This window comes from Aethalodelphis obliquidens, unplaced genomic scaffold (assembly GCF_003676395.1).
Source record: "Aethalodelphis obliquidens isolate GAN/ISIS:26980383/991018 unplaced genomic scaffold, ASM367639v1 scaffold53, whole genome shotgun sequence".
NCBI lineage: Eukaryota > Metazoa > Chordata > Mammalia > Artiodactyla > Delphinidae > Aethalodelphis > Aethalodelphis obliquidens.
In genome coordinates, this window is record NW_020837997.1 from 11,545,716 (window position 1) to 11,613,757 (window position 68,042).

At 54.1% G+C, this 68,042-nt stretch overlaps 4 protein-coding genes and 1 non-coding gene across 10 annotated transcripts in view; 3 read left to right on the plus strand and 2 right to left on the minus strand.

Moving 5' to 3' along the window:
* The first annotated feature begins 14,824 nt into the window (after positions 1-14,824).
* EEF2 (eukaryotic translation elongation factor 2) lies at positions 14,825-24,520 on the plus strand. The gene is made up of 15 exons (XM_027085496.1): positions 14,825-14,949; positions 15,958-16,172; positions 17,087-17,268; positions 17,360-17,571; positions 18,072-18,250; positions 18,345-18,450; positions 18,963-19,076; positions 19,325-19,463; positions 19,581-19,776; positions 20,415-20,673; positions 21,119-21,226; positions 22,035-22,388; positions 22,626-22,808; positions 22,891-23,023; positions 23,796-24,520. Exons 1-15 carry the CDS (start codon positions 14,947-14,949, stop codon positions 23,987-23,989), a joined length of 2,577 nt encoding a protein of 858 aa, XP_026941297.1. The 5' UTR covers positions 14,825-14,946; the 3' UTR covers positions 23,990-24,520.
* Positions 17,930-17,994, plus strand: LOC113609012 (small nucleolar RNA SNORD37). The gene has a single exon (XR_003428475.1). It is a non-coding gene; the product is annotated as a small nucleolar RNA SNORD37 (small nucleolar RNA).
* A 2,700-nt stretch (positions 24,521-27,220) lies between the features above and the next one.
* DAPK3 (death associated protein kinase 3) lies at positions 27,221-42,071 on the plus strand. 3 transcript variants are annotated; one of them, XM_027085504.1, is made up of 9 exons: positions 27,221-27,312; positions 28,307-28,464; positions 34,988-35,348; positions 35,607-35,763; positions 36,010-36,058; positions 36,696-36,722; positions 37,729-37,881; positions 38,821-38,866; positions 39,340-42,071. In XM_027085504.1, exons 2-9 carry the CDS (start codon positions 28,403-28,405, stop codon positions 39,874-39,876), a joined length of 1,392 nt encoding a protein of 463 aa, XP_026941305.1. In that variant the 5' UTR covers positions 27,221-27,312; positions 28,307-28,402; the 3' UTR covers positions 39,877-42,071. The 3 variants fall into 3 exon arrangements, with proteins under 3 accessions (XP_026941305.1, XP_026941307.1, XP_026941306.1); XM_027085506.1 differs by having other exon boundaries at positions 27,222-27,312; positions 35,634-35,763; XM_027085505.1 differs by lacking the exon at positions 27,221-27,312 and adding an exon at positions 27,680-28,205.
* Positions 42,072-51,463: 9,392 nt separating this feature from the next.
* On the minus strand, positions 51,464-58,237 carry NMRK2 (nicotinamide riboside kinase 2). 3 transcript variants are annotated; one of them, XM_027085509.1, is made up of 7 exons: positions 58,077-58,237; positions 55,699-55,789; positions 55,086-55,134; positions 54,845-55,001; positions 54,422-54,493; positions 53,941-54,047; positions 51,464-53,668 (listed from the first exon to the last, which is right to left on the minus strand). In XM_027085509.1, exons 2-7 carry the CDS (start codon positions 55,786-55,788, stop codon positions 53,583-53,585), a joined length of 561 nt encoding a protein of 186 aa, XP_026941310.1. In that variant the 5' UTR covers position 55,789; positions 58,077-58,237; the 3' UTR covers positions 51,464-53,582. The 3 variants fall into 3 exon arrangements, with proteins under 3 accessions (XP_026941310.1, XP_026941311.1, XP_026941308.1); XM_027085507.1 differs by lacking the exon at positions 58,077-58,237 and adding an exon at positions 57,563-58,026 and having other exon boundaries at positions 53,337-53,668; XM_027085510.1 differs by lacking the exons at positions 54,422-54,493; positions 58,077-58,237 and adding an exon at positions 57,563-58,027.
* A 7,259-nt stretch (positions 58,238-65,496) lies between these two features.
* Positions 65,497-68,042, minus strand: part of ATCAY (ATCAY kinesin light chain interacting caytaxin) — a 36,803-nt gene continuing 34,257 nt past the window's right edge. For both annotated transcript variants that reach the window (XM_027085512.1, XM_027085511.1), the window contains one exon: positions 65,497-68,042. This exon is cut by the window's right edge and continues 59 nt beyond it. The gene's annotated coding sequence lies outside the window, so the exon portion shown is untranslated.

Genomic DNA, 68,042 nt, shown 5'->3' on the forward strand with positions numbered 1-68,042 from the left:
ACTCCGCAATTGTACAGGTGACCTCCCTCACCTCACACAAACTCTGACTCTGCAGGGTTTTGTTTTACTTTTCCTACACTTTTTTTATTTTGAAAAGGGTGCAGAACTAGCACCCTTCACACTTATGTACCCTTCACCCAGCTTCCCCCAATGATGATATCTCACATTCCTACAGTGTGTTGTCAAAACCAGGAAATTGATGTTGGTACCATACAATCAACTCAGGTACAGATATTTGGATTTCACCGGTTTTGGGGGTTTTTTTTTGAATTTTTATTTTATTTATTTACTTTTGGCTGTGTTGGGCCTTCGTTGCTGAACGCGAGCTTTCTCTAGTTGCTGCGAGCAGGGGCTGCTCTTTGTTGCGGTGCGCGGGCTTCTCATTGAGGTGGCTCTTCTTGTTGCGGAGCACAGGCTCTAGGTGTGCGGGCTTCAGTAGTTGTGGCTTGCGGGCTCTAGAGCGTAGGCTCAGTAGTTGTGGTGCACGGGCTTAGTTGCTCCGCGGCATGTGGGATCGTACCGGACCAGGGCTCGAACCCGTGTCCCCTGCATTGGCAGGCAGATTCTTAACCACTGCGCCACCAGGGAAGCCCGATTTCACCGGTTTTTACATGCATGTTTTCGTTGCTGGTGGTGGTGGTCATATATAGTTTTATGAACTTTGATCACTTATAGATTCTTGCAACCATCACGGTTGGAACAGCTGAAGGTGTGATAATGGTGCTACGGCTATGTTATGGAAAGAGCATTTGTCAGATGAATGGATAAAGAAGATGTGGTTTATACGTACAATGGAGTATTACTCAGCTATAAAAAAAGAATGAAATAATGCCATTTGCAGCAACATGGATGGATCTAGAGGTTATCACACTAAGTGAAGTAAGTCACAAAGAGAAAGGGAAATACCTATGATATCACTTATATGTGGAATCTAAAATATGATACAAATGAACTTATTTGCAAAACAAATAGATTCACAGACATAGAAAACAAATTTATGGTTACCAAAGGGGAAAGGCACTGGTTGGGAGGGTGGGGAGGATAAATTAGGAGTTTGGGATGAACGGATACACACTACCATATGTAAAATAGATACAGAACAAGGTCCTGCTGTATAACACAGGGAACTATATTCAATATCCTGTAATAAACCGTAATGGAAAAGAATCTGAAAAAGAATTTACGTATGTATATATGTGTAACTGAGTCACTTTGCTGTACACCAGAAATTAACACAACACTGTAAATCAACTATACTTCAGTACAAAATTAAATAAATAAATAAAATACAAGAGAAAAAAATAAAAAGAGTCTTTGTGAAGAATACATGAGGGCAGGGCTTCCCTGGTGGCGCAGTGGTTGAGCGTCCGCCTGCCGATGCAGGGGACGCGGGTTCGTGTCCCAGTCCGGGAAGATCCCACATGCCGCGGAGCGGCTGGGCCCGTGAGCCATGGCCGCTGAGCCTGCGCGTCCGGAGCCTGTGCTCCGCAGCGGGAGAGGCCACAACAGTGAGAGGCCCGCATACTGCAAAAAAAAAAATAAAATAAAAAAAATAAAAAATAAAGAATACATGAGGGCATATGTACAGAAGAAATGATATAGGATTTGCTTTAAACTAAGGAGGAGGGAATTCCCTGGCAGTCCAGTAGTTAGGACTCTGCTTTCACTGCTGAGGGTCCGGGTCGGGGAACTAAGATCCCACAAGCCACAGGCTGTGTGGCCTGGCCAGGAAAAAAAAAAAAAAAAGAAAGAAAGAAAAAAAGAATGAGGAGGGCATGGGGAAAGGTGGATGAAACAAAATGGACTGTAAGTTGTTTATCGTTGAGGCCAGGGTTATGGACTCATGAGGGAGTCATGATATTCAGTAGCTAAGGCTGCTGAGCTCTCACAGAACTACCAGATCAAGCTCTTTCCGTGTGATCAGCATTCTTGTTGACCCCTGTTTTTTGATGATGAAACCCAGGCTCAGACATGGGAAGCAACCTGCCCAGACATAGGCAGAGCCAGAATCTTTTTATTTTTTTAAGATTTAATTAATTAATTAATTAATTAATTTTTGGCTGCATCGGGTCTTAGATGCCGCATGGGGGATCTTTTGTTGAGGCATGCAGGATCTTTCGTTGTGGCACACAGGCTCTTCGTTGTGGCGTGAGGGTTTTCTCTTCTCTAGTTGCGGTGCGCAGGCTCCAGGGTGCGTGGGCTCTGTAGATTGCAGGACTTGGGCTCTAGTTGAGGCGTACCAGCTTAGTTGCCCCGGGGCATGTGGGATCTTAGTTCCTTAACCAGGGATCAAACCCGTGTCCCCTGCATTGTAAGGCAGATTCTTTACCCCTGGACCACCAGGGAAGTCCCCCAGAGCCAGAATCTTAATCCAGGCCTGACCCTCTCCGAAGAGCAGAGTCAAGTGGTAAACTGCATCAGATTCTTCCATCAGATATTCAGTAATAATTTCTCCAAATACCAAACACTTACTACATGCTAGACACTGTTTTTTTTGTTTTTTTGTTTTTTTTTTATTTATTTATTTTGTGGTACGCGGGCCTCTCACTGCTGTGGCCTCTCCTGTTGCAGAGCACAGGCTCCGGACGCGCAGGCTCAGCGGCCATGGCTCACGGGCCCAGCCGCTCCGCGGCATGTGGGATCTTCCCAGACCGGGGCACAAACCTGTGTCCCCCGCATCGGCAGGCGGACTCTCAACCACTGCACCACCAGGGAAGCCCTAGACACTGTTTTGAATTAGAGATGGGAAAACATTTTCTGTGAAGGTCCAGATAATAAATATTTTCAGCTTTGTGGGCTACAGCATCTGTAGCAACGACTTAACTCAATGGGCATGGCTGTGTGCCAGTAAAACTTCATTTCTAAACACTGAATTTGAGTTTTATATAATTTTTACATATTATGAAATATTATTCTTTGCTTCAAACAGTGAAAAGAGAAAAAGAAACATTTTTAGCTCAAAGGCTGTACAGAAACAGTTGTCAGGCTAGATTTGGCCCTTCCTTCCTTCCTCCCTCCCTTTCCTCTTTCCTTCCAACCTGCTTTTTTTTTTTTTTTTTTTTGCGGTATGCGGGCCTCTCACTGTTGTGGCCTCTCCCGTTGCGGAGCACAGGCCCTGGACGCGCAGGCTCAGCGGCCATGGCTCACGGGCCCAGCCGCTCCGCGGCATGTGGGATCCTCCCTGACCGGGGAACGAACCCATGTCCCCTGCATCGGCAGGCGGACTCTCAACCACTGCGCCACCAGGGAAGCCCCAAATTGATATTTTTGATTGCTTTACCTGAGGCCTTTCTACAAGGTGATTAGTATTTTATTTTTCAAAATATGAGGAGGAAGAGAAGCTGAGAATATTTAAAACAGCCAGTGTGGCAAATGGCTGGGTTGACTGCCTTTCAGAAAAAGGAGGTCAATTAACCTTTGACCCACCAATTCCACTTTCCACAGAAATCACTGTAATCTGCTGATGGTAACAATACCAGTTAATACTTGCTGTCAAGCCTCGTGTTTTTTGTTGTTGTTGTTGTGTTTTCTTGGCCGCGTTCCCCGACCAGGGTTCGATCCCTTGCATTGGAAGCATGGGTCTTAACCACTGGACTGCCAGAGGAGTCCCAAGCCTTGTTTTAAGCACTTAACATGTGCTACCATTTCATCCTCACACCAACCCCATGAAATAGGTACCATTATTAGGTCTAATTTATAGATGAGAAAACTGAGGTCTTGAGTGGTTATGTGACTTGCCAGTGTCAACTAGGGAAACAAGTACATTGAAATTGCCTTTGAATATTCAGACCCAGGGAAGAGCTGAAGTCACAGCTCAAGTCTGAAGGCTGTCTCCTGGCAGAATTCCTGCTTAGTAAGATCAGTCTTTTTGTGCTAGTCAGGCCTTCAACTGATTGGATAAGGCCTACCCACATTAGGGAGGGGAATCTGCTTTACTTAATAGTCCACTGATTTAAAATATCAATCTCATCTGAAAACACCTCACAGAAACAGCCAGAATAATGTTTGACCAAATATCTGGGCACCATGGCTCAACCAAGCAGACACATAAAATTAACCAGTGGGACTTCCCTGGTAGTCCAGTGGTTAAGGCTCCATGCTTCCACCGCAGGGGGCACAGGTTAAATCCGTGGTTGGGGAACTAAGATCCCGCATGCCATGCAGCACGGCCAAAAAAAAAAAAATTAAAATTAACCAAATTAAAATTAATTAACCCAGGGTAAGATATGATTTGTATTTACAAAGATCCCCCTGGCAGCTGTGGAAAATGGCTGGTGGGGAATCATAACAGAGGCAGGAGGCCAGGGAGGAGGCTGGTGTAGTCACCCAGGCAACTGATGATGGGGTCCTGGACCAGGGTGGGGGCCAGGGTGGATGGGGTGAAATGGACAGAGTCAACAGGTTTGTTTTATTTTATTTATTTTAATAAACAAATTTTATTTATTTATTTCATAAATTTATTTATTTATTTTTTGGTTGCGTTGGGTCTTCATTGCTGCCCGGGCTTTCTCTAGTTGTGGCGAGTGAGGGCTACTCTTCTTTGCGGTACGCAGACTTCTCATTGCGGTGGTTTCTCTTGTTGCCGAGCACGGGCTCTAGGGCGCATGGGCTTCAGTAGTTGTGGCGCACAGGCTCAGTAGTTATGGTGCACAGGCTTAGTTGCTCTGCAGCATGTGGGATCTTCCTGGACCAGGGCTCGAACACGTGTCCCCTGCATTGGCAGGCGGATTCTTAACTACTGTGCCACCAGGGAAGTCCACCGGGTTTGTTTTAAATGTAGAATTTAATGAGTTTTAATATCACTGTGCTCTAATTGTAAAGCATTTCTATCACCCCAAAAAGAAACCCCGTCCCCATTAGCAGTCACTCCCCTGTCCCCTAGGCCCTGACAACAACTAACCCACTTTCTGTCTCTGTGGATTGGCCTGTTCTGGACATTTCATATAAATGGAATCACACACTACGTGGCTCTTTGTGTCTGGCTTCTCTCGGGTCATCCACATTGTAGCGTGTGTCAGTGCTTCACTCCTTTTTATGGCTTAATGATATCCCACTGTGTGAATGGACCACATTTTATTTTTCCATTTCTCAGCCCCCACCATCTTTTTTTTATTTTATTTATTTTAACATCTTTATTGGGGTATAATTGCTTTACAATGGTGTGTTAGTTTCTTTTTATAACAAAGTGAATTAGTTATACATATACACATGTTCCCATATCTCTTCCCTCTTGCGTCTCCCTCCCTCCCACCCCCCCCCTCTTTTTTTTTTTTTTTTTATTTTATATATTTTTTTTTTTTTTTTGGCTGTGTTGGTCTTCCTTTCTGTGCGAGCGGGGGCCACTCTTCATCACAGGCTCAGTAGTTGTGGCTCATGGGCCCAGTTGCTCTGCTGCATGTGGGGGTCTTCCCAGACCAGGGCTCGAACCCGTGTCCCCTGCATTGGCAGGCAGATTCTCAACCACTGCGCCACCAGGGAAGCCCGCCCCCACCATCTTTCTCCTGGAGCAGCACAATCCCCAAGGCCATGCCTCCCCCCTGCAGCCCCTCCCCCACCGTGGTCTGTCCTCCCCACAGAAGCCACTAGAGGGCGCCCCCAAGTACCTGAGTCAGGTCCTGCCCCTCCTCTGCCCACAGCCCTCCAGCCTTTCTGGGATCCTACTTCCCTCAGGGTAAAAGCCCAAATCTTCCCTGTGAACCACAAGGCCCTGCCTACCCCCCATCTTCACCTCTCTCCTCTCTCTCTCCCCTTCACTCACTCTGCTTCAGTCAACTCCTAGCTGTTCCTTCAATATGCCAAGCATAGTGCTGCCCCAGGGCCTTTGCGCAAGCTGTTTCTCCCACCTGGAATGCCCTTCCCCCAGACACCCACAATTGCCCCCTCCCTGATCTTCTTCAGGGCTCTGCTCTGATATCTCCTTATGCATGTAAAGTGTTTGCTACCATCCGCCCCCAGTACAGCGTTCCCTAATGCTATTTCACTTCTCTCCATGGCACTTCTCACCATCTGACATATCACATACTTATTTACTGTCCTCCCTGCCATCTCTCACTAAACTATAAGCCCCCCAGGACAGGGATGCTTGTTCTGTGTCCCAAGAACCTCACTCAATGTCGGGAAGACAGGAGGTGCTAAGTATGTGTTGGATGAATGAATACTATCCGCACTCGAAAAATTTAGACCATGTTGTAAATAATCACATATAGGGTTTTTCTCAACCTTGGCACTGTGGACATTGTGGCCAGATCATTGTCTGGGGGGCCGTCCTGGGCACTGTGTGGTATGGAGCAGCCTCCCTGGCCCCCACCCACTTGATGCCAGGAGCCCCCCCCCCAAGCTGTGATAATTACCAAGGTCCCCAGACATGGCCCAGCGTACCCTGAGGGCAAAATCACTCCTGGGTGTGACCCTGTGCTGGAGGGTGAGGATTACCCGTTCCATTTTACAAATGAGGCTTACATCAGGCACAGGAGGTATCAGAGTTCTGCTCATTGGGGTTCTTCACTCATATGCTCCCCTATACCCTGGGGGACCACACATCCCAGGGGCCTGGGATAAGCCTGGTTTACAACCATCATTCTGGTGTAAATCAATTAGTGTCCCTTTTGCTTTCAAACCCGTCCTGATTTGCAGTTTGGTGAATGCCTACATCCACTCAAGCTGGAATCAGGCACAGTGTATGACTCAGCATTCCCACTCCTATGTATGTACCCAACAGAAATGCTGCCAGGACACGTGCTAGAATGTTCCATAGCCGCATTAGTCATAACAGACCCAAGCTGGAAACAACCCAAATGCGCACCAACAGTGAAACGGATAAGTAAATTGTGCCAGGGTCTCAGAAAGAGAATGGAGCAGTGAGAACAGGTGAAGTTCAGTCATCCCCAACATGGGTAAACCTTCGTATGAATGTTGACTGCAAGAAGCTGGATTGAAAAGAGACCATGCTGCTGTGACTTCCCTGGTGGTCCAGTGGTTAAGAATCCATCTTGCAATGCAGGGGACACGGGTTCAATCCCTGGTCAGGGAACTAAGATCCCACATGCCGCAGAGCAACTAAGCCCCGTGTGCGGTAACTACTGAGCCCACACACCACAACTAGAGAGAAGCCCACATGCTGCAATGAAAGATCCCGCATGCCGCAACTAAGACCCAACACAGCCAAAAAAATAAGGAATAAGAGTTAAAAACAAGAAAAGGCCATGCTGCATGATTCAAGGTGTATGAAATTCAAAAATAGCCCCCCCCCCCGCAGTTTGTGTTGTTGGAAGACAGGATGCTGGGTATCTTTGGGTAGTGACTGGAAGAGACACAGGGGATTTCTGGGGTTTCTGAGGGCTGGTCGTTCTGTATCTTGATTTTCATATTGGCTACTGGCATGTGTTTACTTTGTGAAAGGCATCAGATTTTATACGTTTGATTTATGCCGTTTCTGTATTTTGGTTAAACTTCAATCACAGTTTCAGACTGAGAAAACAAATTTATGGTTACCAAAGGGGAAAGGGGGAGGGGAGGGATAAATTAGGAGTTTGAGATTAACAGTTACACAGTACTATATACGAAAGAGATGAACAATAAGGACCTATTGTAGAGCACAGGGAATTATATGCAATATCTTATAATAACCTGTAGTGGAAAAGAATCTGAAAAAGAATACATACATATATACATATGTATATATATATATAAAAAATTCAATCGCAACTTTGCAAATGTAAAGTGTTCTTATTTAGATGATAAATTATAGGGCCACCCTTCTCCTAGAGCTGGACAGGGTGGTGGGGTGGTCTGAAACTAAGGCCCAGGGGCCGTATCCCCCTCTACTGCCTGTTTGTGTGCCCCAGTGAGCTAAGAATGGTTTTTACATTTTCAAAAAAATTATTTATTTGTTATTTATTTATTTTTTTGGCTGCGTTGGGTCTTCATTGCTGCGCGCAGGCTTTCTCTAGTTGCGGCAAGCAGGGGTTACTCTGTTGCGGTGCACGGGCTTCTCATTGCGGTGGCTTCTCTTGCTGTGGAGCACAGGCTCTAGGCGTGCGGGCTTCAGTAGTTGTGGCACACGGGCTCAGTAGTTGTGGCACGCGGGCTCTAGAGTGCAGGCTCAGTAGTTGCGGCGCACAGGCTTAGTTGCTCCGCGGCATGTGGGATCTTCCCGGAGCAGGGATCGAACCCCTGTCCCCTGCATTGGCAGGCGGATTCTTAACCACTGCACCACCAGGGAAGTCCCAGAGGGGAATCAAAAGAAGAATCATAGTTCATGTCATGTGAAAATTGTATGAAATTCAAATTTTAGAGCCCATAAATAAAGTTTTATTGGAGCACAGCCATGCCCATTTGAGTATGTGTCATCTCTGGCTGCTTACGTGCAGAGTTGTGTAGCTGTGATCGAAACCGTGTGGCCGGAAAAGCCAAAATGTTTTCTACTTGGCCCTTTTAGAAAAAATGAGCCAACATTTGTCTCAGAGTCATGCCTTGACTGGTCCATCTAAAGCTACCCGCTCTGCTTTTTTTTTTTTTTTTTTTTTCTGATGGTGCTGCACGGCAAGCCAGATCTTAGTTCCCTGATCAGGGATCTAACCCGCACCCCCTGTAGTGGAAGCACAGACTCTTAACCACTGGACCATCAGGGAAGTACCCCTTCTGCTCTTTTTACACTCAGAGTCACACTGTTTCTTCACTGTGCCTCCCACCTCAGGGTCTTTGTATCTGCTGCTCCCTCTCCCTGGAATGCCATCTCCACTTTGGTCATCTTTCAGGTAACAGTTAAGGAATCACCTCCTCCAGGCAGCCCTCTGGGATCCCCCAGGCTAGATCATAGCCCTCCCTAGTCTATCCTCTCCTTTGCCTCTTCTCTTTCTCCTTCCTGGCACAATTTGAAAGCTTCCATTTGTGCAGATATTTGATTGACTATTTCCTTCACCAGAGGGTCAGCTCCTCGAGGGCAGGGATTCTTTTTTTCCTCTGACAGGCTCCCAGGAAAACATTTGCTAGACGAATGAGTGCCGAGACTGGAGGGATGTGAGGAATTCCAAGCAAAAAGGTTGAGCTGGACTGCAAAACTGATGGGTGTGTTTGCAGGCGGGGAAGGGCGGGGCGGGTGGAAAGTCCCTCAGCCTGAGGTCCCAGGGGCAGATTTGCAAAGAAATGCAAAACAGTTTGCCTAGGGCTCTCAGTGAGTCCCTGTGGACCTGCTGGGAGCCCTCACAGGAGGCGGAGTCGGGAACAGATCTACCTTCACTTACCCTCTAAGAGTCTCAGTTTTAGCCTCTGTAAACTGGATCTGAACAGTGAGAACCTTCTGAAAGGGCCAGCAAATCCGTCTCCTCCGTGAGACCTCTGCACAGTTCAGTGATCTTAGGAACCAACACTGGCCCACCCATTCCCACCATGCAGCCCCACCAGACCTCCCTAAACTCAGCTGTTCAACCATCCAGAGAAGCAGTACACCCCTTCCTAAGGCTATTCCAGAACATTCCATGCTACAGAACATCCCTAGAGCATGTAGTGGGACTACCTAACCCTGAGCTGTGTGCAGTTATCCTGGACCCTGAGAGAAAAGGAGAAATCAATAATACTGGTCCTAGCTTTCTTTTTTAAAATTAATTAATTATTTTAATTAATTAATTAATTATTTTAATAATTATTAATTATTTTTGGGGTCCTTGTAGCTGCGCGGGCTTTCTCTAGTTGCCGCGAACGTGGTGCGTGGGCTTCTCATTGCGGTGGCTTCTCTTGTTGCGGTGCATGGGCTCTAGGCGCACAGGTTTAGTTGCTCCATGGCATGTGATATCTTCCCAGACCAGGGCTACGAACCCGTGTCCCCTGTATTGGCAGGCGGATTCTTAACCACTGTGCCACCAGGGAAGTCCCTGGTCCTATCTTTCTTTAAAATTTGGATGCTTTGCTCATCATGGACTTTTTTTGCATTTATTTGAAGTTTAAAAAGTGGTACTAAAATATAATCATCGGGGACTTCCCTGTCAGTCCAGTGGTTAAGACTCTGCACTTCCACTACAGGGAGCACACGTTCTATCCTGGTTGGGAAACTAAGACCCCACATACCTCGTGGTGCAGTCAAAAAAAAAAAAACAAAAACCATCAGGACTGAGTTTTTTGGAGCTCCCCCCCCTTAAATTTTGTGCCCGAGGACAGTACCTCGCTCTCCTCAATGCAGCAGGTAGTAAGTGCTAATAAATGCTCCTAGAAGGAATGGTTGCAATATATAAAATCTGGTGTTTCTATCTCACAATGGGGGCTGTTTTAATTTGCTGGGGAGGCCACAACAAAATGCCACAGAATGGGTAAATAAACATCAAATTTATTGTCTCACAGTTCTGGAGGTCAGAAGCCCCAGATCCAGGTGTCGGCAGGCTTGATTTCTGCTGAGGCCTCTCTCCTTGGCCTGCAGATGGCTGCCTTCTTCCTGTGTCCCTGTGTGGTCTCCCCTCTGGGCCTGTCTTTTCCCAATCTCACCAATATGACTGGTGTCATATTAAATTAGGGCCCACCCTAAAGACCTCACTTTAACTTAATTGCTTCTTTCAAACCCTGTCTCTAGGGCTTCCCTGGTGGCGCAGTGGATGAGAGTGCGCCTGCCGATGCAGGGGACGCGGGTTCGTGCCCCGGTGCGCAAAGATTTCACATGCTGAGGAGTGGTGGGGCCTGTGAGCCATGGCCGCTGAGCCTGCGCGTCCGGATCCTGTGCTCTGCAACGGGAGAGGCCACAGCAGTGAGAGGCCTGCGTACTGCCAAAAAAACCCCCCAAACAAACATAAAAACTCTGTCTCTAAATAAAGTTACATTCTGAGGTACTGGGGGGTTAAGACTTTAATATATATGTTTGAGGGAGGGGCACAATTTAGCCCATAACAGGAGCAAACTCTTCAACGGGGCTTAATGTATGCCAGGCACTGTGCTAGGTACTTTATATTAACTTCTTTAAGTCTCGCAAGAGTCCCATAATAGAATAGGTTCTGTTATTATTCAACATTTTACATGAAGGATCCTGAGGCTCAGAGAGATTATGTAACTTGCCCAAGTTCACACAGGCAGCGAGGGCAGAATCTAAACTCATGATTTTTGGTTTCAGATCAACCAAAGCTGGAATCCATCTAGGAAGTAGTAGTGGAGCAGAGTTGCTCCCTGACTAAACCATGCATTTTTTTCTTTTAAATTGTGGTAAAATATACATAACATAAAATTGACCTTTTAAATCATTTTTGAGTGTACAGTTTAGTGTATTAAGTACACTCACATTGTTGTGCAGCCATCCCCACCATCTGTCTCCAGGACTTTTCCATTTTTCCAAACGGAAACTCTGTCCCCATGAAACACTGACTCCCCCTCCCCCTGACCCTGGCCTCCACCACTTTACTTTCTGTCCCTTTTGACTCCTGTAGGGACCTTATATAGGTAGAATTATACAATATTTGTCCTTTTTTTTTTTGGCTACACTATGCAGCTTGTGGGATCTTAGTTCCCTGACCAAGGATGAAACCTGGGCCCTCAGTGGTGAAAGCAGAGTCCTAACCACTGGACCGCAAGGGAATTCCCCAATATTTGTGCTTCTGTGTCCAGCTTATTTCACTGAGCATACCATTTTATCCATGTTGTAGCCTGTGTCAGAATTTCCTTCCTTTTCGGAACGAAATTAGGTTATTTGTAGAGACGTGGATGGGTCTAGAGACTGTCATACAGAGTGAACTAAGTCAGAAAGAGAAAAACAAATACCGTATATTAACGCATATATGTGGAACCTAGAAAAATGGTACAGATGAACTGGTTTGCAGGGCAGAAATAGAGACACAGATGTAGAGAACGAACATAGGGACACCAGGGGGGGAAGGGGGGGGGGGGGGGGGGGGGGGTGGGATAAATTGGGAGATTGGGGTTGACATGTATACACTAATATGTATAAAATGGATAACTAATAAGAACCTGTTGTATAAAAAAATAAATACAATAAAATTCAAAAAATAATAATAAAAGTGCCAAAAAAAAGAGAGAAGAATTTCCTTCCTTTTTAAGGCTGAGTAATATTCCAGCGTATGGGTGGACCACTAAACCATGCCTTTTTAAGTCACTTGGTTCTGCCCTTATTAGCTGTGTGACCTTGGGGAAATCACTTAACTTCTCTGAGCCTCAATTTGCTCCTGCATAAATGAGCCCACACAAAGCCCAGGGTGTGGGGAGGATTACGTGAATTAATTGGTTTATTATTATTATATTTTGATATTTAGGCTGCACTGGGTCTTAGTTGCGGCCCATGGGATCGTCATTGCAGCATGCAGGATCTTTAGTTGCAGCATGTGGACTCTTAGTTGTGGCGTGCATGCGGGATACAGCTCCGTGACCAGGGGTCGAACCCGGCTCCCCTGCATTGGGAGCACGGAGTCCAACCCACTGGGCCACCGGGGAAGTCCCGTGAATTAATTGATTTAAAGGGTAGTGATGGGTATCCAATACACGCTCAACAGCATCAAAAGGCAGATGCAAGGGGCGTGCAGTGGCGGCCTCTGGTCAGCAGGAGCCGCTGCCGGTACCTCCGTGTCCGCCCCGCGCCGCAGCGAGCGCACGCGCAGCAGAGCTTTCCTGCAGCGGTTGCTTTTCTTCGTGCTTCTTCCCCGCCCTTTACCTTCAGCTGTATTTATTACTGCAGACCCTGAGCCTGGCTGTCTGCTTTTGCTGTGCTGAAGCCCTGCTCCTCCCCAGGCTTCTGGGTCTGGGGATGGCGGTGGGGAGTTGTCCCCTGCCAACATCTGGCCCCATCTCTGCAGCTGGGGGTGGAACACCTCTGCATGGAGGGTTACAGAGGGGAGGGAATGTCTTAAATTTCCCCATTCCCCTTAAACTCTCCCCGGCCTCTTTAATTTACATTAAGTTAAAATTTCTCAATAAGCAATCTATTCACTTGGGAGCAAATTCAACCCTCTTAACGAGAAAACTTTTGCTTTTAATCTCAGAAATGTTCCAATTTGCAAGGAAGTGCTGTGAAGTGCCTAAGACGGAGCCCAGCACACAGTTAGTGCTGAGTGCACTTAAACGTTTAAAAAAAATTAAGATAGGGGCTTCCCTGGTGGCGCAGTGGTTGAGAGTCCGCCTGCCGATGCAGGGGACGCGAGTTCGTGCCCCGGTCCGGGAAGATCCCACATGCCGCGGAGCGGCTGGGCCCGTGAGCCATGGCCGCTGAGCCTGCGCGTCCGGAGCCTGTGCTCCGCAACGGGAGAGGCCACAACAGTGAGAGACCCGCGTACCGCAAAAAAAAAAAAAAATTAAGATAAATCATTTATTAAGAATGGGAAACTGGATACCCATCTGCTGAAATCGCGTCCCCCCAACGGCGCATGCGCTTTCCATGTAAAATTAACATAACGTGTCAGGAACACAGGCGCAGGTGTTAAAGATACGGGATTGAGCTCGGGCATTGACGTCTGCTGCCTGCCACTCTGCGGCTCCGATCCTCGGTCGTTCGGTAGATATTTCTGGAGCAGCTCCTTCCTGCCTCAGTTTCTCCCTGGGTTAAACGCGGGATAGTGACGGCAGTCTTCGATTAAACGAAATCAGGGCTGTGATAGCGCTTTACAAAGCAAAACGCGCAAAGCCTTTGCGGAGAGAGGAGTGCATAGGCTTAGAGTCCAGATCCGAACTTGCATGGCTTTTTACAGACGCACATCTCTTCTCCCAGCGCAGGGAAAGCACTGCAGTCCCCCTCTTTTTGACAGAGTGAATTTAGGGGAAGATTTACTGAAAGGGGTTTATTTACGCTAATGAGAATATCATTAATTGGTGCAAGAAATACTTATGAGCGCCTACTGTGTACCAGGCATTGAGCTGGGCTCTTTACCAAGAATAAAAATACTGAATTGAATGCCAATTCGTTCTCTTGAGCCAGAGATCTGAAATACAGCTGTTTCTTAGGGTCATATTAGGACACAAATGCAAAATAGTCTTCCTGCGCCTCCCCCTGGAGAGAAAATGCAGTAGAAAATGAGATTGCGCATGTAGAAAAGCGCTTAGCCCCGTGCTTGCGACAGGGCAAACCAGTACCTGAAATGTGTTTTATTAATAGTAATGATAGCTAATTAAAAATAGCTGACATGTATTGAGAACTGTGTCAGGCACGGCGCTAATCCCTGTACATATACTTAGTGAATTTTACTCTCCCCCTGTGAGGTCGTACTGACGACCCCATTGTGCAGATAAGGAAACTGAAGAATAGAAAAATACGAGTATCTACTGTAAGAACACTTAAAGTGGTGGAGCTAATAAGGTGTTTTGTTCACTGCTATATCCACAACACCTATAGCAGTGCCTGGTATAGTAGACGCTCGATCTGTCTTTGTGGAATAAATGAGTGATTAATACCTGCCTTTAAAAAAGCTTTTTTTTTCTTGTAAATAGACAGGTAGTTGCAAAAATGGTACTGAGAGGTCCTTAGTACTCTTACCCCTGTACTGTCATCTTACCTAACATCAAACCGAGGAAATTAACCTTGGTGCAATCTACAGACCCTATTAATATTGTAATCTGCTTTTAATAGGAGTGCTTGGCAGTTTGCAGACTGATGTAGTTGCTATGATATGGTTAATATTCTCAGCTAAAACGGCTCTTCGCTTTTTGCACCTAAGCATTGCATCCGGGAGGCGTGCACCCTGCACCGGGCGGACCACGCCCCAGGGAAAATCCAAGTGTGGAACGCAGACCCTCTATATTAGAGCAGCGGCGCCGACGCACAAGGGTTACCCTGTGGAAGGCCGTCCATGCGCCTGCGCGGGGCGTCGCTTCGCCCCGCCCCAGAAGCGGGGTCAGATGACCCGCCCAACCGGCGTCGGCCTATAAAAGCTCGGGTGTTGACGTCAGCGTTCTCTTCCGCCGTCGTCGCCGCCATCCTCGGCGCGGCTAGTCACACTCGGATCTGCCTGGGAGAATCCACCGCCATCCGCCACCATGGTGAGCAGCGCTGTTCAACGGGCGGCCTGAATCGGCGGCGGGGCCTCCGTAGGGCCGGCCCTACCAGGCCTGGAGAACTGTGGCCTCCCTGACTGAGAGGAGACATGGCGGCGGCGGCGGGGCCGGCGGGCTCGGGGCTGGGGAAGCGGCTGCCGCCATGTCTGCGCGATGCACTGCTAGCCGAGCTCCGCTTCCGGGGGCGCCGCCGCCTCCAGGACCCCGGGCCGGGCTGGAGCTGGGGCGGAGGCGGGGCGGGGGGTATGATGATGTGGCAGACGCTGTAATGGCGGGCGCCGCGGTGCGAGCGGGGAGAGGGGAGCCGCCTTATGTAACCCGTGGGCTGGGAGTTTGAGTCCGATTTTCTGTCGGGAGCCGGGGGAGGCAAGGAAATGGCAAAAGGAGAGAAGAGTAAGACTTTTAGAAGCGTCTCGTCTTCTGACGTTGTGTAACCTTGGTCCTCCCTGTACCTCCCAGTTGTGAACACCTGATTCCAGAACTACGAGGTGGAGGCTCGTGCCTGTTAGGGCTGCGCAAGCCTCCCACCCGACCGGGGGTGGCATATTTAAGAATCAGGGGCAGGGTGCGTGGCTCTACCTGATTGACCCCCACCCTGCACAGCGAGAGGTGACCTTGGATTTTAAAGAGGCCCTTTGGTTGGGGGAAGGCTGGGGGTATAACCAGTGGCAACACAGTGGGGGGAACTTCAGCTGGACCCTAGATACGTCAATATACTATAAAGAAAATCTGCTGTCATTCTTTGAGACTTACTCCCCAGTACTCATTCTGGGTTGTGACAACCAGCGTCTGGCTTTTCAGGGACGGGGTGAATTGCACTTTTAAAGGGGTGTCAACAGAGAAAGGGGGATCTGGGTGGGAGTTGAGGCAGCGCCAGGACCAGCTCCCTCTGGCCATGGCCTAGCAGTCTCTATTGATCAAGGTCTCAGTGCCAAGCCTCATTCCTGGAGTGCCGGGCCATCCTGAGTCGTCCCCCCGCTCCCCCCCGCCTAGGTGAACTTCACAGTAGACCAGATCCGGGCCATCATGGACAAGAAGGCCAACATCCGAAACATGTCCGTCATCGCCCACGTGGACCATGGCAAGTCCACTCTGACGGATTCCCTGGTGTGCAAGGCGGGTATCATAGCCTCCGCCCGGGCTGGGGAGACCCGCTTCACTGACACCCGGAAGGACGAGCAGGAGCGTTGCATCACCATCAAGTCGACGTGAGCAAAGCCTTGGCACCCTCTGGACAGGGAGGGGGGAGGTGCTTACTCTGAGTCCTTGGGCGGTGGGTAGGGAGGACAGACAGTAGCCAACCCTTTCCTGACAGGTTTCTGGGGAGATGAGCACATTGGGGCTGGGTTTTTGGACTGTGAGAGACAATGGGGCTTCAGCTAGTGAGATGGGAACCTTTGTCTCCTGTGGGAGAGGCACAGTGATGGGTGGTATTAAGGGGATTTGGAGAGGAGGGGGGCCGAGGGGCTCTTGGCATTGTCTGGAGAAGTCTGGGTGGGTGCTGCTGGCATCCAAGGATGCTGGTAAAGGTCTTGCCTTACCTATGGTGGCTCCCTGTGAGTTTTCTGGCCCCAGATGTTAAGAGGGTGAGAAAACCCCCCTCCCCCGCAAAAAAAAAAAAAGGAAAAAAAGAGGCTGTAACAACAGTTGTTTTCATCTGGTAACATCTCCTTGGTCATTGGCTCTGAGACTCGTTTCAGCTGGGGAGGGAAGGGTGAAAGGTAGTCTTTGGGGTTTCTGGATCTTGCCTGATTGTGTAGCAGCTCTTTGAAATCAGGTGTGTTGAGCCTGAGAGGAACCAGGTGGACTCTGGTACCATTGCACCTGTACCAGGGAGGTGGTGGTTCCCGGCAGAGGGTGCTGCAGAGGTAAATGTCCCTGGATAGGATAGCTCTTGTGTGGGAAGTCTGCAGTTCATCTCTAGGGATGAGTAATGCAGGGGGAGGAGACAGGTTGCAGCATCTGTCTGGCTTTTTACTGGATTACAGCCTCACTTCAGGATCAAGAGCATCCACCCTGACTCCCGTGGGCAGGAACCTGATGGACCACAGGGCTAGTGGGAACAGGTTAGGAGCCAGGCTGAGGTGTGCCTCCATCCGGGTAACCTGTCGCAATCTCTCAGGGCCATTTCCCTCTTCTACGAGCTCTCAGAGAATGACTTGAACTTCATCAAGCAGAGCAAGGATGGCTCTGGCTTCCTCATCAACCTCATTGACTCCCCTGGGCACGTGGACTTCTCCTCAGAGGTGACAGCCGCCCTCCGTGTCACCGATGGTGCCTTGGTGGTGGTGGACTGCGTGTCGGGTAAGCAGCAGGCTTCCCCACGGATGGCGGGGAACCTGGGGCTGTCCCCTCTTTGGCCGACGGAGACGCCTCATCCCCTGCTGGTCCACAGGCGTGTGCGTGCAGACAGAGACGGTGCTGCGCCAGGCCATTGCCGAGCGCATCAAGCCTGTGCTGATGATGAACAAGATGGACCGGGCCCTGCTTGAGCTGCAGCTAGAGCCCGAGGAGCTCTACCAGACCTTCCAGCGCATCGTGGAGAATGTCAACGTCATCATTTCCACCTACGGGGAGGGCGAGAGCGGCCCCATGGGCAACATCATGGTAAGATTGCCTGACTGCTGAAGTCGGGGTCCCTTGACGGATCGCCGTCTCCTGCTGTGTTCCTAGTACCCCCTCCCGCTTCTCCCACCGGGTGGGCAGCATTCCTCATGCAGATTGGAAGGGTTGTGGTTTTCTCCTTCAGGACTGCCCTTGGGAAACCACTGTTGTGAAGCCATGGCCTCCTGGGGATTCTTGGGAGGTTGGAAGGTGAGGTTGCCAGGAACCTTGGAATGGCAAGAAGGCTGGACTTCGGTGGAGGCTGTGGGGTAGCAGCTCAGCCTGCTAACAGAGGGGCATGGGGCAGTGCCTGTGGCATCATCGCACACCCTGTCGTGATGGGGGCAGAGCTGGGCACCCTGTACATGATGACTAAAATTTCTTCACTTTGACCTGACGACTGTTGAAGAAATCCAGTGTCTGAGGGCCGGGGTGCTTGGGGGCTTCATTGATGTGGTTTGTGTCCAACTGTCCCAACTCACAGCTTTCTCCTGCTCTCTCAGATTGACCCTGTCCTCGGTACTGTTGGCTTCGGGTCTGGTCTCCACGGCTGGGCCTTCACTCTGAAGCAGTTTGCAGAGATGTACGTGGCCAAGTTTGCTGCCAAGGGTGAGGGTCAGCTGGGGCCTGCCGAGCGGGCCAAGAAGGTGGAGGACATGATGAAGAAGCTATGGGGAGACCGGTGAGTGCTGGAGACACAGCCCAAGTGTCCGTGGGGTCCTTCACACCTGCATCCCCCCAGATTCCCCTAACTTGGGTTGAGTCTTGTCTGACAGGTACTTTGATCCAGCCAACGGCAAATTCAGCAAGTCAGCCAACAGCCCAGATGGCAAGAAGCTGCCGCGGACATTCTGCCAGCTCATCCTGGACCCCATCTTTAAGGTGAGCTGGCGTGTGCTTGATATAGGTAGGCGTCCCTAGGGCTGTCCTTGGGTTCCCTGAGAATCTGGTACCCAGCCTGCTGCAGCCAGTAGCAAGATGCCGTGGGGCAAGGCAGGGCCAGGCTGCAGAGGCAGCTCCTGGGACAAGGATGAGGCAGCATGAGGTCAGAACGCCCTCAGGGTTCCACCCTGACAGGGAAGTCTCCCTGCCCCCTGGGCTTCATCATCAGGGGGACCATCAGCCTCCCTGACTGGGCAGCAGGTGAGATGAGGTAGGAGGGTCTAGGGTTTGCAAGCCTGTGAGTTTAGTGAGTGTATGCTCAATATCTGAAAATAGAAAGGGTTTTTTTTTCTTTTAACAATCTGTCGAGAAGTGTCCCCGTGATTTGCTTAATTGGGTCAGGCCTTTGGCGGTAAGTGAAGATGGCCTTTAAAGCTCCAGAGCAGGAAGCAGGTAGCTTCAGGCTTCCAGTATGTTCCCAAACCCACTTTGCCATGTCTCTTGGGTGTCAGGTGTTTGATGCAATCATGAATTTCAAGAAAGAGGAGACGGCAAAACTAATTGAAAAACTGGATATCAAGTTGGACAGTGAAGATAAAGACAAAGAAGGCAAACCACTTCTGAAGGTGAGTGGAGCGGCCATCCTGTGAGTCCCCATCCCAGCCTGAGTGCCATTTTCTCAGGTAATCAGACAGCTGACTGTAAGGGTCTCAGTCAGGGCTCCATGCTGGGCCCAGGCTTATATTAGAAGTATCACCAGCAGGAGCTCTGTCACCAGCAGGGATGGGTAGGAGACATCAGCTGTTTTACACTGTTCTTCTAGATTCTTTCTCAAGTCATTTTTTTTGTTCCTCTTTCACATCCCCTACTTTAGGCAGTGATGCGCCGCTGGCTACCTGCCGGGGATGCCCTGCTGCAGATGATTACCATCCACCTGCCCTCCCCTGTGACGGCCCAGAAGTACCGCTGTGAGCTCCTGTACGAGGGGCCCCCAGACGACGAGGCCGCCATGGGTACGTGGGGTGTGCCTGCATCCTGGGGTTAGAACGCTGGGCAGAGCTGCAGAATTCTGGAAAGCTGAGCTGCCAGGGAATCAGTTTCCCCTGTGGGGGGTTCGTTTCTCTCCTCAGGCATTAAAAGTTGTGACCCCAAAGGCCCTCTTATGATGTACATTTCCAAAATGGTGCCGACCTCTGACAAAGGTCGGTTCTATGCCTTCGGCCGGGTCTTCTCAGGGCTGGTGTCCACCGGCCTGAAGGTCAGGATCATGGGGCCCAACTACACGCCTGGGAAGAAGGAAGACCTATACCTGAAGCCAATCCAGAGGTGAGGTGCTCCGTGAGGCAGAGGGTGCCCAGCAGCCTCCCTTTCATCCCTCAAGCCAGTGAAAGGGGAAGGGTGAGGGTTATCTGAATGTAGACTTGGCCAGGGGAGGCCCACCAGGAAATAGTGTCTCCTTCTCCCCACTAGGGATTCACAGTGAGACACAGCCCAGAGTTGGGAAGCAGTTAGGCTGAAATTATGGTGGCAGCATACATTTTAAAATACCCAGAGAATAGGCTCTGACCCTAGAGATGTCATGTGGCGGGTGGCCACCCAGTCCAGGTGTGGGTAGTGGGAAGAGCCTCCATTCCTGCTCGTTCCTCGGGGCCCTGACTGTATTGCGACCTGCGAGTGCCGCCGGTTTCCCTGTGGCACGCATGTCTGGCCTGGGTCAGGGTGCAGAGTCCTGCACAGCGCACGTGTTAGTGAGCAGGTGGCTCTGTCCTGGTGTGCAGGAGCCAAAACTGTCATTGAGACCTGGGTCGCAAGATAAATTCAGAGCTTGGCCCAGGGTGGGGTGGCACTGCCCCTTCAGACAGGAAGACAGCCGCAGGCTCCAAGACAAAGGAGGCTTGTCTTTGGTCATTTGGGGATCTGCCACCCCAGTGCCGATGCATTGTGGCCTTTTGTGTCTCCCCCAGGACAATCCTGATGATGGGCCGCTACGTCGAGCCCATCGAGGACGTGCCTTGTGGCAACATCGTGGGCCTGGTGGGCGTGGACCAGTTCCTGGTGAAGACAGGCACCATCACCACCTTCGAGCATGCCCACAACATGCGGGTGATGAAGTTCAGCGTGAGCCCTGTCGTCAGGGTGGCTGTGGAGGCCAAGAACCCGGCCGACCTGCCCAAGCTGGTGGAAGGCCTGAAGCGGCTGGCCAAGTCGGACCCCATGGTGCAGGTGGGTGGGCCCCGGCTGGAGGCGGACACCTGCGGCAGTGGTGGTTTGTTGGCTTATGCCGTGTGGCTGAGCCGAAAGATTCCGCTGGCTTCTCACACAAGTAGAGATTCCGTGTTGAGAAAACCAGCTGTGCTGGGTACACTTGGCCTGGTAGAGGTGCTGCCCTTAATTTAAATGGTGGTTTTCCACCCAGGAACCCGATTTCTTTCGTAGGCTGCTTGGGTCTTTACAGGCTGGTTGTGCACGGAGGGTCCTTACAGAAGGTTAATGTTGAAAACGAGTAAAGAGGATCCTGCTGTCTTCCCCCCAAAACCCCATTTTGGGAGTCTGCCTTTTCCATCTGGAGGAAAGCTTGGAGCCCGCTTTCTACCTGTCCCTAGAATCCCTTGGGTTTCCCGCATTTGTCCCGGGGTCTGTGCTCAGGCTGACACGTGGCCCTTTTCAGTGCATCATTGAGGAGTCCGGGGAGCACATCATTGCGGGTGCTGGGGAGCTGCATCTGGAGATCTGCCTCAAGGACCTGGAGGAGGACCACGCCTGTATTCCTATCAAGGTGAGGCCTGGCGCTGCTCTGGTGGCTGGAGGCCCGCTGTCCTCAGGACGGAGGGCAAGGCAGGGCCCTGGGTCCAGGCTGGGCTCTGAGGGGCCCATTGACTGGGCCACTCAATTCTCTGTCCTTCCATCCGTTACTGCCAGCTGATATGTGCTGTCGTGACACCAGCTTAGATGCGTTGGCAAGGCTGGAGTCTGAGTGGTCTGCTTCTTACAAATTTTTTAAAAAGCTCTTGGGAAGTGCAGACACTGAGGCTTATGTAGCCGGCCCCACGCCCAGCTGGTGTGTTCTGGTTTCCATTCTCCTTTTTTTTCCCCACAGAACTGAGCGCAGATCTGTGTCTGTTCTCAGACGTGGATTTGGGTTTCTTTACGTGTGGTTCTCTTTGTTAAGCTTCTGTCTTTTTGTTTCTCTACTTATAGGAATGAAATTTTCTTTTTTCAGGTACGGTGACAGCTTTTCCCCGTTATTCTCTATATTAGAAAACTAATATGCTGGGGTGTGGGGTTAGGCCTAGCACTTGTATCTTTTGAGATTTTTTTTCCCAGTTAATACCGCATATGTGGAGTTTCACTGTTTCACCAGCCCTCTTGGCAGCGGGCTTCCTTCTACAAGGGAGTACCTGCACACCTCATGTTTACACAGAAGACGTGCATGGCTCTGTGCCGCCAGATCAAACTCGCTCTGTTTTCTGTGCCACTGCCACTGTTAAGTGGGCCTCGTTATTAGGAAGACCGTCTGTTAAGATGCCTCTCAGGTGTCTGGTTCCTGTGGCAGACCTGACCTGACCTGCATGCTCCTTTTGCAGAAATCCGACCCAGTTGTCTCGTACCGAGAGACCGTCAGTGAGGAGTCTAACGTGCTCTGCCTGTCCAAGTCCCCCAATAAGCACAACAGGCTGTACATGAAGGCACGGCCCTTCCCCGACGGCCTGGCCGAGGACATCGACAAGGGCGAGGTGTCTTCCCGCCAGGAGCTCAAGCAGCGGGCCCGCTACCTAGCTGAGAAGTACGAGTGGGACGTGGCCGAGGCCCGCAAGATCTGGTGCTTTGGCCCTGATGGCACCGGCCCCAACATCCTCACTGACATCACCAAGGGCGTGCAGTACCTCAATGAGATCAAGGACAGTGTGGTGGCCGGCTTCCAGTGGGCCACCAAGGAGGTGAGGGGCTGCTCAGGCACAGCTCTGGTGGGTTTGTCACTGGGGCGTCCTCCTGTCCTTGTTTCCCTGTTGGCAGGGTGGGGCTGTGGTCCTGCCTCCTGGGAAGGGGACCCTAGGGAGGCTGAGATGGTCCCTGTCGGTGAGACCTAGAGGAGCTGGCACAGACAGTTCTGGCTGACCTGTTCTCAGGAGCTGCAATAGAGGCGGTTTCTTGATGGTGTTCCCCTTCCTCCATAGGGGGCGCTGTGTGAGGAGAACATGCGGGGCGTGCGCTTCGACGTCCACGATGTGACACTGCACGCGGACGCCATTCACCGCGGTGGCGGCCAGATCATCCCCACGGCCCGGCGCTGCCTGTACGCCAGCGTGCTGACTGCCCAGCCCCGGCTCATGGAGCCCATCTACCTTGTGGAGATCCAGGTGGGGAGGCCTGGCCCCCCCAGCTGCTGCTCCCGGTCCCACCCTGCCCAACAGCTGCTAATAGCCCTTCTTTGCCTGACAGTGTCCAGAACAAGTGGTTGGTGGTATCTACGGTGTGCTGAACAGGAAGCGGGGCCACGTCTTTGAGGAGACCCAGGTGGCCGGCACCCCCATGTTTGTTGTGAAGGCCTACCTGCCTGTCAATGAGTCCTTTGGTAAGTGCCAGTGTGGTGTGGTCCTCAGATGCCTGCTGCCTTTGGGGTGGAGCCCAGCAGACATTCAGCCCATCTGGTCTAGGATGGGACGCATTTCTTTTCTTTTTTTTTTTTATTATTTATTTGGTCGTGCTGGATCTTAGTTGCGGTAGGCTTGCTCCTTAGTTGTAGCTCACGGGCTCCTTAGTTGTGGCATGCGAACTCGTAGTTGTGGCATTCATGTGGGCTCTCTAGTTCCCTGACCAGGGATTGAACCTGGGCCCGCTGCATTGGGAGCGCAGAGTCTTAACCACTGCGCCACCAAGGGAAGTCCCAGGGGCCCAGTTCTTTCTTGTTGTGCATGGCACAGGGTGGGTCTGATGGGAGCTGTTGCTTTCTGCATCGCAGTTGTGGAGGAGGAGGTGCCTGTTTCTCATTTGGGCCTCTGGACTGTTGAATTAGGGGGAAGGTCCTTGGGCCTGTAAATCTAAGAGCAAAGCCTGCAGAGAAGCTGTGCTGGAGCCCCTGGTTCATCCTGAGAAGGAGCAGGTGGAGACCAGAGGCCCAGGAAGGGCCAGCCTTGCCCCACTTATTAATCAGTAGCCTTTGAGGGAGCCTTTGGGTGAGGGATAGGATAATGGGCCTGATATCTGACATGAGCCAGGTAGTCCAGACTCAGTGATCTTCTGGTGTGGTGTGGGCCTGTGTTCCCACCTTCCCCTCCTGGCCTCCGCCAGGGGGCCGTGTGGCTGCCTGGGCTGCCCGGTGAGCGCCGTTTCTGTGCCTCCTACAGGCTTCACCGCTGACCTGAGGTCCAACACGGGCGGCCAGGCCTTTCCCCAGTGTGTGTTCGACCACTGGCAGATCCTGCCCGGTGACCCCTTCGACAGCACCAGCCGCCCCAGCCAGGTGGTGGCAGAGACACGCAAGCGCAAAGGCCTGAAGGAAGGCATCCCGGCCCTGGACAACTTCCTGGACAAGTTGTAGGCAGCCTCCCCGCAGCCTGCTGCCTGGTGGGACTCGGGCGCAGCCCCTGCACCCAGGGACAGGTGACCACAGCAACAGCCCCACATTCTCCACGACACCTTGAGGCTGTCCAGACCCAGTAACGCTCTGCCTGACAAGTTTCTGGGGCCCACTCCGTGCCATCGCTCAACATGAACACTTGATGCCGTTTCTTTCGATATTTATTTCTAGATTTCAGACGCAACAGAAGTGCCCTCACGGCAGGGACTTATCTGGCCGGTAGGGATGGGGGAGGAGATGGGACACCCAGAGCTTTTTTGTTAAGAGGGAAATTCACATGTCCAAAAAAAGTTAAAAATAAACGCATTAAGAGGTTTATTTGGGTAAATGGCCTGCAGTGGATTTTCCTCCGGAAAGGGGGAAGGAACAGGCGGGTAGATGTTCTCTTTGGACAGAAGCTAGAAGGCAGGAAATCCTGTGCAGTGTCACCATGAGCACCTCCAGCTGTATTAGTGCCATTGGAATAATAAATTTGATATGGTGGTGATCGTGCATGCGTGTCCATGGTCTTTCTCCATCCGCTCAGGCTAGAATGGACTCCCTGTGCCGGTGAGCAAGGCCATTGTTTACGCTCCAATACACAGTGTTCAGTATCACCTCCAAATGTCCAGGGCTGAGGCAGAGGTCCGTGAGACTTCACGTGATCCAGACGAGTCCAGTTGTCCACCTGTCACGTGGGGCCAGCTGGTGGAACTGTCCTACATCTGTGCTGTTTGCAGGGGCAGCCACTGGCCTCATGTGTCTACTGAGCATTTGAAATGGGGGTAGTGCAAGCCCAGGACCGTTACTTTTAGCTGTAAACATATTTCCATAGTCTCATGACGCTGGTGCTGTCTTAGCAGTCAGTGCAGGCTGGGAAAATTGCCCATGTGCTCAGCTTTGTCCCATCAAAACTTCCCTGTGGTTACTGCAGTGCTGACTAGCACCCTGGGGGCTGACTTGTGCCTGGGTTGTGGGAGGAGCCTCAGTCTAACTTTCATGCTAGGAGCCGCTCTTTGAACAAACAGCAAGGATTCCTTTGTAGGATTCTCTGGATTTGTCTATTCAAACTTTACCCTAAAGATTTGTAACGTTATGCGTGGGTTATCACTCTACATGCCTGTCCTCAGGAAGGCGGATGGGGACAATGAGGTGCTGGTGTGGGGTTCCAGGCCAGGAGGGTGGCCATTGTGCTCCCAGGCTGCCCAGACCTATACCTCCACTAATATGTGTCTTGTTAAGGTATGGAAAGGGGAGGAAAAGAGCTGTAGAAACCTGATGAACGTTGCCTAGAGCCAGATGACCAAGGTCAACATCAGTGATAAGTCAGGATGATACTATGGACCCTTGATAAGGAGTAATGAAAATGGCACTGTATGGTCTTCCTAAAACCCGTCACCCCTCTTTAACCACAAGAAAGACAAATCCCAATTGAGGAAGTAGACCAATCCTCAAAACTGTCTAAGTCATCAAAAACTGGGAAGTGTGAGAAGCTCAAAGCTCAGAGGAACCTAAGGAGACATAACTAAATGTGACGCGGGATCCTCGAACAGGAGAAGGACATTAGGGAAAAACAAGGAACTCTGAATAAAGTACAGACTGGTTAATAACGTATCACTCTTGGTTCATTAATGGTGACAAATACAAGATGTAATAGGGGAAACTGGATATGGGAGAAAGTGCTGCTTTAGCTGTGCACTGAAGTGTGCTTAGGAGTTAAGAGTGGAGGAAGGCGGTTCCCAGGTAGGAGGAAAAAAGAGCTGGTGCCATCTCAATGAGATGCTTGAGGCGAGAAGGCAAATGGTGTTGGAGTGAAAAAGGGCGGGGGGGGGGGGTTGCACGAGGTTAGGGTGGCCAGCAAGGACCAAAAGACACAGGTCCGTGTCAGATGGTATCTGAGCTAGTTCAGCGTGGGCTTTGGGTTCGGGCCTCTCTGGGAATGAATCTCAGTTACGCCTTTGCCAGCTGTGTGACTCCGGGTGGGTTACCTAACCTCTCTGGGGTCTTGTTTCCCTAACTATAGAATGGGTAAAATATTAATGTATTTTACCTCCTCGGGTTGTTGATTGGTACGCAGTAAGGCTCAATCAATGCTAGCTGTTACCATGTATCTTGAGCTTAAAAGGAGTCACAAAACAATCCTCAAGGGGCTTCCCTGGTTGGCTCAGTGGTTAAAAATCCACCTGCCAGGGCTTCCCTGGTGGTGCAGTGGTTGAGAGTCTGCCTGCTGATGCAGGGGACACGGGTTCGTGCCCCGGTCTGGGAGGATCCCACATGCCGCGGAGCGGCTGGGCCTGTGAGCCATGGCCGCTGAGCCTGCGCGTCCGGAGCCTGTGCTCCGCAACGGGAGAGGCCACGACAGTGAGAGGCGTGCGTACCGCAAAAAGACAAAACAAAACAAAAAAGAATCCGCCTGCCAATGCAGAGGACACGGGTTCGAGCCCTGGTCTGGGAAGATCCCACATGCCGCGGAGCAACTAAGCTCTTGCGCCACAACTACTGAGCCTGCGTGCCACAACTACTGAAGCCCGCGCGCTTAGAGCCTGTGCTCCGCAACAAGAGAAGCCACCGCAATGAGAAGCCCGCGCACCGCAACGAAGAGTAGCCCCTGCTCGCCACCACTAGAGAAAGTCCGCACTTAGCAACGAAGACCCAACACAGCCAAAAATAAATACATAAATAAAAATTGAAAAAAAAATCTCAAGCATTAATGGCAACACCAGACCAATCTCCTAATTTGCATCTTTATGTATTTGGAATATGGTTAGCATTTTACAGAGAAGTAAACTGCCACTCAGGCACTAAAGCAGGCCAAGGGTTAACCTCACGGCTGTCATGCCGGAGCTGGGCCTTGGATTCGCGTTATCTCATGCCCAAGGTAGGCAGGAATAGGGATGCAGGATTTCAGCATCCCGCCTCCCAGCTTCAGGACCCCGGTCAGAGGAGAACGGGCGGGGCGGTCCAGGGGCCGGAAGTCGGAAAGCCAACTTCCGTAAGCTTGACAGGCGTTCATTACAGCCAATCACCTGCGGGAAGCCTAGCCTGTGCAAAAGGCGAGGCAGCATTTTGGTGAGGAGGGCGGGACGCGCGAGGGCCTGGGCCTGGAAGGCGGCGGTGGGCGGGCTTCACGAGCGGCGGGCGCACTGACCAATGGGTGGTGGGCTCCACCTCTTGGGGACGGGCCCTGGAGGGCGCGGTGACGTCGCACGGGTCGGCGCGTCGAGGCAGCCAAGGCTGCGGGGCCTGAGGACGCGGCGGCGGGCAGCGCGGCTGAGGGGCCGGTTCGCGGCGCGGGGCCGAGGAGGGTGCGGAGCGGGCTCGGTCCGAGGATGGCGGGTTGGGGGGGCCCTTGGGGATCTTAGCGGGGGGGTACGTTTGGGGACCCGTGGGATGACTGGGCGGGAGAAGAAGCTGGGCCGGGGCCTGTGAGGGGCGTGGCGGTCTCTGGGACGCTGAAGCAGGGACGTCAGGGACTGGGGAGAGCTTTGAGGCGTCTCTGAAGGAAGCCGTCGGGGTCTGCCTTGGAGCTTGGGAGAAGGTCGGGGGAGAAGGACGGTGGAGGAGACTCTCAGCTGTGGCCCTTTGAGGAGGCCCGTTGGGAGTGTGGAGACCGGGGTGGGGCCTTTGAAACCTGGAGGGGTGCCTTCGGGGACGGGGGGAGGAAGAAGTTAGCTTTGCTAGAACGGTGGAGGTCAGGGGAAGCAAGAGCGGGTCGGGGCCTTTGGAGGAGCTTGGAAACTATTGTCCAGTTCCTGGGGAATTCAGGATTGGGGGGAGCAAGAGATTACCCACAGCGCTGCAGAGGGTCTTAAGAGACCAGCCGAGGAGGAGGGGTTAGTGGGTAAGGGAAAGAGGGGTTGAGGCCGCTGATGGGTAGGGAGATGGAAGCGTGTTGGAGGTCTGGCAGGGAATCAGGGAGCCCCAGCGTTTGGGGGTGTGAAGAGTGTGGGGAACTTGCGGGAGTGTGTGGGGCTCTGGACAAGCAGGTTGGGAGAAGCCTAGGAGGGAGAGGCAGAAGAAGACTGCGGTGCTGTGTGCGGAAGCAGAGATCTGTGGCTGGGAGCTATGGGGGTGGAGGTGGCACAGCTGGGCTAACACTGACCTCGGGGTGGTGTGGTATCTAAATGAGCCGACACATGGAATTGACCCGGCCACCAACTGCAAGTGCTTTCTACAATGACCGTGGAATTTCAGCATGGTGTGATGTGAAACCTCTTTTGGGGGAGCAGGTCACTCCATTGACCTAGAAGTAAAGGCTGGCATCTCACTCCTTTCTTATTTCCCTGTCTCCTCCTCCAGGGTCACGGCTAGAGGACTCCCTGAGGTCCTGTCCCCCGGGCCACTGTGACTGGGTTTGCACTGGAGTGGAAGGTGCTGGAAGGCAGACCGGCCGCTATGTCCACATTCAGGCAGGAAGATGTGGAAGACCACTATGAGATGGGGGAGGAGCTGGGCAGGTGAGTTCTCCCCTCTGATGGGGCTCCGACCAGGGGAGAGACCCGCTGTGGGGTTTTCTGGGTGTATCTCCTCTCCTGTCCTTTATCCCACTCTCCAAGAAGGGATGAGTCGATATCATGTGCTGTGGGACGAGTTTGGGCTTTGGAGTCAGTCAGTCTGGGCCTGGAATTCTTGCTCTGACATCCTCTGTGCATTTCCTTTGGGGAGAAACATAACTGAGCACAAATGGCACCTAATACGGTGCTTGGAATTGGCGTGAGAGCAGTAGATGTTGGCAGGTTTTGTTGGTGAGGGTCTGTCCCTCTCTTTAATCCTCTCTTGTGGGAGGGCAGTTGAGTCTCCCCGGCTCTCGTACGTTTCCAGGGAAGGCCTCCCGTCTGGGCCTACACCCTTGCCAATGGTTGGCATTCTTGTGGGAAAGAGCGGAGGTTTCCCGATCCAGCCAGCAGCTGATTTCCTGCTGGGCTGGGCCTTGGAGCGTCCCCTGGGAGTGCCCCCTCCCCCCATTCCCCTCAGACCTGCCAGGCACCATCCTCCCCCCCACCCCACAGAGCTTCAGACCTTATTTGGTGAGTTTGTTGCTGGCCAGCCCCATGATGTCACCAGAATGGAATGTAAATAACTGAGCCATAACTGAGCTGTTCATCAGGCCTTTGCTGAGAGAGTGTATGGGGCTCATTTAGGATTCTGAAGTCCCTCCTTTAGGAATTTCCTCCGATAGAGTGGTAGAGAATGCAGGCCGTCTCCCCACCCCCAAAAAAGTCTCAGACTCTGTTGTTGAAAATGTATTAGGACCTGCTGCTGAGAGTAGTTTGACAAAAGTCAGCAAAAATACCATGTATGTTCCCTTTAACCCACTGATTCTGCTGCTAGGAGTTAATTCCGTGGAAGTAGTACGTACATGGACCTAAGGATCTAGGGACAGGGAGAGTTGCTATAAGGACTTTCTGTGAGCAAAAGACAGGAAGCCTCTTCAGTGCCTGTCACAGCACCATAGCCTCATCGATGGAATATTACGCAGCCATTAAAAAGAGCCTGAAAAGAAACAAAATTGAGTTATCTGTAGTGAGGTGGATGGACCTAGAGTCTGTCACAGAGTGAAGTAAGTCAGAAAGAGAAAAACAAATGCTGTATGCTAACACAGATATATGGAATCTAAAAAAAAAAAAAATGGTTCTGAAGAACCTAGGGGCAGGACAGGAATAAAGACGCAGACATAGAGAATGGACTTGAGGACACGGGGAGGGGAAGGGGAAGCTGGGACGAAGTGAGAGAGTAGCATGGCCTTATGTATACTACTGAATGTAAAATAGATAGCTAGTGGGAAGCAGCCGCATAGCACAGGGAGATCAGCTCGGTGCTTTGTGACCACCTAGAACGGTGGGATAGGGAGGGTGGGAGGGAGACGCAAGAGGGAGGGGATATGGGGATATATGTATATGTATAGCTGATTCACTTTATTATACAGTAGAAACTAACACACCATTGTAAAGCAATTATACTCCAATGAAAATGTTAAATAAAAAAAAGAGCCCAGCAACTTGTATAATGCAAGCCTTGTAGGGAGTTTATTGAAATTTTCTAGTAGCTGTGTCAATTTTAATAATTTTTTTAATAATTAACCTTTTTTAAATTAAATTTTAAAAATTTATTTATTTGGCTGCACTGGGTCTTGGTTGCGGCACGTGGGATCTTTGTTGCGGCATGTGGGGTCTTCAGTTGTGGCTTGCGGACTTCTTAGTTGTGGCGTGCATGAGGGATCTAGTTGCCTGACTGGAGATCGAACCCAGGCCCCCTACATTGGGAGCGTGGAGTCTTAGCCACTGGACCTCCAGGGAAGTCCTAATTTTAATGATTTTAATAATGTATTTTATTTAACCCAATATGTCAAACTGTTATCATTTTGCTTGTGATCATTATAGAAATTACTAATGAAATAGTTTACTGCCTTTTATTGATGTGCACCTTTGAAATCTGGTGTGTCTTGTACACTCACAGCACATGTCAATTCGAATGGGCTGGACAGCTTCCATGTGGCCAGTAGCTGCCATCTTGGACAGCGCTGCCCTATGTAATGATCCGGAACATTCTTGGAGACACATGAGGTGAAGGATTAATGCCACAGAACACTGTGCATACTGTGCTGCAATTTGTATAAATTACAGATGTTTGGACATCTGAGTCCTGGGCTGTTTTTTTGTTACATTTCCATTCGTCTGTGAAAGGCCCTGCCAGGCAGGTACTGTTATTATCCTCATTTTATAGATAAAGAAACTGAGGCTGAGAGCAGGGAAGCGTCTTGCCCAAGGCTATACAGACTAAAAGTGGCCAGGCAGGATTCAGACCTTGAGGCCACGCCCTGCCGGCTGCAAAGCCCAGGCGTGCTGGAGCCAGTGCTGTAACCAGAGGTGGGCGTCCAGCTTCTTCTGCCTGTCTCGAGCAAAGCACGGTCATGTTTCCTTGTCCCAAGAGTCACGGGCTGACTGAACTGGGAGTGAGTTTCTTTGTGCGCCTGTGCAGATGTGTATGGAGGGTTCTTTCCTCCTAATTCAAGTCACCTGGACAGTCTTGGGAAATAAATGAATCTGTTGTTGGTCATTGTAGACCTCCAGCCTGGTTTCCACGTCATGGAGAGCTGTGTGTGTCTGTATTCGTCAGCTCGGGCTGCTGTAGCAAAGTGCCTCAGACTGGAGGGCCTGAACAGTGGAGGTTGATTCTCTCACGGTGCTGAAGGCTGGACGTCCAACGTCGAGGTGTCAGCAGGCTTGGTTCCCTCTGAGGCCTCTCTCCTTGGTGTGTAGACGGCTGCCTTCTCCCCATGTCCTCACATTTTCTTCCTCTGTGCATGTCTGTATCCTAATCTCCTGTCCTTATTATAATCTCCTTATAAGGACACCAGTCATACTGGATTAGGACCCACGCCAGTGATCTCATTTGTACTTAATTACCTCACATTTTGAGGTTCTGGGGGTTAGGATTTTGGGGGACACAATTCAGCACCTAACAGTGTCTTTGTCCCTCTTCCCATGAACTCTTTCTTTGTTAGTTTTTTTGTTAGTTCAGCTTGGAATAAAGCTAGAGGGGAGAAAAATCCTTGTATTTGAGAATCAGGCCACACGTCCAGTGCTTAGCAGTGTTCCTGGCACGTGGCGAACACTCAGCCCTCGAAGTTATTACCGTCAGGCGTCATCGTGGGATGGAAGGTGGACCTGGAAGAACTTGCTTGGTTGATGTCGGCAGAGGGGAGGGGGAAAGGCCTTTCAGGTGTGGGGAATGTTAGCTAAGATGTGGAGGTGGGGGCAAGAGCATAGCGTGGATTTCTGAGCGGGGGGCGAGGCTTGATCAGGGACACTTGACACTTCTCGTCTGACCTGTGCTCTTGGCTTTTATACTAGTGTTTGAGTGTCTTGTTGCTGCTGTAACAAATTACCAGAACTTAGTGGCTTAGAAGAACACCCATTTATTATCATAAAGGTCTGGGAGTCAGGAGTCTAAAATGGACCTGCAGGGCTGGTCCTTCCGGAGGCTCCAGGGCAGCATTGGTTCCTGCCTTCTCCAGCTTCTAGAGGCGCCGCATCCCTGGCTCGCAGCCTCTCCTGCATCCTCACAGCCAGCAGCGCAGCATCTCCCATCTCGCTCTGCCTCTGATCCTCCCGCCTCCCTCTTACAAGGACCCTGTGATGACACTGGGCCCCCCAGGGAATCCAAGGTCATCCCCATCTCAGGGGCCTTAACTTAATTCTGTCTGTAAAGGCCCTCTGCCCCATGAGATGACGTGTCCACAGGTTCTGGGGATTCGGATGTGGACCCTTACTTAGCCTACCTTGGTTGGTAATAATTTGCACTCCCCACCTTGATCCCCACCTGCCTGAGTGTGCTCGGAGCATGTCTGCAGTGGTCTGCCGTGGGCGCCTTTGTGTCTTGATGCTCACGAGGGCAGCGCTTCAGGTGTTTGCTGGCTGCAGGTGGTCCTGGGCATCCCAGTGAGGTCCACTTACTGGGACACACCCAGTTGGGTCCCTTGGCTTTTCTGAGGGCCCTGCTGGCTTGGCAGAGGCGCCCCTCACTCGTTTCTCGTTCTGTCTGGCCTGTCCTCCCTGTGCTGTCACCAACTTAAGAGACCCCTCCTGTCCCCAAGGCCCGTCTGCACAATTCCTTCCTCTGCGTGCTCGTCCCCCATTTCCACAAGATGTCACGTAGTCACCTAGTCTCCTTTCCCTTGACCCCCAGTGGCGCCTGGTTGATGTTTCTTGTCTGGAATGTGTGCCTTCTGTCTTAGAATTAGTTTCTCTGCTCACGTGTGTGTTCATGTATCCTCTGGAGGCTGGGGTGCACGACCCATGGCCTTTGGGCCACATCCGGCCCTCACCTAGTTCAGTATGGCCCGCCCACAAACGTAGGATGGTTTTTTCCTTGTTTAAAGGGTTATAAAAACACACAAGAATTGTGACAGAGACCACATAGCCCGTAAAGCTTAAAATATTTACCCTCTGGCCTTTTTCACTCAGTTCTTGAGTGAAAGAAAGGAAGTTAACGTAAGTTCCTAGATAACGAAAGAATACGGACATTGGACAGCTCCCTGGAGTGCAGTAAAGAGAGTTTCTCTTTCTCTTCAGATACCAGGGGTCTTGAGATACAAGTCACACACCATACAATTTACTCATTTAAAGTGTACAATTTAATGATCTTTCGTACATTCACAGGGTCTTACAACCATCACCATTAAATACTTTCAGAACGTTTCCATCACTCCAAAAGGAAACCTCATCCCCATGAGCAGGCACACCCCCATTCCCTCCCCCAGCCCAACAACCAGGAATCCACCTCCTGTGTCTGTGGATTTGCCTGTTCTGGACGTTTCCCACCAATGGAATCACACCCTGTGTGTCCTTCTGTGTCTGGTTTCTCTCACTGAGCATTGTGTTCTCAGGGTCCATCCACGTTGCAGCGAGTGTCAGTGCCTCTCTCCTCTTCATGGCTGAGTGATGTGCCTGTGTGTGGAGGGACCACATTTTGTGTATCCATCATCCGTTGAGGGACATTTGGGTTATTTCCATCTTATGGCTACTGTGAATAATGGTGCTGTGCACATTTGTGTGCAAGTTTCTGTGGAGCGATGTTCCTGGGTCCGATGGTAACTCCATGTTTCACCTTTTGAGGAACCGCCAGACTGTTTTCTACTGCGGCTGCCCCGTCTCACACTCCTACCAGCCATGCACCTGGGTTCTGGTTTCTCCACATCCTCACTCTTCTCTCTTGTTGTGAAAATGTGTGTACTTCTTTCACTCTGCCTATTGAATAAGAAGCTCTTTTTTTTTAAAGTGATAGACATCCTTTTATTTATTTATTTTTTGGCAGAGCCACATGGCATGCGGGATCTTAGTTCCCCGACTAGGGATTGGCCCCGTGCCCCCTGCACTGGGAGCATGGAGTCTTAAACACTTGCACTCCAGGGAAGTCCCTGAATAAGAAGCTCTTTTGAACTCAGTGGTTTTTTATCTTTTCTTAGATTTTAAACAATGATGAAATAATGCTGTGAGAAGTTGAATCTTATAGAGTCATATCAAATAAAAAGTAAAAACCCCTTTTCACTGCCCTCAGTCGCGCTCCTCAGAGATGTCTCTTGCTCACAGCTTGGTGTGTGTCCTTCAGACCTCTTTTCCGGCATCTACACACATAAACATACCTGTATAGGTGGGTACAGCATGTACCTTTTTTACCCAGAAAAATCTTGTTCCTTGTGTTATCCTGCAGTTGTCTTCACTGAGCCGGTCTTCACGGGTATCTGTCTTTTCTTTTCTTTTTTTAAAATTATTTTATTATTTTAACTATTTATCTTTGGCTGTGTTGGGTCTTCGTTGCTGTGCATGGGCTTTCTCTAGTTGCAGTGAGCAGGGGCTACTCTTCGTTGCGGTGCACAGCCTTCACATTGCCATGGCTCTTCTTGTTGCAGAGCACGGGCTCTAGGCACGCGGACTTCAGTAGTTGTGGCACACGGGCTCAGTAGTTGTGGCTCGCGGGCTCTAGAGCGCAGGCTTAGTAGTTGTGGCGCACGGGCGTAGTTGCTGTGCGGCATTTGGGATCTTCCCAGACCAGGGCTTGAACCCATGCCCCCTGCATTGGCAGGTGGATTCTTAACCACTGCACCACCCAGGAAGTCCATGGGTGTCTTTCTGGTCAGCACGTGGAGAGTCGTTCTTTTCCAAGACTGCGAAAATTCTGCCTGACTTACCATGATGGGAGTCCAGCTCCCTTTTGATAAACGTGGAGCTGTTTCTGTTCTTTCACTGCTGCAGAAACGCCAGGTAGCCACTGTATTATGCACCAATTTGCACTCGCGTGGGAGCACCCCTGCTGGGTGGGGTGCATTCTCCAGCTGGTGGGGTGCACCTCAGCATGGCGCCAGGAGCTGGGACGAACTGTCCCAGGAGGTTGCGTCATCCGAGCGCGGCCTGGTCCCAAGAGTCCTGTGTCCCTCTCGGCGCCCACTCCCCACTCTCCCCTGCCCCTCTGTCCCTGCAGCGGCCAGTTTGCGATTGTGCGGAAATGCCGGCAGAAGGGCACCGGGAAGGAGTACGCGGCCAAGTTCATCAAGAAGCGCCGCTTGTCGTCCAGCCGCCGGGGGGTCAGCCGGGAGGAGATCGAGCGGGAGGTGAACATCCTGCGGGAGATCCGGCACCCCAACATCATCACGCTGCACGACATCTTTGAGAACAAGACCGACGTGGTGCTCATCCTGGAGCTGGTCTCGGGCGGGGAGCTCTTCGATTTCCTGGCGGAGAAGGAGTCGCTGACAGAGGACGAGGCCACCCAGTTCCTCAAGCAGATCCTGGACGGCGTCCATTACCTGCACTCCAAGCGTATCGCCCACTTCGACCTCAAGGTAGCCCCGCTGGGCCCTCAGGACAAAGCTGGGGACCAGCCTGACCAGGGAGGGTGAGGATGGGGGCCGAGAGGGTCCACCTCCCCTCGGCACAGGATGTCCTTGCCCGGGGCACTGGGGAGACGGACTGGCTCAGGCCTGGACCTGTGCGGGGTCAGCCTGCACAAACCCCGCATGCTGGGATTGGGAGGTGCTCAGGGACAACCTGGTGCTGTTCCCTGAGGTGGCGGGCCAGCAGCAGCACTGCCTCCCGCCCAGCATCCTGCCTTCCCGCCCTGCCTCCAGCCAGAGAACATCATGCTCCTGGATAAAAATGTGCCCAACCCGCGGATCAAGCTCATCGACTTTGGCATCGCCCACAAAATCGAAGCAGGGAACGAGTTCAAGAACATCTTTGGCACCCCGGAGTTCGTGGGTAAGGCCCGGTGTGGGCCTTGGGGGCACTGGAGGATTTCCAGCTGGCATGGGGTGAGGCACGCCCACTGGCCTCAGGTTTCCCTTCCTGGCCCTGGCGCTGGACACGGGGAACTTAAGGCCTGGCGTTGGTGCTGTCACCGTCCCGGCTTTCCCTGCCGAGGGCCAGCCTTGCCTGAGTGGGCACTGTCCGCTGGTTCCCCCTTAGCCATACCCGGCACCTGACCCTGTCTCCCTGTCTCTGCAGCTCCCGAGATTGTCAACTACGAGCCCCTGGGTCTGGAGGCGGACATGTGGTGAGTGGGGGGCGGCGGGCCCAGGGCTGCCCTCGTTGCTTCTCCTCAGGGCATCCCCCATCTGTCCCCAGGAGCTGCCGGTCACAGCCGCAGGCCGGGGTGTAGCCTGTTCTCCTGGTCTTGGAGCTGTGGGGCAGGGGCAGGACAGACTGCTGCCTTAGAACAGGGTTGGCCGACGACCCAGGCCCATGAGCTCGGAATGGTTCTCACGTTTCTGGAGGGTGTTAAAAACACACAAACGTGTGGCAGAGACCATCTGTGGCCCCCAAAGCCCCGCTCAGCGTCTCGCCCTTTAGAGAAGGAGTTTGCCAGCCCTACCCTCGGCCACAGCAGCCCCGTCGAGGGCCCCACGTCTGTGGTGCCTTTGGGCTCTGTCCACACCGCCCCGACCCTGGCCAGTTTGAGCCTGAACAGGCAGGTGTGGTCAAAGGTGCTTCCGTGTCCAGTCCTGAGACCCTCTGAGCAGAGCGAGGGCCTTGCTGGGGGCTGTGCAGCCCCTGGAGGGAGAGGGTCCCTGGGGCTGATGGGCCTGCTGCCGACCGGGCTCTGGGCCCCCCAGCCCCCTTGGGGCTCTGGGGTTGGGGTGCTGTGCCCCTGGCTGAGCTGACCCCCATCTCCTCTGTGTGTTCTCTTCCAGGAGCATTGGCGTCATCACCTACATCCTGTGAGTACCTGCTCGGCACTTCCTGCCCCCTCCCGGGGCCCTGCTGGGTCAAGAGGAGGGTAGGGAGGCTTCTGTGTGGGGACAGCAAGTGGAAGGCAGCACCCTCAGTTCTCTGACGTGTCGTGGCACTTGGGAACTCTGGATGGATGGACGAATGCATGAGTGAATGAATGAATTTGTGCAGGAGAGAGAGGTGTGTTCAGGAGAGTTCAGAAGGCAGGGCCTCATTGTGTGAAACAACCGTGCAAGGCCCTGGGCCGGGACGGCATGAGGATGAAAGTTCCATCACTGTAACCCCACTTGCTGGTTCCCTGGCCACCAGCCCCCTCCTTAGGGCCGTTCCAAAGTCACCTCAGTGGCATCAACTCAGGTGTGGTTGGAGGGGGCTTGTTGTGAACAACAAAAACACTCCTTTCATCTCAAACCCCGAGCTGTTTTAGGAAAGGGAACAAAGACCAAATATTATAACAGAAGATGCTGCCACCTTGGGTTTTAGGAAATGACAAGGGTTTTTGGATCTGTGTACTGAGGATTGGAGTGAAGACCACATATACATTTGTCACCCTAAGTCACAGCATCACGTACCCATAACCTCACAGTGTGGTGCTGTGGCCTCAGTGCAGCATGTCTGGAAGACACATGACGTCTGCAGTGTCGGCCAGGACTCCCCGCCACCTCCCCGCAAAGTTAGCCGTTTTCCCTCTAACTACTACACGCTTCAGGGAAGTGCTTCGAGGCTGTGCGTCTACGTAGCTGCCTTGAGATTCTGCAGAGATTTTGCCCACTCGTTTCAGCACCCCTCACTGGCTGGGCAGTGGATTTTCACTGCCTCTGGTTGGAGGCTGGGCACAGTTGTGGTTGGTGGCCCGGGGCCCGGCATCGCCCTTCCTCCACGTCTGCCCCCTTTATGGGCATGGCGGAGTCGGGTGGTGGCCTGGGCAGTGGCCTTGTTGTGGGGTGACTGCAGGGATGTCCGGCCCCACTGAGCCCGGTGTCCGCCTTCCAGTTTGAGTGGCGCGTCACCATTCCTGGGAGAGACCAAGCAGGAGACCCTGACCAACATCTCGGCCGTGAACTACGACTTTGACGAGGAGTACTTCAGCAACACCAGCGAGCTGGCCAAGGACTTCATCCGCCGGCTGCTCGTCAAAGACCCCAAGTAGGGGCGCTGGGCTGGGCAGGGAGGGCCTGGCAAGGCCCCCAGGATGGGCGCTCTGGCCGAGGACAAGTAACACATCCGTCCGAGCCGCCACCTTCCTGTTATTGGGAATTGGGCGCAGCTTCTGCTTTGGGCTGGAGATAGCACAGAGGAGTTAGGTCGGCCCTTTTTTTTTTTTTTTTTGCGGGTACGTGGGCCTCTCTCTGTTGTGGCCTCTCCAGTTGCAGAGCACAGGCTCTGGACGTGCAGGCCCAGCGGCCACGGCTCACGGGCCCAGCCGCTCCACGGCACGTGGGATCTTCCCGGACCGGGGCACGAACCCTTGTCCCCTGCATCGGCAGGCGGACTCCCAACCACTGCACCACCAGGGAAGCCCGGTCGGCCCTCTTAAGAAGCTGTCCTTAAGCTTTGAATCTGTGGCCAACGTTTGAGATAGGAGGTTTTTTATAAGATTCCAGATTACTATTTGTTTTTTTCCTAGAAAAAAAATCTAATTGTGCTGGCAGCACGGAGCCTTCATTCACACAGAGGTGCTCCCGTGGGCCACAGTCCTCCCCAGCCTCCTCCTATAGGTGCCTGAGTTGTGAGACCCCAGTGTTAGGTGTCAACACTGTGAATGAAACCCCTCAGAAAACATGGAGACCCTGGAGTCTGCACCCCCAGTCCCCTTGATGGGCTCCTTATGGTTGGCCAAGCAGAGTGGAAGCTCTTCATGGTGCCTGTATTTTCACGGTCATTTCAGGGACTTGCTGCTGGGCTGGAGGGTGACTTTAGGGACTTGGGAGGGTCCCCAGGGGTGGGTGCCTGAGTCAGCCACAGGTGGGGCTGAGAGCCAGAGCTGCAGCAGGGAGAGTATGGCTCACCCCTTCCTGCTGTCTGCGTTGGGGAGGATGGTAAAGTGGCCCACGTGCAACTAACTAAGGTTGGGGGCTCTTCCAGGAGGAGAATGACCATTGCCCAGAGCCTGGAGCATTCCTGGATCAAGGTGAGGCAGTGGGGCTGCCCCCACGTAGGCATGGCAGGTGTGAGCAGCCCCTGGCATGGGGGAGGGTCCCCAGGGGAGCGGACCCGGACAGTGTGGGGTGCGGGGTGTGCATGGACGTGGTGTTGGAGCCATCTCACGGAGGCGCCGGCTGGAGTCCACGGCCCCTCTGCACGTAGCAGAGCTCCCTCCCCAGAACTTCCCAGAAAGGGGTCACCTCCAGGCCCGGGTTAGGGTTGGCAACCTCTGTAAAGAGCCAGAGAGTAAATGCTTTTGGCTCTGTGGTCTGTGGCACGGCCAGGTAGTCTGCCATCCATTCTCGGCTCGGCTGTCAGAGCGTGGAAGCACCAGGAGCACGTGTACGTGAATGGGCAGGGCTCAGTGCCGACGAAAAGCGAGCGGAGGGCCGGGCGTGGGCCGGGGGGGTCTCCCCCTGCCGGCCCCCCAGTCCAAGGCACCCTCCCCTCCCGCTGCAGGCGATCCGGCGGCGGAACGTGCGGCGGGAGGACAGTGGCCGCAAGCCGGAGCGGCGGCGCCTGAAGACGGCCCGCCTCAAGGAGTACACCATCAAGTCGCACTCGAGCATGCCCCCCAACAACACCTACGTCAACTTCGAGCGCTTCTCCAAGGTGCTGGAGGAGGTGGCAGTGGCCGAGGAGGGCCTGCGTGGGCTCGAGCACAGCCGGCGCCTGTTCCACGAGGACATCGAGGCGCTGACGGCAATCTACGAGGAGAAGGAGGCCTGGTACCGCGAGGAGAACGAGAGCATCGGCCAGGACCTGCGGCGGCTGCGCCAGGAGCTGCACAAGACGGAGGCGCTCCAGCGGCAGGCCCAGGAGGAGGCCAAGGGCGCCCTGCTGGGGGCCAGCGGGCTCAGGCGCCGCTTCAGCCGCCTCGAGAACCGCTACGAGGCGCTGGCCAAGCAGGTGGCCTCCGAGATGCTATTTGTGCAGGATTTGGTGCGCGCCATGGAGCAGGAGAAGCTGCAGGGGGGGGAGTGCAGCCTCCGCTAGGGCCGCTCGGGGCACAGTGTCCTGCACCCCGGGGGGAGCCCCCCGTCACCCTGGTGTGGCCCTGGATGCGCTCCACATGGCCCAGGAGTCCACGGCTGAGGGGAGGGCTTTGGCCCGGCTCTGCACCAGGAGGATGTGGCTGATGTGGGCCTTCTCTGTGCAACCCGAGTCTTCCCCCCACAGGCCCCAGCTCAGCCCCTCCCTCCTGCATCTCGACTCTGGGGGCTTCTGGGACAGCATCACCACAGGAACTCTGCAAGAGGTTGACACCACCAAGGCAGCTCTGGCCGTGGTGGACACAGATGCCTCACATGTGGCAGGGTGTAGGGGTGGCAGCCTCCATGTGCAGGGCCTGGGTCAGCGGCTGCAGGACCTCCATGTGGTCTGAGTGCTTGGAGCCTTGGTGTGGGGACGGGGGTGTCTGAGTGCCCTGGGCTCGCCCCTGGGGCTCAGACTTGGAGGGGCCTCTGCTCGACACCCCGGCTCCTCCTGTTCTGGAGACGGATGGCTGCTCCTCCAGGGTCCGTGGTGGAGGTGGTCTCTGAGCCCAGCTCTTCAGATACCCCAGCCCCTCGCAGGGCCCCCAGCCTGGGGCTGGGCACCAGGGCCAGAGCTGAGGAGATGACGCAGCCCTCGAGGAGATGTGGGTCTAGGGGTTGTATTGGGGGCAGTGTGTGGCAGGGCACAGCGCCTGGATGCAGTAAAGGAAACATCTGCAAAGCTGAGTCTCCACTCTCTCCCTGAGGCAGGCCCGCTGGGGGCCGGGAAGGGGGGAAGAGCTGTGGCCGCCTGGAGCCTCCTGCAGCGGCAGGCTGTGGAACCATCCCCTCCTCTCCAGCTCCCTGTCAACGCACAGCGCTGACTCTTCGGCGGGGGTCCCACCCACTGCCCTGCCCCGTGTCACTCCCTCCCCCAGTGCTGCCTTCAGGACAGCACCTCTCGGGTGGGCCCCACGGAGTAGCTGCTGGAGGCCCGTGTTCCCAGCGTCCCCTCCCTGGAGAGCCCCAGGGCCCCTTACAAACGCCCCACCCCATGCTCCGTGCCGCCTATTTGACTGCCTCTGCTGGCCTGGTGTTTTCAGGGACTCCCTCTCCGGTGGAGGTGGAGCCTTGGCGAGTGCTGGCCTGGACCGCAGGGTTAAGAGGGTTTCAGCGGGCAGTGCCGCTGTGCGCCACTAGGTGCTGCCCTGGAGCGGGTTCTTGCGCCCCAGAGAGAGTGCCCTGAGAGCCAGGCTTCAGTGGAACGTGGGTCTCCGGCTGGTGGCCACTCTGAGCTCGGAGTTCTCTGCTGCTGGTTGTGTTAATTGAGGGACCCCTGTGCAGCCCCCCTTGGCCCAAGAGGAATCCTCAGGACAGAGGCCAGCCCAGGCTGAGTGCAGGGAGGAGCTGGGCAGGCGGGCAGGTACTCCACCTGTGGCCCTGGCTGGGGCTCAGGCCCAGGACCCTGCGGGGCCGAGGAGGCCTTGGGACCTAGATGTGGGCTTGGCGTGGGTGGGGGTGGGCCCGCTGTACGCCCCTCGTGAGCTCCACTGCATGACACACACACCTCTAAGCGTATGTGTGCTGCTCGGAGGCGTGTGTGTCAGCTTAGAGGAAGTGAAGCGTGGCTTCCCTGGCGTCCTGCTCGTCTCTGCTTGGGCCCGGGCAGGGGCGGCCAGCCTTGGCAGTCACCTGGTGCCACGGCCTCTCCGCCCTCTTGTGTCTCCCCCTCTCTGTCACTGCCTGCTCCCACAGCCCTGGGGGGCCTTGGAGGCTGCTCCAACCTTGGGGCTCAGGTGGACTGGGCCTCTTGTTGTTGCCGTGAGGTGGAGGCGTCCAGGCAGCTAGAGTGAGTTTGGAGGGGTTTCCTGTCCCTTGGCTCCTCCTGAGACGCTGCTGGATCACATGTGGGCTGCCCTGCACCGCGCTGGGCCCTCCCGGAGGAGATGTCCTTGCCGCTCCTGGTCCCACTCGCCTCGGCCTCTGGGTCTGGAACGTGGTTCCAAAGAGGGCCCTTCTGACCCTCTTCCTCCTTCCCAGCGGCCTGCTCGACCTTCTGTTGCCTCGTTCCATGCATCCCTCCCCGCACCGGTTTTTTAAAACTAAATTTTAGAAAAATTGAGATAAGGCTTACTGTACAATTCATCCCTTTTCATTTGTCTGTTTTTGACCAACAACTTCCACTTTTAAAATCTCAGTAAATTTCAGTTTGTCGAATGGTTGGACCCACTCAGGTTTCTCCAGTTGGTCTGTGATTCCTCCACAGCTGTCACCTGGTTATTAGGCCTTCAAGGCAGGGCTCCGAGCGGCAGATCCCCTGATGGTGCGTTGCAAAGCGCGGTCGGCCCACGGCAGGAAAGGGGCACCCAGCATGGATAGTTGTATAACATCAGTAGGCTGTGGTCTGGGTGCCTCTGACGGGAAGGGAGGAGCTTCCGTGCAGTGCTAGAGGGTCTCCAGACCCCGAGGGGGGTGAGCCGGAGGCTCCCTGAAGGCCTCAGGGGACCAGTGAATAGCATTCATCCAGCCGTCATTTCCCCAGTCATGCCAGTTCTGTGGGCCCCACATCAGGCCCTGGGAGATGGCGGTAGGAGGTGGATACGATGGTCTGTCCCGATAGGGGCAGGGGCGGGGCCCTCACCCATCCAGCCTTTCTGATGGAGACTTCTGGGTAGAAACCACGTTTCCCTTTGGACTCACACCTGCCCTTTCAGTATCCAAAGCACCTCTGTGCTGAGGGCAAATTCCCCAGAGTCTTCAGTGGGTAACATGAGCAGGTGTCTTTGCTTTGGAGATTACCTCTGCCCCCTGACCCGGGTTATCTTGCTCAGTGCAGCCTCGGCATCCTCAATCTGTCAGTTAAGGGCACAGGGAACCACACTTTGTGGTCATAAAGCACCTCCCAGTGTATCTGGCCCATGCAAGCACTTACAAATAGTGCTGTCTCTTTGTAGAGCCCCTGGGGCTGACGTGCTGTTATTAATGTTGTCTGTGGCAGGCAGGCCCCAGAGTGGCCCCCATGTAGCCCCGCCTCCTGCTCCCCACCCCCTGGAGAGCAGGCTGGCCTCGTGGCAGGTTCTGACCAACAGAACTCTGGGAAAGTGATGGAGTCACTTCCGTGGTTAGGCTGCACAGCCTATGATTTCCATGTTGCCAGCTGACTCCCTTGCTGGCTTTGATGCAGTGAGCCGTCATGTTGGACAGGCCCACGTGGCAAGGAACAGCCAGCAAGCAGCGAAGCCCACCGACCACGTGAGGGGTCCTAACAGTGGGCCCCTCCCTAGTCGAGCCTTTGGATAAAACCCAGCCTGGACTGACAACCTGGATTGCAGCCTCCTGAGGGACCCTGAGCACAGGACCCAGGTAAGCCAATCAAGACTCCTGACCCACAACTGTGAGATGATAACGCGTATTGCTTTAAGGCACTAGGTTTGTGGTGCTTTGTTACACAGCAGTAGCTGAGTCATGCTGATGAAGGTGTGCTGCATCCACTTACAGGTTCACCGAGCAATTCAACTCTCGCTTCCCCTCTTTTGGTACCCTGTCCCTCTGCCACGCCCTCCGCCCCTTTTCTTTCAGGGGTGTGATTGGGGGGGCTGCATGTTAGCACCTTCTGCTCTGAGGAGAGAGGGCTCCCAGCAGGTCTGCAGAGCGAAGGCTCCCCACATCTCTTTTTTGTTTGTTTGTTTTTTTAATATTTATTTGGTTGCACCAGGTCTTAGTTGCAGCACGTGGGCTCAGTTGCAGCACACGGGCTCCTTAGTTGTGGCATGCGAACTCTTAGTTGCAGCATGCATGTGGGATCTAGTTCCCTGACCAGGGTTGAACCCGGGCCCCCTGGATTGGGAGGACGGAGTCCTATCCACTGCACCACCAGGGAAGTCCCCCCTGCATCTGGTTTTGCTCTTATGCAAAGTGGAAATGTCTTCTTGCCTGCTTCTTGAGACGGATGCGGGGGGAGCCGTGAACCCTGTCCCTGCAGCTGGCGAGAGTCAGGCTGGACCTGCCCCGAGGTTCGCTTAGGGTTTGGCTGCCATGTGCATGAAGCTCGTTGCAAGGAAGGTGTTGAAAGCCCGTGTTTATCTCAGAGCAAAGCTTGCGCAGAGGATGGCGAGTGAGGGAGGCTGAGCTATCACCGCCGGCTCCGCCCCGAAACTGCGGTGATACCCCTCCCTGCCTGCCGCACAGTGGTGGTGCTCCCCCGCCTGTCCCCCCCGCCCCCCCGAGACGCTATGAGGAGTAACCGGGAACCTGGAGAGCACTGTGGAAGCTGATCAGGTCAGAGGGATGAGACCTCAGACCAGCAGAGCTCGTGTCCCCGGGTAGGTCAAGTTCTCCAAGTGGACATTGTGACACCAGCTGCAGAGAGAGACAGCAGCGGGCACAGGGGTCACGATCGTGCCTCTAGACACACTCAGCCCTACACCCCCGCCGCTGGGGAGGGGAGAGGGTCTGGGAGGGCTCAGATTTTGGGCGGTCGGCAGAGTCCAAGCTTTATTAGATTGAAATCACAAGGGTCAGAGAAGGTCAACATCATTATCGCTTAGGTTCCAGCTTGATCTGGTGGCTGAGCTCTTGAGGGGGCTTAAATTTGGCAAAACAGGGACTTCCCTGGCGGTCCAGTGCTTAAGACTTCATGCTGTCAATGCAGGGGGCACGGGTTCCATCCCAGGTCGGGGAAACTGAGATCCCCGCGTGCTGCGGCAGGCAGTAAATAAATAAATTTGGCAGAACAGCTCAAGAAAGTGCTTCTGGCGAGTCTTTACAACTGATTTATTATCTTCGCTGTTGTTCCTTTTCTTGTCTGATAACAGTCTTTCATCCCTGCATTCTTTTGTTTCCTTAAGCTCACTAGTTATTAAGATGTGTTCAAGGACAAACACTGTGGCCAGGCTTAGATCCCAAAATGGCTTAGGCCAAAAAATGGCTTCTCTGATGTCAAGAAAGCCGCGTCTGATTCTGTTTCTCGGACCCGTACCATATCTGCTTACATCCCCTCCCTCAGGCCGGGGTGCATCACTGGTGAGGCAGCCTGGGGCTGTGGCAAAATGCCCTCCCAGGCTGGGCAGGGACAGACCTGCTGGTCATGGTTGGGCTGCTGAGCCAGAGGCTCTTGGGTCAGTGACTTGTATTTTTTTTTTTTTTTGGCCGCACTGCATGGCATGCGAGATCTTAGTTCCTCGATCAGGGATCGAACCCGGGCCACAGCAGTGAAAGTGCCGAGTCCTAACCACTGGTCCACCCGAGGATTCCCAGTGACTTGTGTTTCAACTGCCTCCTTGTCACCAGTTAGAGAGGGCGGGAGTCCCACTGCGGGGAAAGGGGTGGCTGGATGCAGGACGTCTGACACGGACAGATGAGTAGACGGCTCTTTATTAGGCACAAGGACCGACAGCCCCGGGGAGAAGGACGCCGCAGGCCCTGCAGGGCACTTGGGGCGCAGTCAGGAGAAGAGTGTGCAGGCAGCCTTTAGTGACAAGAGGATGAGGTGACCTCCCGTTCTGTGGGAGGATGTCGCTGACTTGCTTGAATCATTCTGCGGGCTGGCAGGGCAGTGACAGCAGGAGCCCAGCCGGTCCCTCGAGAAGGAGGGCCTTGGGCTCTCCGACCTCATCGGTGGCAGCTGTGGGGGACCCTCCGTGTTTTCCTAGCATGTGAGATTCACCCTCAATCGAGGCCTTCACCACAGCTCACATTAGTCATGCGCCGTTTGCAAAATGAGTCAGACAGGCCTGGGTTCGGTGCAGCCCAGTTGGGCTCCTGGCTCTTGGCAGACACGGCACCTCTGTGTGTGTGCCAGCTTTGTCCTTGGGGACAGTGGTTTCTAAGGTGGCAGCGAGGGTTGGAGGCAAGGGTGTGTCAGGGTCTAGCACACTCTGGGCGCCCCCTTACTAAGTGTGTCTTGTTAGATTCGGGGGCTCGGGTGCAGGAGTCACCAGGCCATGCTCGGTCCCCTGCAGCGCTGCCCGCCTCTCGTAGGGCAGAGGGCTGTCCTCGCGCCACCTGTCCTGCCCGGGGGCTGCACACCCACAGCTGCTGTGCTCCTGACCATATTTGGGCAAGAGGCGGTGGCCGCTATTAATAACCAGCGGGGCTGCCAGGGCACGGGGTGGTCTATAAAGCCAGACCCACCAGCCCTGAGAGGCTCCTTCAGCCCCCGAGACCTTTAGCCCCCCTGTTGTACAGAGAGAAAAAGAAAAGTAAGTACCGAAACCATCCCCTTGTCCCTCTGTCTGGCCCACTCTGTGGCCTGAAAAGTGAGACACAGAACAGTGGTGAAAGACATACCCCGTGCAAAGGACGTCTGAAACACAGCCTAGGGGGCACTTAACTGGCCCAGGTGGGAGGAGGGCAGTGAGGGGCGGGGAGGAGGAGGAGGGGGCTGGGACTTCTCCTCCCTGATTCTCCTTGTCCTGGAGGGGAGAGAGCCGGGGACCCCTGCCCTGGCCAGGTGACCCCAGGATGCATGTGTGTCTTGCAGTGATGGCCGTGGTGCCGGCTCCCCTCGGGGAGTGCGCGGCTTCCTCCCCCTGCCACCCCGACTCCCCCGGTGTCCCCCACCCCACCCCTCGGGGTTTTGCATTTTTGAGGGTCCCTGTATGGGAGGACTCCCAGACCCCTGCGGAAGTGAGCCCTGTTTGCATGATTGAAAGTTGCCTCTGCGCCCCCTCCCCTCCCGGGCTTGTTGAAGACAAACTTAAAGGGAACGGGGAGGTGATGAGGACATTTCTTGGGTGCCCCAGGCTCCCTCCAGAATGTGCTGGGAGGACTTGGGGGGGGGCTCCTGAGTGGCAGCGGAGGGCATATGGCTGCCCCTGTCTGTGCCGGTCAGCCTGCTCCTCCCCCAGGCACCGGCTGGCCCCCTAGTCTGCCCCAACGATGCCCCCTCGGGGGCCTGGCAGACGGCACCTGAGGTGGAGGCAGCCTTTGGAGGTGACCGCCCTGGCCCTGTTGGGACGTGGGTAGGGCAGGCAGAGTAACTGCTGATTAAGATGGCCCCTGAGTGCTACTTGACGTGAGTGGCAAGTGCTTGGGGTTGGGGGGGTGCTGAAATAGAATGAGGAAAGAAGGGCCCCGGGAGCCGGCTCTGCAGCCTTGCCCCACCGCCTGGAGCCTCTCCCTCCATCTTTCTCCCCCGATGGCTGTTAGGACATTTGGGGAAGGGCCCCAGGGCTGATCTCTGGTGGGGGGACTGTCCAGGGGCCCATGTGAGGACGCTTCGCATGGAAGGTCGCCTGTCTGTATGCGGTGAGCTGGGGTGGGGTAGGGTCTCCCTGGCAAGGCTTCCGAATTGGGGTGGCCTCAGAGGAGCCAGGTTCCAGCGAGAGGCCCGTGGGGTCCCGCCTACCTGCCTGGGCCCCCAGCAGTCCCGAGGCCACACCTCCTCCCCCATGGAGTGAGCTCTCTGGTGTGGGCAGGCCAGGCCCACTTCCCGGGGGTGGGGAATGACTTGGCCCAGCAAGGTGTCAGCCACAGGATGACTGGCACGTGAGTGTGTGTGTGTCACCTGGGTGTGTGTCAGGGTCTGTCCAATCCTGGGCTCTCAGCCTTCTCTGCACATCGAGTCCCACTCAGGGCGCCTCCAGGGGGCGTTTTTTTTTTAATTTGTTTTTTAATTTGTTTTTGTCTGCCTTAGGTCTTCATTGCTTCACGTGGGCTTTCTCTAGTTGCGGTGAGCGGAGGCTCCTCTTCGTTGTGGTGTGCGGGCTTCTCTTTGCGGTGACTTCTCTTGTTGCAGAGCACGGGCTCTAAGCACGCAGGCCTCAGTAGTTGTGGCACGAGGACTCAATAGTTGTGGCTCACGGGCTTAGTTGCTCTGCAGCATGTGGGATCTTCCCGGACCAGGGCTCGAACCCGTGTCCCCTGCAAGATTCTTAACCACTGCGCCTCCAGGGGAGTCCCAGGGGGATGGGGGTTTGAGCCAATTCTCTGCCCTTAGTCCAGGGTGTCTCCCCTCGGCACCGCTGACATTCGGGCTGGATTGTTCTTGGCTGTGGGCCTGTCCTGGGCGCTGCGGGGTGTGGAGCAGCATCCCTGGCCCCCACCCCCTTGATGCCAGGAGTCCCCCAGTGTGACAACCACAGATGTCCCCAGACGTTGCCCAGTGTCCCCTGGGCGGGGGGCAGAGTCGCCCCCAGGTGAGAAGCACTGACCTGGGGTTGTTCTTAGCCTTCAGCGTTCCGGGAAGGGGGAGTGCTTATCCCTGGGCCTCCCCGGGATGATTTTAGGGGAGGGATGGGGGGCAGGCATTCTTAGTGTTTGTAGCGACGTGCTTTCAGGAAATTCAAGGTTTCCCATCCACAGCAAGGCCATGAAGTTTCCTCTTCCAATGAATTTAGTTAAAATCAATAAAATGAGCGAGACTCATAAAGAAAACTAATAAATACCATAGTAGTTATGGGGGAGTCTGCGGCCCCAGCCCTGTCACGAGGGTGGGAGGAGAACGAACGGCCTCAGAAGGGACCTCGGAGGGAGGCGCTGGGGGCATCGGGAGCTGGGGGGCCTCCTCTGGGCCTGGGGTCGCAGGGGAGCCTGGCGGTGACTGGTCCTGCCGCCAGCCCAGGCAGGACAGTGGGCACAGCTGCGTCCCAGGCGCACCAGCCTGGCCTGGAACCCTGTCTCCTTCCTTTGTGGCCTGCAGCTAAGGGACTCCACCTCCGGGAGCCTCAGTTTCCTCATCTGCGGAAAAGGAGTAGGTTGTACTGGTCACAGGAGCATGGGAGACAATTCCCAGCCCCCATCCCGAACACCGGACAGGGGTCCAGCAGGTGTGAGTGCCCTCACCGGGGTTGGGGGCCGGCCTGGGGCGGGGGGGCGGGCCTTGAGCTCCTTGTCCCAGTGAGTGGCAACACCTGCCACAAAAACCCAGCAGCAACGGGCATCCGAAGCCCAGGGGAGGACACTGAGGCACAGGTGGCACGTTACCTGCCCCGGGATCTCTCTCTAGGGAGGGACTGAGGCGGCCGGGTTCTGGGGCCGCCCACTCACGCTCTAGGCTGCCCGGTCTTAGGGTGTCCCGTCCTGGGGCCTGGGAAGACCGCCAGGCACTGACCTAGGGGGTGCTTGGTGGATGTGACAGGGGCACATCAGGTTAGTCTTGGGGTTCTGTCTGGGGAGGGCAGGGGCTGCAGGAAACGCACAGGTTAGCCCAGCTGGAGTCCACACTGTGCCCAGAGCTGCCCAGCCAGGGGCAGGTGGGGCCGGATTCACTGGGCCCATCAGGTGGCTGTGAGAGGAGTGAGAGAATCTTCCCGGGATACGGGTACTGAAGGCGGATGGGGCGAGGGTGAGCCGCCTGGCACACCTCCTTGGCTGGAGACGGTCCTGGGTCAGCATTTGACAGACGTGTTCAGATCTCAGCTGTGCTGAGTGACCTTGGGCAGGTCCCTTTCCTCTCTGAGCCCTAGAGAGGCGGGTCATAGAATAATCCGACCCCTCAAGGTGGTCAGCCCCGATCTGGGTGACAAACTGTCTCAGTTTGCCTGGGCCCGGCCTTTCCCAGGATGGGGAACTTTCAGTGCTGAAACTGGGAAAGTGCTGTGCAATCAGGATGAGGTGGTCCCCCATCTCGCTACTGTTCTTATAGTGACCGAGGTGTCTGGTGGCCAGGCAGGGCTCTGACTGCCCCGGAGCCACCTCTCCCGTGTCCCTATCCCATCCTGGACTATTTCGGGCCTGGTGACCAGAGGATCAGCCTCACCGTGCTCCGTGACCGTGACAAAGGGCAGGCCTTGGCAGGCTGTCCGAGGCTCCCTCCACGCCCTGCACCAGCTCCCACCTGCCCTCCAGGACACAGTGGGCTCGTCCCGCCACCCTCCACCCCAGACCTTGCATACACTGCAGCCATCAGCAGACGCTGCAGGAAATGAGTGATTTCAGCCATGTAGACATGAGGGTCTCTACCCCAGCCCCCCAGCTCAGCCGTGTAGCTTGAAAGCAGCCACAGCTGACACGTACTCAAGTAGGCGTGGCTGCCAGCCAAGACAACTTTATTTATAGATGCTGAAATTTGAATTCCATGTAACTTGCATCTGTCACGAAACTTAATTCTTCTTGTTATTTTTTCCCATGACCATTTAAAAATGTGAAGCCATTCTTAGCTCGAGGGCTATCCCAAAACATGCAGTGGGCTGGATTTAGCCCATGGGCCATACTTTGCTGCCCCAAGTACTACACACCCAATAAACGTTTGTTGAGTGAATAATGTTTAGTGCCCCGTTAAAGCAGGCACTAATTTATTAGCGTGACAGTTACGTGCTGTTAGCGAGTATATGGTCATTTGTACATTTTTTTTGTACATTTTTTATTAAAGTCACAAGTGTTGGAAATGCCACCGAATAAAATAAAAGTCACATTGGGTGATTTTTTTTGCGGGGGGGGGGCTTCGAGGCTTGTGGGATCTTAGTTCCCCAACCAGGGATTGAACCCAGGCCCTCGGCAGAGAAAGCATTGAGTCCTTCTGGACTACCAGGGAATTCCCGGCCCAGAGGACTTTAAAAAACAGCTTTATTGACATAGAATTAACATACCGTTCAATTTATCCATTTAATGTGTAAACTTCAGTTTTTGGGGTGTATTCACAGGGTTGTACAACCATCAACTACGATAAGCTTGAGAATATTTTGGGAATTCCCTGGGGGTCCAGTGGTTAGGTCTCTGCACTGTCACTGCCGAGGGCGCAGGTTCAACCCCTGGTCCGGGAACTAAGATCCCACAAGCTGCGTGGCATGGCCGAAAAAAGAAAAAAAAAACTTGAGAATGTTTTATCCCCACTAGGAGCCACCCCCCACCCCTCCCCAGCCCCTGGCAACCACGAGTCTGCTTTCTGTCTCTCTGGATTTGCAAGGTTCGTCCTCCCGAGGCCTCTTTTCCCCCCGGCTTACAGGTGGGCATCTTCTCCCTGTGTCCTCACATGGTCTTCCCTCGGTGTGTCCCAGCTTCTTCTTATATGGACACCAGTCATACTGGATTAAGGCCCACCCTCATGACCCCACTTTAACTTAGTGACCTCCAAATGCAGTCATACTCTGAGGTCCTAAGTGTCAGGGGCTTCAACATACGAATTTAAGTGTACACAATTCAGCCCATAATAGTGTCGTTTGCTTTTTGGTTTTGTTTGTTTGAAGCAAGGAGAGTCTTAACAGATTCAAATCCTGCTCAAACATACCAGGACATGGTGTTCTGAGCCATAAGGTACACAGCTTGTCAATGGCCTGGGAGGGATGGGAACCCAGCCCCTCCTGACTCTCGGCCTGTGGGCCCTTTCACCTCTGTTCTGCAGCCCCCAGCAGACTAGCAGATACGGTGCCCAACCATCTCGGTTGGTTGGTTCTGAGGGATTTCTGGGGAAACAGGACTTTCCATGCTAAAGTAAAGGGATGGGAATTCCCTGGCAGTCCAGTGGTTAGGACTCCGCGCTTTCCCTGCCAAGGGCGCAGGTTCAAATTCCTGGTCGGGGAGCTAAGATACCGCAAGGCACGCAACGTATTAAAAAAAAAAAAAAAAAGGAAAGGGAAAGTACTTGGAAAATAGGGACAGTTGGTCACCCTACTAGTGATCTGCACTGGGTCTTCGGGTTGGTGGGGAAGGGGCTGCATGAGGCCTTAGCTGAAGCTAGTGCCAGGGATGAGCCCCAGGCCCAGCGGGGCCTCCCGGCTCTGCTGCCGTCCATCTGTCCATCTGCTTACCACTCTCTCCTTTGTGTTTTGCTCTGTGGTGTATTGTGAGGCCACAGGGGCAAAGGGCAGTGGTGATTGCACCGCTAGGTGATTTCTGTTGGCAGGAAGGCTGTGTTTAGAAGGGACAGCAGCTGAGTAGGAGGCTCCCCGCAGCTGGGGCACAGGAAGTGAGCAGTTTCCCAGGAGCCTGGGACCCCGAGTCCAGGGCAGGACAGGACGTGTAGCGCCGACCTGCTGCCCAGCCCGTTCTGTGGTGAAGGGCAGGGAGCCTTGGGGCACACGGAGACCCCACTCCATGGATGCCACTGCAGAAAGCTCAGAGGACAGTGGGAGTGTTGTGTGGCAAGTGAGGGGCAGGGTTCTGGACACCCACACTCCTCGCCCCACAGCCTTCTTGCCACCGACAAACATGAAAGCACACGGAACCCTCACTGCCCCTGTGCCCTGATCCTCCCTCCCTGCATCCCTTCCTTTTCTTTTTATTGAGGTGAAATTTCCATAACATACAATTAATCATTTTAAGTGAACAATTCAGTGACAGTTGGTGCATTCACAACGTTGTGCAACCATCCATCACCTCTAATTCCAGAACATTCCATCACCCCAAAAAGAAACCTTGTCCCTATCATCAGTCACTCCCGCACCCCGCCTTCCCCCGAAGCCCAGCCCCTGGCAACCATGAGTCTACTTTCTATCTCTGTCGATTTGCCGGTTCTGGACATTTCATATACGTGGAATCAGACAGTATTTGTCCTTCTGTGTCTGGCTTATTTTACTGGGCATCATGTCCTCAAGGTTCATCCATGTTGTACTGAGTGTCAGACTTTCCTTCTTCCTAAGGCCGTGTGTGGATGGACCACGTTTTGTTTATCCATCCATCATTTGATGGACTTTTTAGGTTGTTCTCACCTTTTGGCTACTGTGAATAGTGCTACTTTGAATCATTCATGTACAAGTTTTTGTTTGAACACCTGTTTTCAATCCTTTTGGTTATCTTCTCTAGGAGTGGAATTGCTAATTGGTAATTGTTTTTTTTTTTCCCCCATAATTTCCAAATGTTCAATGGCTTTGTCCAAAACTGTCTACACTTCAGGTTTTTCCTGCCCTTCTGGACTGAGTGGGGTGGGTGGCTACAGTTCCACGGCTGGCCCTGGGGTATCACCCTCAGGTCAAGGGGTACCCTGTCCTCCTCCTGTCTGCCCCTACTCCGTCCACCCTCCCCCTCCCCGCCCTGTCTTCAGGCTCCACGGGAGCCTTCCAAACTCCCTTGGGCGAAAAGAACAGGGTCTGAGGAGACCTGAGTTCAAATACCAGCTCCCAAGCCACTGACCATATCTGAGCCTCAGTCTTCCCATCTGTGAAATGGGTGTATATGATAAACTGCCTCACCAACATTCTAGGGAAGGCTCAGGGAGATGTGGTTCCTGGGACAGGGAGTGTGTCCTTACGAGCATCCTGGGTCATGAGAAGTGGGTGTCAGCTCCAGTCACGGAGGAGGCGCCGGGGTGCAGTGACAGCGGGGCTCAGCTAAGAGTCAGGGGCACCCTCAGGCTTGGCTGACCTCCCAGCCCCTGCTCTGGGCCATGCTGCGCTGTTTTCTGAAAGCTGGCAGGAAGTCTCCCTTTTGAGGAAGCTAGACCCAAAGACCCTCAAGCAGCCACCCAGGGTCACATTGCCATGGATCCAACAGGTGGAGACTGTAACTGCCCAGAGCCCTCGGTGTCGCCCCCCCCCCCCGATGCCACCAATGCACCAAGGAGGGTCCCTCTCAGCACCTCGAACACAACAGGCTGAACCCCAACGATTAAAAAACAGGATCAGGTTTAGTACGTAAGCCGCCATCGAGGTTACAGAAGCATCTCGGGACAGAATGCCTGGGCCCTGAGATGCTGGGCTGTGAGTGGGGCCTCCACTCTCATATGTACAGACTTCCCCAAAGGGAAATGGTCACGCAGTGTCTGGCTGGGATGCCGCCAGCCTGGCCGTACTGTGGCCGGAATTGTGTCTGGGTCCCTGCATTGGGGGCTGGGCCCCTCCTCTCCAGCCACACCTAGGAGCGGTTCAGAAGCGAGTTCTGAATGTCTTCCAGGACTTGGTGGAAGAGCTCCTCACGGGACTTCATGCCGTCCAGGTACACTGAAATCAGAAAGGCCACAGTCAGGGGCCCTGGGGGCCCAACCGTGGCCTGGGTCACTGGGGCTGCTGCCAGGAGGTGGGGGGCCAGCTCACAGAGGACCAGAGGACTGCAGGTCAGGAGGAAGCTGGCCTGCAGAGTCAGCCTGCGGGAACAGACCAGCCTCTGGGGCCCAAAGCGAGAGAGACTGGTGGTGAGACTCGAGGAGGGACTTTCAGGTTTCCCAAATGGTCCCAGTGGGGAGGAGCTGGCCTCATCTTACTCAGGGACTTACCCACTTCCACGCCATTGGCCTCCATCTCCCGCTTATACTTCTGGTACATAGGCCACACGTGGCCGTCGAAGAGGCCGGGGGGGTCGGGGACCATGTAGCGTCGAGTACTGGGGAGGGAGATGGGCAAGAATGAGCAACACCCATGTCGCCCAAGGGTGATGCCACAAGCAGAGCCTGGGGTGAGGGAACTAGGTCGGTGTGGCACCACTGAGAACGGGGACCCCACTGATTCAGGGGCCCCGTGCTGGGGCCTGGGTGCCCCAACTTCCAGCATTTTCCCCGGCGGGCCTGGGAGATGCCCAGGGTAGGGCATGGGTGGGCCACGCTCTCCAGGCCGCAGGCTATGGGCCTCTGGAACCCAGCACTGACCACCCAGGTGCCTGCTGCCCGTCAGCCTGCAGCTTCAGGGTGGCCATGTCCAGCAGGCATTACCCAGTTTCCTGGTCCCACCTGGGAATGCAGACAGGGCCCCCAGGCTCACCTTCTCCTCCACTTGCACTCTTCGTATGGGACGGTCAGGAAGTACCGTCGGCTATACAAGTCCACCAGGGGCCTGGCAGGGGTAGGGGACCCGGTCAGCGCCCGTGGGTCAAAGTACACAACCCCCCATGGCCTTGGCCTCCAGGGACATTCCTGGGTGATGAGGACTGGTTGTGGGGGGGGCGGTTTGTCTGGGCTGATTCGGTTAGGGATGAGTGAGGGGACCAGCATCGGCCAGCCTCCTACTAGGCCCGCATTAGCCCCCCACCCTGAGGATGGAATCCTCCCTCTCTCCCAATTTGGATGGGCCCAGAGAGGTACGATGTCCTGCCCAGGGTCACCCAGCAAGGTTGTCTGTCAAAATAGAGACTTGGTGACCTGGGAGGGCCCGGATTGTCCGGGGCCCAGACCTGGAGATGCTCACTTGTAGCTGTAGAGAAGGAAGCCTTCCAGGATGAGGATGTGGGTGTCTGAGGCGTCCAGCTGGACACTGACCCCGTGGGCACGGGCGAACTTCCGGGGGCTGCTCATCCAGGCCTGCACGGTGCTCAGCATGGCCTCCATGTCCAGGGACTCCAGCACTGGGGGCGGGAAAGTGAGTGTTGGTGGGGTGGGGGCCATGGGGCAGTGAGGGCAGGGGGCGCGGGGCTGCCGTCCGTCCTTACCGTCCCACTGTTTGAAGCCGTCCTCCCCAACTGCTATTTGGTCTTGGGGCTGAAACAGAGGAGCCCAAGCCGCGGGCTCAGTGCCCGCCTTCCCACCTTACCCCACCCTGGGGTGACAGCGCCTGGAGAGCCCCCAGTGAGGGTCTGGGTGCCCCTGCCTGCCTCGGCCCCCTGCAGCTGATAGTCATAGGCTTCGAGGTCCCAGGCGGGGGTGGGGGGCTCCAGGCTGGCATTCAGAACCCCTCCCCAACCTTGTGACTGTTGGGACCAGGGGCAGGGGGATTTTGCATCTATGATCTAGTTACCCCCTCACCCTCCACAAAGCATCAAGGGCGGGCTCAGAGCCCATTTTGCAGATGGGAAAGTGGAGTTGCAGAGGTAAAGGGTACCACCCAGGTGGCACGCACCCTCTGGGAACCGCAGTTTCCCCATCTGTCCCATGGGGAACGGGTGTGCTGTGAGAACGTGCCAGGCACGCAGTAGGTGCTCAGTAACCGAGATCGCCGGTCCCTCGATCTCCCGACTCAGGTTAGCCCAGGGTGCCCCGGGAGGGGTCTACTCCCGAGTCTCCTTCTCAGGGCTGCCACCCCCCGTCCCCAGCCAGGGCAGCTACCTTGAAGAAGTCATCCTGGTGGATCACACAGCAGTTGGGCAGTGACTTAAGGAGGCTGTTGGTCAGTGTGGTCTTGCCGCCGTTGGTCATGCTGTGGAGAGAGCATACACGTGAGGCTGCCTGGGTCCCCTCTCTGGACCTCTCCGGGTCTGAGGGGCCCCCAGGATCAGACTCAAATCTAAAACACAGGCCTGTAGGGACTTTCCTGGTGGTCCAGTGGTTAGGACGCTGCGCTTCCACTGCAGGGGGCGTGATTCGATCCCTGCTTGGGAACTAAGATCCCGCAAGCCAAGCTGCGTGGCCAAAAACAAAACAAAGCAAAACAAACACAGGCCTGTAAAACAGTAGAGCTAAGAGGGTATTTCTATTCATGTTAGGTCAGAGGAGGCTTTCTAATCAGCCGATCTGGGCTGCCTGGCCCACTACTGCCCACTGCCCGCTGGGGCCAGGCACAGGCCTGTGCTCACCTGCCTGACGAAACAGAGAAAGGGGGCAGAGGGTATGAAAACAAACAACCAAAAAAGTGAACACAGCCTTGGCTGGGGTCATGGAAGCACTGTTTTCCGTGTTCAGACTCGTCCAGTGTTACTGCAAACCCAGGAGGTGGTGCCCGGAGCTCGAGGAAACTGAGGCCCACGTGTGACTTAGCCTCAGCAGGGCTTTAAAAAAAGCCAAATTGTTAAGCAAGTGCAAACTGGGGGAGAAAAAGATATTTGTGATAGGAAAACCGGCAGTTCACTGCAAAACCGGGAAGAGATAATCACCTTATGACAAAGGGAAAGGATTATTAAAAAAAGTAATGGGCAAAGCCGGGTGACCACCTCATCCTGGTGTGCCCGGGACGTCTCTGGTTTTAGTGCTCGAAGTCCCAAATCCTGGGGACCCTTCAGTCCCAGGAAGAGCAGGACGGATGGTCACCCTAAGGACTCTGGACTGGGGCCGCTGAAGGACAGAGAAGGCTGGCTGTCAGGCCTTTCTGGGAATGAGTGTCCCCTTGACCTGGTTGTCCCTCTCCTAGGAATCAGGGGTGGAAAGCTGGGTGTGGAAGGGGGGGACCTGCAGCCGTTTAAAAGGGCCAATGGGAAAGGTGACCCCCATACATTAAGGGGAGCAGGTTAGAACATGCCTAATGTTAATTTGACTTGTTGCTGAAAGACACACCGTGCTCTCAGGGCCGGCTACAGAACGTGCAGAAATGGAGGGCCCTGGTCTCTGTTAGGAATTTCAAGAGGGTGATGGAGCATTAAACCAAGAGGGGGAGGACCCAGGGCGACCTCCCGGGTGGGAGCGCCACGCCAGCCCTGCTTATGCTAAATGCTTCCCGAGCATCATCTTAAAAAGGCCTGGTTACTGGTAATAAATCTCCGGGAAGGCAAGGCCCCTGCCTGGGGTCAGCAGAAGTGGGTGCAAAGGCAGGTGCTACACAGCCAGGGGAGTGCCATTCTGGGGACCCCGCAGCACCTGCCCACGTGCCTCCCTGGGGTCGGAGTTTCCCCACCTTCCTCCCCTTCGCCCCCCACCCCCCCGCGCGCCTTAAGGAAGGTCGCCCTGGGCTTTATAAAGTCTTCTATTCCCCCCTGAATCTAGTCAGGGGTGCGGCATGGGGAAGTGACTTACATTTGGAATTTTTTAATTGGGCCCCGCACCCGGCCCTGTGCCGAACAGAGGGCAGAGACCCCTCCCCGCACTCCGACCTTGGGCATCGGGTCCCTGCGACACCAGTCGCCAGGCAGCCCTCCATTCATTCCCCGGCCTCCTGCCCAGGCCACCTCGGCCCGCGCAGGAGAGCACCCGGCCGGCCTCTCCCGAGAGCTCGGCGCCTTTGCCCCCGCGGGGCGGTCCGCCTGGGGCCCTGGACGCTCACCCTCCGATGCCCACAATGTACTTCATCTCTGCGCGGAGGGGCGGCGGGGACCGCTGTTGGCAGGCCAACTCCCGACTCCCTGGTACCCGGCTGGGCCCGACCCCGCAGTGCGTCCCGGCTTCATTGAGAAAACCCTGCGCCTTTATAGGCTGGAGCAGCCCGGAGGCCGCCCCCAGGGAGGCGGCCCACGGCCTATGGGGAGCGCGGCCGGCTGCGCGATGAAGTGTTGGGCGGGGAGCGCTGGGGGCGCCGCACCTGTTCCCACTGGATGGAAATAGCTCCACGCTGTCTTTTGCCTAAATTAGTCACGGGTCGGCCGGGCAGGGGGGTGCGGGTGGAAGTCACCCCGCTGCCTCTTCCCCCCTCCTCCCCGCCTGCCCCCTCCTAGCCAGACTGCCCACGGGGCAGATAACCAGCCACACCTCCTCCCTCCCTAAAAATATCCAGCCCGGTGTGTACCCTCGCCTGACCCTGACATTAAGGCCGGTTCTGGGGGCTGAATAAAGGAACTCACCCCCCCTTCCCCGTCTCCAGCGACAGCAGCGGGCCAGTCCCAGAGGTACCACACGACAGGGGACTTCCTTTTCCAAGAGGGTTGATGCCAAGATGAACTTAAGCTTTGTTCTCGTGACCCTGGCCGCCAGGAAATCTCAGCGTGACACCAGTGGCTGTTCAGCGGGCGCCCACGTGAGGGCTAGCGTCACTGCGTTTGGCTTCAGGCCTCTCAGCAGCTAGGGGGTGGGGTAGGCAGGGCCCTGCTGATCCCCGCCCCCTTACTGACCGGATGGGACCACATGCCCCACCCCGCCTCCCCACCAGAGGAGACCTTTTGGTTTCAGGACCCCTTTTCCACTCTTGAAAAGGACTGAGGCCCCGGGGAGCTTTTGTTTAAATGGATTATCGTCATGGATAATATTTACCACGTTATACATTAAAACTGAGAAAAATTAAAGGTTTGTTAACTTTAAAAAATGACAACCAGTGTCTTCCCTCGTGGTCCAGTGGGTAAGACTCCACATTCCCAATGCAGGGGGCCTGGGTTCCGTCCCTGGTGGGGGAACTAGATCCCGCATGCTGTAACTAAGAGTTCACATGCTGCAACTAAAAAAAAAAAAGACAACCGATCACTACATGGTCACATAAACATAATACATATATTTTTAATTTATTTATGTTTGGCTGTGTTGGGTCTTCGTTGCTGCACACGGGCTTTCTCTAGTTGCGCGGAGCGGGGGCTACTCTTTGTTGCAGTGCACGTGCTTCTTATTGCGGTGGCTTCTCTTGTTGTAGAGCATGGGCTGTAGGCGCGCAGACTTCAGTAGTTGTGGCACAAGGGCTCAGTAGTTGTGGTGCACGGGCTTAGTTGGTGCACGGGCTTAGTTGCTCCACGGCGTGTGGGATCTTCGCGGACCAGGGATCGAACCTGTGTCCCCTGCATTGGCAGGCGGATTCTTAACCACTGCGCCACCAGGGAAGCCCCAGATATAATATTTTTAATGAAAAATAATAACATTTTTTTAAAATAAAAAAAAGGGAGTGGGCTTGATCAAATTAAAAATGTCTTGTGCATTGAACGACGTTATTAAGGAAGTGAAAAGACAAAGCAGGGTGTGGGAGAAAATTTTTACAAGTCATATATTGATATATGGTAAGGGGTTACTAGCCAGAATATATAAAGAACTCTTACAAGTCAACAACAAAAAGACAAACGACCCAATTTAAAAATGGGCAAAGAATCTGAATCGACATTTCTCCAAAGAAGATATACTCATGGCCAACAAACACATGAAAAGATGCTCAGCATCACTGATTATCAGGGAAATGCAAATCAAAACCACAGTGAGAGAACACTCACGCCTACTAGGGTAGCCATAGTCAAAGAGATGGACGATAAAGAGTGTTGGTGAGAATGGGGAGATACGGCGACCCTGTGTGTTGCTGGTGGGGATGGAAAATGGGACAGTCGCTGTGGAAAACAGTTGGCGGTTTTATGACCCAATTTCACTTCAAAGTGTCTACCCAAGAGAAATGAAAACATTTGTGCCCACAGAAGCTTGTACATGAATGTTTACAGCAGCATAATTCACAGGCGCCAAAAGGTAGAAACAACTCAAGTGTCCATCCACAGATGATGGATACACAAACTGTGTTCCATCCACACATGGAATATTATTCAGCCATGAAAAGGGTGAAGCACTGACAGTCGCTGCAACATGGATGGACCTTGAGAACACGATGCTCAGTGAGAGAAGCCAGACAGAAGGACACACAGTGTGTGGATCCATTGACGGGAAACGTTCAGAACAGGCAGATCCACAGACACAGAGAGTGGGTTCCTGGTTGTCAGGGGCTGGGAGTGGGAAAATAGGGAGTAATTACTTATATGGTGTTCTTCTGGGGTGATGAGAATGTTCTGGAATTAGAGGTGATGGTTGCACAGCATTGTGAACGCACTAAATGTCACTGAATCGTATACTTTACAATAATGGCTAGTTGTGTATTATGTGAATTTCACCTCAATTAACAAAAAAAACTGAGAACCTTTCCAGCTACAATCACAGGGAAGGGACATGTAGCTACAGCAGAAGGTTCAGAAAGATACCCCGCTGCTGCCTGTGAGGATGGAGGATGGGGCTGTGAGCCAAGGATGCGGCACCTCTAGAAGCTGGAAAAGGCGGGAACTGATGCTCCCGTGCAGCCTCTGGAAGGAACCAGCCCTGCCCACATCTTTTTTTTTTTTTTTTTTTTTTTGCGGTACACGGGCCTCTCACTGTTGTGGCCTCTCCCGTTGCGGAGCACGGGCTACGGATGCGCAGGCTCAGCGGCCATGGCTCACGGGCCCAGCTGCTCCGCGGCATGTGGGATCCTCCCGGACCGGGGCACAAACCCGTGTCCCCTGCATCGGCAGGCGGACTCTCAACCACTGCGCCACCAGGGAAGCCCACCTGCCCACATCTTGATCTTAGCCCCGTGAGACCCGTGTCAGACTCCTCACCTCCAGAACTGTCAGAGAATAAATTCATCTTGTTGAAATTTAAAAAAAATTTTTAGGTGAAAGAGTGATATTCTACATTTTTGCAAGTCTCTTTAATATCTGGTTTAGAAGGATTCTCACATCTGGTTTAGAAGGATTCTCACATCTGCTTGTCATTCAGCCCACTTCCATAGTTGTCTTGGTTGATATATAGGAAGAAAACCCAGCTTCACACAGAGAGAGGAGGATTTTTAGCCTTTTTAGGACATCATGGGTAGTCTTCTTTGTCCTGCACCCGAACTGGACAGGTAGAGGTTTATGAAGGTGGCCTGTTCTCTTTCATTCTCTGCTCCATTAAAGGCCATTCGTCTATCTTTGCACTTTGTTTTATTTTATTTTAATTTTAATTTTTGGCCACACTGTGCGGCATGTGGAATCTTAGTTCCCCGACCAGGGATCCAACCCGTGCTCCCCTGCATTGGGAGCACAGAGTCTTAACCATTGGTCCGCCAGGGAAGTCCCTGTCTTTGCACTTTGAATGGATCTTTTGCTCATGTGTGATTTTGACCTTGAAGACCCCCTGAAAGGGTCTCAGCAACCACCACCCTCACCCAAACTGGACACACTTTAAGAAGCCCTGGTTAAGAATCCTGCATGTGAATCTTGGTTCTGCCACTTGCCACCTGGGGGAGCTCGGGCCCCACCCTTGCATCTCTGTGCCTCACCTGTTCTTATCTTTATAAAGGGAGGCTGCTGGCCCCAACCAAGGGAGGGAGGCTCTCTTTGGCTTTGGGCTTCCACCTCCAGGAGTCTTTATGAAGGGAGGATGCCCTGCCCTACCCATCACTTACCTGTCCCTCAGCACCCAGAGCTGCTGCCACAGCGCCTTTGTACATGCTGTTCTCTCTTCCAGGAACCCCTCTCCTCTTACCCAATCCTCCTCCCCTGGGCTAACTTTGACTAAGCCATCCTGTGTCACCTTGGACATCAGTCCCCTCCTCCAGGAAGCCTTTCTGGATCCCCATTCCCTCCCTCCACACTGTGAGTTCCCTCCGGGGCAGGCAGGGCCAGATGTGTCTTGTTCTCTGATGTGTCCCGGGTGCCTAACAAGGGTGGGTCCACAAAAGGCAGAGGCTCCCTAAATGGTAGCAGAGGGAATGAATGAAACAGGGAGGGGCAGGAGATCTTTGAATCCAGCCGCCAGGTGAAACACGAGGGTGTTTCAGCAAGAATCTGCTAAGTCAGTGTAGCCAGAATCCCCCCCTTACCCCTCACATCTCCTCCTAGTGATTCTCTGTCCACCGACCCCACCGGCTCCTTCGCTGTGAACCCGCTTGCCTGTGCTGTTAGGAGTGGAGCCATTGCAGTAGCTCCTGAGTACAATCCGGTTTTACAGCTTGAACTGTCTGGCACTGGTTTTTCTTTAAACCAACTACCTCTGTATGATGGACAGAGGGAGCTTTGTAAAAACCCAGACCAGGGGCTGTCTTTCCTCTGTTTCAACTCTTCTTTGCCACATGCCTCCCCATTCTTATTTGCATTTAAAAGAAGCACAGGGACTTCCCTGGTGGTCCGGTGGTTAAGACTCCACGCTTTCAATGCAGGGGGCCCCCGGGTTCGATCCCTGGTCAGGGAACTAGATCCTGCATGCTGCAACTAAAGAAAAAGATCCTGCATGCCACAACTAAAAATAAATAAAGAAAAGAAAAGAAAAGAAGCCCACTGTCCTCATGCCCAGGCCCTGCCCTGTCTGGACCGCCATGACCTCCCTCACCACCACACCCCCCCGATTCCACCGGCAGGACCCGCTGTGGCCAAGATAGCTGCTGAGGACCAACCAGCGGTGGAGACAGAAAGTGATGGACCTTGTTGATAACTGGTTAATGGACTCACCTAGTGGCCTCAGGCAGGACTCACCTGGCACAGAAGTCAGGAGAGATCACTGGGAGCAGTGACCCTCACTTCAAAGGTGGCCACCAGGGGCAGAGTGAGCAAATGGCCAAGACAGGGGTCTTGTCCACTGGCTCCCACCCCCTTCTCCCCCGTCCAGCCCCTTCTGGGTCTCAGTTGCCTCTCTTGGCAACTCAGCCTGGCCGGACCTGTGCCACTGAGCTCCATCAGCTGCCCTGTAGGCAGGGGAAAGCCAGCTCTGGGTGTGACCTCCACTGAGCTCCATCAGCTGCCCCGTAGGCAGGGGAAAGCCAGCTCTGGGTGTGACCTCCGGCTCAGTTTCAGTGGCAAGAATTTCCTGGGAGCCCCCTTGTGGGGCATGTGGCCCAAGCCATGGGTGATGGTGACATGCCCAGATAGAGGCCCTGGCAGGGCACTGCTGGGAGGCCTCCTGGTCGGCTCACCCTGGCACATGGGCTCCCAGTGCAGACCTGCTGATCCTCAAACAGCCCACTGGTCCAAGGTTATTAAAAGTGACCATCCTGGGCTTCCCTGGTGGTGCAGTGGTTGAGGGTCCGCCTACCGATGCAGGGGACACGGGTTCGTGCCCCGGTCCGGGAAGATCCCACATGCCACGGAGCAGCTGGGCCCGTGAGCCATGGCCGCTGAGCCTGCGCGTCTGGAGCCTGTGCTCCGCAACGGGAGAGGCCACAGCAGTGAGAGGCCTGCGTACTGCCAAAAAAAAAAAAAAAAGTGACCATCCTGTCCCATAGTATGAAACGTCCAGAACAGGCAAATCCACAGAGACAGAGAGTGGATTCCTGGTTGTCAGGGGCTAGGGGAGGGGTGGGGGGGTGATTGCTAATGGGAATGGGGTCTCCTTTTGTGGGGATGGAAAAACTCTGGACCGGAGGTAATGGCTACACAACATTGTGAATGTGCTGAATGCCACTAATAGTAAAAATCTCCCCCCAGTGCCCACCCTGCACTCCCGCCGCCCTTCATTTTCCTGCTTCTGGTTCACCCAGCTCTGTCTGGCCTCCAGGACTTTGCCCTTGCCGAGCCCTCCGCCGGGGACACCTCTCCTCCCGCCCGTTGGCCTAGCTAACTGCTACTTCTCTCTCTGGTCTCCAGTCACCGAGGACCCTCCCTCCAGGGACCCTTCCTGGACTTTCCTCCTGGTCCCCAGTGAGGCCCTGATTCCCTGTGTCAAACTCCCCCACTGGGCTGGGAGCAACATAAGGGGTGCTTGGGCCCTGTGGGATCCCCAGTGCTCAGCAAATGGATGAACGAATGGATGAATGAGGTTCGCAAGACCCTCCTTAGGATAATCAGAGACTTGGTGGGGTGGGAAAGAGGGGCGGGTCCATCCCCTCCAAAGAGGGCATCCCCTGATCCCAGAGCCAGCTCTGCCATCTTCAACACCCCTTCCTCGCCGCCTTCGTGCCAGCTCGCCCCCTCTGCTTGAGGCCCCCTCCCAGCCCCCGTGAAGCGACCTTCTCTGTGAAGGGCACCTCACTGGACATCAGAGGGGCAGGATGGCAGAGGCAGGTGGGCTGGCACCTGCCAGCTCCCGCCATCAACCTGATGGTGACTTTGTGTGGACCTCACGCCTGTCCTGGCATCCCTGCCACCAGCAGGTCCCAAAATCCTGGGCGGGGACAACGGGAGGACTCCTCTTGTACCTGACATGGGAGGGTCCACTCTGACCCTTTGAGGGGCACAGCCCCCAATGTCCTGCAGCTGGCAGAGGGTTGTGGGTCTCCAGCCGAGCAATGGGGTGGCCGGGGGTGGCACAGAATCAGACCTCAGACCAATCACTCAGGGTCCGGCTGACCCCAGGTGAGCCACATACCCTCTCTCTGCCTCAGACCCCCCTCTCAGTAACATGGGGCCTGTGCTAGGTTGGACTCAGACTATTATTATTACTGCTACTGTTATTATTATTGTGATATTATGATTTATAATAAGAAACATAGTTGGACTTAGTTCCCAGTTCCCGGCACACAGCCCCTAAAACCCTTGTAATTTCCTACATCAGAAGAGGGAACATCTTTTCTTATAATATATACATTTTTTTTTGGAAATTTCTTTTCTTTGTCACACCGCACAGCATGTGGAACTTCCCCGACCAGGGATCTAACCCGTGCCCCCTGCCGTGGAAGTGTGGAGTTCTAACCACTGGCCTACCAGGGAAGTCCCTTTTATGATAATATTTGGTCTTATGTCCTCTGTGCCTGAAATGGCTCCAGATAGTAAAGATGAAGGAAGCATCCTTTGCTTTCATAACAAGCTCTTTCAATCACACCTGAGTTTATGCTACGAGGTGACTTTTGGAAACGCCCTATAATCACAGGACCGGGGCTGGTGGCCAGGGGACCCCACTGACCCTGGGATTAGAGGGAGGGAACTTTCATCAATGGCCAGTGGTGTAATCCATCATGCCTCTATGAAAATCCCTAAACATTTTTTGTAGAGCTTCCACTAGGTGGACACAGGGAGGTGCTGGGAGGGTGGTGCCCAGAGGGGGCGTGGAAGCTCCGCCCCCTTCCCCACACCTTGCCTTGTACATCTCTTCCATCTGACTATTGCTGAATTGTACCCTATTCTAGGACCTGAGATTGACTGGTGTCTGAAGTCGGGGCCATCTTGTGGGGCTGACCCCTTAGCCTGTAAGGTCTGCCCGAACCGGTAGTGTTAGGATTGAGATAAATTGTAGGATACCCAGCTCGTGTTTGCCGGGGATTGGAGAATTGCTTAAGACTAGTAATTAATATTATTAACTGTTGACTAAGTTTGATTCCAGAGAAGAATGGGGACAGGAAAGGAACCTGAATCACAGACAGGCAGAGCCAAAAGGGGCCTCGGGAAAAACCCAGCCGGGGCTCCCATGCTGCAGATGGGAGATAGAAGCAAGGGGATATAGGCCATGGCCCAAAGTCACCCAACGTTGCCCAAGGTCGCTTGGCATTGAGCTGTGCCCCCTCCCATTCCGTGAAAGCTCCTTCCTCTGCACCGCGACCAAGACCAGTGCCATGTCCCTTGGACGTGGACAAAAGTCACAAACCTTCCTTCTCAGTGATAGTTTATTTATTTCACATAAAAATCCCCCAAAGCTCATGGAAATGATGCCTTCATATCACGACAGTAATCAGAATGAATTGTTTTTGTTTTTAAAAACCACAAAACTCGCGCCGTCGTCGGAAGGATGGGTGTGTGAACTACGACTTGGGGGAGGGACTTATGATGCATCCCATGTGTCACAAGAGGAAAACTCAATGTTCCTTTACAAGGAGGGCTCGACATCCGTTGCATTTCAGCCAAAAACTGCCCCGCAGATACAAATCTTTCTCAAAGCCAATTTCAGAGGGTGTGGGTAGCAGCCCTAGGTGCTACCGAGGACACAGTGGCCCCGTATGGACGGAGCTGTGCCTCAGAACTTCACACACCTGTGGACAGGTGGCCGACCTGGAGACAGCCACCCCGGGGGTCTCTCTCTATTCTGGAGGGGCTTTGAGGTTGGGTTGGGGTCCTTGGTTCCACTTGCCCGTTGTCTATGGCTGCTGGTGGTCCGGAGGGGGTGGTCGGTGGGCCACGGTGAACCAGGGGGTCCGTGCTGGAATTTCTTGTTATGCTGCAGGCTCCTTGAGGGCGGGATGGGTCTGCCTCTTTCGTCCTTCTGTCGCCTCTGCAGCCGCTCAGTAATTGTCGGGTTAGATGGAATGCATCTGTTCCTGTCCCGGGCTCCTTTTTCTCTTCCAGTGGAACACTGGCTTTCCAGGAGTTATTGCATCTACTGTGGACTTGCGGGCCTCGCGGGTCACGTGTCCCTCTCAGCTGAGCAGAGCCAGCCACCTGAACCTGGAGTTCGAGGTGACCTGGCAGATGCCCAGGCACCTTTTAGAAAAGGAGGCGCTCTGGGCAGGGGTGGGGGACAAGCTGGCCCAGGATGGAGTGGCCTTTCGGAGGGCAGCCTGCAGAGGCCCATCCACCAGCCTCTCCTGCCTCAGCCTCCAGGTAACTCATCTGTGCCTGGAACATGGTCCCGGTCCTTTATTAGACATTTGGGAAACAGAGCAGAAACACAAATTAAAAAACCCCACCAGACGCCCAAATGCCCTGGCCTCACCGGAGCAGTGCTGGGTTCCAGAAGATGCAGGTCCAAGGCTGCTTAGAAACCCCGAATTTTCCAAGGCAGGAGCCACTGGCATTTGGGGTGGGACAATTCCTTGACATGCAGGAAGCACTGCTGTCCCTTTCGCTCAGCACTGAACGCCACTGGCTCCCTCCTGCCATTGGGATAACCCCAAACGCACCCCGTTGATATCCCAGGTGGAGAAGCATTCAACATCTCCTTTGAGACCAAGAATCTCCTACTGGGAAATTAATGGGGGAGGGAGGGTCAACCAAACCTGGATGACACCCGCTAAGAAGCCAGCTACAGAGCCAGCAAGAGGGGCCGGATGATGCACCTGCTCGACTTTTGCTCAGATTCATAGAAACAGAGACTCTCAGGGTTGGAGGGGACCGCAGAGGGCCACTTTGTGCAAGTACCGTCCAGCCTTTTCTTGAATGCCTCTAGAGATGGGGAACTCACTCCCTTTAGCTCCGAGCTGACTGGTGTTTCAACCGCATTAGAAAAATGGGTTTTTTTGTCCTAAGGATATCTGCTTCCTTTGAATGCAGGTGGTCGTAGCATCCAGGCCGCTGGTTTTAATTCTCCCCAGTGACCTTTGTAACACTCGAACGTTCAGTACCCTGTATCTTCCTTTTTCTCAATCTGCGTTTCTGAGATGAGCTTATTTCAGCACTGGTTTCTCGGCCTCTGTTCCTGGTGGGAGCCCAAGGGGGCGCATCCCAACCCCATGTTGTCGGGGAAATTAGGGAAGTGGGGAGGCTCATTCCCTCGGTAGGAGGTATTGATCGGGATTGCCCTGTGGCGTGGCCTCTGCGTTCAAGGGGCTTGAGAATGTTCTAGATTGAGGGGGATGTAGGTTCACAACTGTAGAACAAGGATGATTATCAGCAGCCCTCACTGGCGCTGTGGGCTCCGATGCTCCCTAAGAAGGTGGAAGTTATAAGAGGCAAGGGGAGGGCTGTTCAAAGGAAAAGCTGTGAGTTCAAAGGCTGGGCAGTGCCCGGGGGGCACGGCGCTGCTGGGGGTGGGGGTTGAGTTTCCAGGCCAGATGCCCAGGGCTGTGGGGGCCGTTCTGGCAGGAAAGGCACAAGAAGGAATCCAGACCCGGCCAGGGAGTCGATGGGCATCTGTGGCTCCAACCTGAACCAGGTGACAAGCAAGAGAAGGGTCCTGACCAGGATTCTGTGCAGTGGTGTGGTGGTGGTGGGGGGGGGTCTCTGAGGCCACCAAGGACGCACAGGCCATGCTCAACGCTTCTTGCTCTTCTTGGCCATGAGCTCATGAGTGTGGGAGGGTGGAGAACTGGGTCCTTTTCCAGAACGCACTAATACTGCATCATTAAAAAAAAAAGTTTTCAAGCAGCTGGAAAGGATGTTGGGTTTCAGACATGGATGGAGGAGACGGACACCCCCTGGAGACTGTGACTCAGGATGAGGTGGGGACAAGATCCAGGGTCAGAGGGCGTCCGACAGAGGTTT

Excerpts from the sequence above, each read along its gene's own strand:
- EEF2 (XM_027085496.1), top strand. Across the intron at positions 16,173-17,086 it reads TGCATCACCATCAAGTCGAC|GGCCATTTCCCTCTTCTACG; the intron begins GTGAGCAAAGCC and ends GCAATCTCTCAG. Across the intron at positions 19,777-20,414 it reads TACCTGAAGCCAATCCAGAG|GACAATCCTGATGATGGGCC; the intron begins GTGAGGTGCTCC and ends TGTCTCCCCCAG.
- DAPK3 (XM_027085504.1), top strand. The coding sequence starts at position 28,403 with ATGTCCACATTCAGGCAGGAAGATGTGGAAGACCACTATGAGATGGGG. Across the intron at positions 36,723-37,728 it reads GGCGTCATCACCTACATCCT|TTTGAGTGGCGCGTCACCAT; the intron begins GTGAGTACCTGC and ends TCCGCCTTCCAG. Across the intron at positions 37,882-38,820 it reads CTGCTCGTCAAAGACCCCAA|GAGGAGAATGACCATTGCCC; the intron begins GTAGGGGCGCTG and ends GGGCTCTTCCAG.
- NMRK2 (XM_027085507.1), bottom strand. The coding sequence starts at position 57,588 with ATGAAGTACATTGTGGGCATCGGAGG. Across the intron at positions 55,002-55,085 it reads CGGCTTCAAACAGTGGGACG|TGCTGGAGTCCCTGGACATG; the intron begins GTAAGGACGGAC and ends TCCCGCCCCCAG. Across the intron at positions 54,048-54,421 it reads GAGTGCAAGTGGAGGAGAAG|TACTCGACGCTACATGGTCC; the intron begins GTGAGCCTGGGG and ends CTCCCTCCCCAG.